This window comes from Ceratotherium simum, chromosome 7 (genome assembly GCF_057802395.1).
Source record: "Ceratotherium simum simum isolate JZ-2026a chromosome 7, ASM5780239v1, whole genome shotgun sequence".
Lineage (NCBI taxonomy): Eukaryota > Metazoa > Chordata > Mammalia > Perissodactyla > Rhinocerotidae > Ceratotherium > Ceratotherium simum.
The window spans coordinates 75,018,735-75,090,823 of NC_141906.1; the positions used below are offsets into that span (position 1 = coordinate 75,018,735).

Genomic DNA, 72,089 nt, shown 5'->3' on the forward strand with positions numbered 1-72,089 from the left:
TGTCATATATCTTTCTTCTGAAAAGCATAGTTCCTAAATTAATGAACCTTCACAAAAATGAATGAAGAGATCATTAATAGTAAAACATCTAGCACATAGTAAGCCAGTGAAACTGTTTTCTGAAAGGACACTTCATCCTAGCAAAATCCATAGACAACTGACAATTCCGCCCTTCAGAAGTTCAGCTTCAGATGTCATCATCATGGTGGTGTGAGAGGATCCCTTTGCTTCTCCCCTTCAACTTACAGCAAGCAAAATATCCATACCCCAACAAAGCCTACATTGCCCAACACACCAGGATGCCAGAGAGATCAGTACATAGGAAAGTGGGCAGATTGCAGCACATACAGGAGGTGAAACGGGAAAATAGTGGAGGCGGTTCCCAGGATTCTGGCCCACTGACCACAGCAGCTGAGCCAGCTAGCCTTTGCCCCAGAGAACCTGGTGGACAGCAACAGAGGCACATGTGCAACTCCAGCCTTCCAGTCATAATGGCACCTGTGGCCACAGGGAGTAGAGCAGCAGCAGTGGTGGATCTCCATGACCCTCTGTCCCTGGCCGTGACTCAGAGCCTGGTAACTGCAGTGCGTGTGTGTACTAGACTCTGATCTCCCAACCGCAATGGTGGCTGTGGCCACAAGGTAACAAGCAACTGCAGAGGCAGTGCCCAGCAAACCCAGCTCCTCCCCACCCTGCCTTCCCCTTCCACGGCAACAGAGCTTTCCACGCAGATAATTCCAGATGCAATGGAGATGTCAGCCATCCCTGACCCCTGGTGGCAAAGCCAGTGACTGTAGTGACATCAGCAACAGCAAGGTATCAGTGACCCCTAGAGGTGGAGGCAGTGACAGTGACAGTACCAGCGACACTCCTAATAGAGGCAGTGGAAGATGGAGTGTGCAGATGCTCAAATATAGCCAGAGGAGCACAGGTAGGAAAAACCAAAAACAAGCACTATGGTGCCATCTACTGAAAAACAAAAGAAAAGCCCCTAATCTCCAACAGGTTGAACGGTTTCTATCAAAACAAACTAAGCCATAACTAAATAAGAAAAGTGTTTGCTACAACAAATATGCTGGAAGAGAAATAACTCAGCAAGAACCATGAAAAGCCATGGTAATACGGTATCACAAAAAGAAAATAAAAATTCTCCAGAAACCAAATACATAGTCATGGAAGATTACAATCTAACTGATAAGGAATTCAAAATAGCTATCATGAAGAAACTCAATGAGCTACAAGAAAACTAAGGATGGCAGTTCAATGAGCCCAGGAAAAAAATCAATTATCAGAAAGAATACTTTACCAAAGAGATTGAAACTCTAAAAAGAAACCAAACAGAAATTCTGGAGCCAAAGAGTTCAATAATTGAGATGAAGAATGCATTAGAAAGCATTGGATAGAGCAGACAGTACGAAAGAGAGAATTGGTAAGCTCAAAGATAGAAATCTAGAAATGATGCAGGTAGAAGAGGAGAGAGAACTAAAATTTTTAAAAAACGTAGAAATTCTATGAGAATTATTCAACTCCACCAGAAAGGGCAACATAAGGACAATTAGTATCCCAGAAAGAAAAAGAGAGAAAAAGGAGAAGAGAGCCTTTTTAAAGAAATAATAGCTGAGAACTTCCCAAATGTGGGGAAGGAAATAGATATATAAAATTCATGAAGCTAATAGAACACCCAGTTATCTCAACACAAAAAGAACTTCTCCAAGACATATGGTAATAAAACTGTCATAAGTCAATAACAAAGAAAAAGCTAACATCTGTGCCACTCTTCCTCTATTTTATATGTGGGTCACCATCACAGCATGGCTGATGAGTGATGTATGTCCACGCCCGGGATCTGAACCCCTGAACCCAGGCCACCAAAGCAGAGCATGCCAAACTTAACCACTACACCACAGGGCCGGTCCCATAGGAGTTTTTACTTTAATGAAGTCCAATTTATCAATATATGTTCTTTTTTCCCCCATCTTTATTGAGATATAATTGATATATATATATAACAAAGTGTAAGTTTAAGGTATACAATGTGATGATTTGATACATGTATATATTGTGGAATGTTTACCAAAATAAGATTAGTTAACACATTCTTTACCTCACATAACAACCTTACCGTGGTTGTTATTATGGTGAGAACATTAAAGCTCTACTCTCATAGCAACTTTCAAGTATACAATACAGTATTATTAACTATCATCACCATGCTGTACATTAGGTCCTTGTAACTTATTTATCTTATAACTGAAAGTTTCTAAACTTTGATCAACATGTCCCCATTTCCCCCACCCCTCAACCCCTGGCAACTACCATTCTACTCTCTGTGTATTTTCTTTTGTGGATCATGCCTTCATTGTTAAATCTAAGACAGCTTTGCCTAAACCAAGGTCACAAAAATTCTCTTGAATGTTTTCTTCTAGAGGTTTCACAGGTTAAGGTTTTACATTTAGGTCTATGATCCATTGTGTATATGGTATGAGATATGTATCAAAGTTCATTTTTTTGCACATTTACACACAATTTTTTCAACACTATTTGTTTAAAAGACTTTTTTTTCTTTGGCCACTGAGTTGCCTTTGCACTGTTGTCAAAAATCAGCTGTCCATATACATGTGGGTCTATTTCTGGACTTTCTATTCTATTCCATTTGTTTACTTGTTAATCTTGATGCCAATATCACACTGTCTTTATTACAGTAACTTTATAATTAGTCTTGATATTAAGTAGTGTTAATTCTCTAACTTTGTTTATTTTCAATGTTGCTATGGTTATTTAGCATATTCTTTTGTATATCTACACAAATTTTATAATCAAGATGTCAATTTTTACACACACACAAAGTGTATGATACTTTTGGGGGGATATATTGAATATAAAGACCAATTTAAGGAGTATTGCCATCCTAAATCTGAGATTATCAGCCCAGGAACATGGTATACAATACCATATATTTAAGTGTTCTCTTAGCAATATTTTGCAGTGTTCAGTGTAGAAGTTTTGCACATTTGTTGTCAGATTTAACCCTAAGTATTTCCTACTTGTTTGATGCTATATTAAGTAGTTTTTTTTAATTTCAATTTCTGATTGCAAACTGTTAATGTAGAAATGCAACTGATTTTTGTATATTGGTATTTTACCCTGCAACCTTGCTGAATACACATACTAGTTAGAGTAGCTGTTTTGAGGATCTCATTAGATCTTTCTACAATTTTACTTCTTCCTTTTCAATGTTGATGTCTTTTATGTGTTTTTCTTATTTAGTGAAATGCCTGGAACTTTCAGTAAAATATTGAATAGAAGTGATGAGAGCAGACGTCGTTGCCTTATTACTGATCTTAGGAGAAAATCATTCAGTCTTATACAAGTAAGTATGATGTTAGCTGTAGGTTATTCATAGATGTCCTTTGTCAGGTTGAGGAATTTTTCTTTTATTCCTGTTTTGCTTGTCAGAAAATAGCTGTTGGATTTTGTCAAAGCTTTTTCTAAAACTATTGAAAATATAATATGATTTTTATTTGTACATTTTTTAAATATCATTAATCATATATATTGATTATCAAGTGTTAAATCAATCTTGAATATCTGGACTAAATTTCACTTTTACATGATATATTGTCTTTTTAATGATTGTGGTATATCCATACAATGGAATACAACTCAGCAATAAAAATGAGTGACCTGAGGGTACATGCATGGATGAATTTCTTATTTATTTGTTTTACTGAGGTCACATTGATTTATAATATTATGTAAATTTCAGGTGCACATCATTATATTTCAGCTTCTGTATAGACTGAGTCATGTTCACTACCACAAGTCTAATTTCCATCCATCACCTTTTGTAAAAATATGGAACACTTCGTGTTCCATAAATTCACTTCGTGAATTTGCACGCCAAACTTGCACAGAGGCCATGATAATCTTCTCTGTATCATTCCAATTTTGATATATGTGCTGTCAAAGTGAACACTGGGTGAATCTCTAAATCATTATTTTGAGTGCAGAAGAGCAAGGTAGAAATAAATACATACTGTATGATTCCACTTACATGAAATTATAGAAAATGCCAGCAATCTACAGTAACAAGATGCCAATCAGTTGTTGCCTGAGAACAGAGGTCAAAAGACCACTTGACAGCGAAAGAAATGTTTGTTATCTTAAGAGTGGTGATAATTTTGCAGATGTATACATGTGTCAAAACTAATCAAATTGTACATTTTGCATATTTGGAGTATAGTGCATTTCAATTATACTTCAATCAATGATGTACACTTATACTTCAGTAAAGTTGATAAATATGTCAAGAACCATTAAAAAATCATACTTTGTGTTATTATATTGTGGTTGCATTAAATTTTTTAATTAATTAGAGAGAATTGATATCTTGAAATGTGGAGTTTTCCTATCGAAGAACAATAAATGTCTTGTCATTTATTCAAGTCTACTTTTGTATCTTTTAGGAGTATTTAAATGTTTCTCTCATGTAAGTTTTGCACATTTTTTGGTAAATTCATTCATATGTATTTTATCTTCTTGTTGCTATTATAAATAAGATTTTCTATATTATTATATTCTGTAACTGGTCATTGTTGTATTGATTTTTAATGTTAATTTACTTCCAATTACCTTACTGAATCATTTTTATTGTTAGTTTTATCATTGATTCTTTTGGATTTTCCAGGTGTGCTATCATATCATCTGCAAATTAAGATAATTTTGTTCTTTTTTCCTCTATTTTTATACTGCTGGTTGATTTTTCATGTCTAATTGCAATGAATAACAATTTTAGTATAATAAATTATAAGGGGTAGTGGGCACACTTCCCTTGTTCTGGATCTTAGGAGAAAGACTTCCAGTGTTTTCCATTAAATAAGATGCTAGTAGGGCCGGCCCCGTGGCTTAGCGGTTAAGTGCGTGCGCTCCACTGCTGGCGGCCCAGGTTCGGATCCCAGGTGCGCACCATGGCACCACTTCTCTGGCCATGCTGAGGCCTCATACAGCAACTAGAAGGATGTGCAACTATGACATGCAACTATCTACTGGGGCTTTGGGGAGAAAAAGGAGGAGGATTGGCAATAGATGTTAGCTCAGAGCCAGTCTTCCTCAGCAAAAGAGGAGGATTAGCATGGATGTTAGCTCAGGGCTGATCTTCCTCACAAAAAAAATAATAAAAAATAAAAATAAATAAAAAATAAAAGAAAAGAGTGCTTTAAAAAAAAGATAAGATGCTAGTAATAGAATCAACATATATTTATTTTATTATGTTAAAGAAGTGTCCCTTTCTATTTTATAGGATGTTTTTACCAGAATTAATAGAATTTGAATTTTGTCAATGACTTTTTCAGCATTTATAGAGATTTTCATAACTTTTTTCTTTTCTTACATTTCTTTATTAACATTAAGTATTATATTATAGGACCTTATTGAAAAACCTTTCATTTTCTGTAATAAATTCTATTTAGTCAGGGCACATTATCTTTTTGTTCTGGTGCTGAATTCTGTTTACTAATATTTCATTTAGTATTTTTGCTTTGATATTCTTAAATGTTATTGGTAAATATCTATTTTGCTCTCATCAGTTTCAGGTATCATGTTATACTTTCTTCATGAAAGGAATTTGGAAATTTTTTCTTATTTTTAGTCTCTGCATTTTTTTTTTTTTTTTTTTTAAGCATTGGGACTATTTCTTGAATTTCCCTTTGAAACAATCCAGGTTTGTTGTTTTTCTGTGGGGTAGTTCCTTGATAACTTTAACCTTTAATGGAAATTGATCCGTTTAGTCTTTCCATCTCTGGTAATACAATTTTGGTAAACTATTTTTCTAGAAAACTATCCCCTTTGAGTTTTAAAGTTTACTTGCCTAGGGATCTCAAAAAATTTTCTCATGGTTTACTTTAATTTCTTCATATCAATAGTTTATTTTGTTTCTCATTTCTTACTTTACATATTATATATTCTCTTTTATTTTGATTAATTTAGCCATAGATTTATATTTTTTTATTTTTTCTAAAAAAATAGGATTTTGATTTTTAAATTATGTCTGTGTTTCTACTCTCAATTTCTATTTTGTATATATTCTGTTTGCCTTTTTTTCTGTTTACTTTGTTCATTTCTGTCTAGGTTTTGGAGTTAAGAAATTTACTAATTTCCATTCTTGTATTTATTATTGAGGTATTATTTACATGCAGTGAAATAAACAGATATCAATTGTGCAGAAGGGTCAGTTCGATAAATGAACACACTGTGTAACCCACACTCCTAGCAAGATGTAAAACATTTCCACCACTGAGAATGTTCCTTCTTGCCCATTGCTAGTCAACACCCTCCACCTCCCAATCACCACTGCTCTTATTTCTGTTACCATAGATGAGTTTTGTCTATGATGGATCTTCAGACGCATTTTGTGGACAAGGTTTACTCTCTGAGATAGTTTCCAGTAATCTTAGTTCATTCATGCTTTGTTGGTATAGGAGCATGCATTTTCTTCAATGGAAGTCTATTTTTTTTGCAAGAGAGGCAAAGGGGAAGAGATTGTGTGCACTTATTCTTTTTTTTATTTTTTTACTTTCTTTTATATGTATTTCATGATTTTACATTTCCTTGCTTGCTTTTCTTTTCCCCTTTCCATCCAGTTTTCAAAAGCTTCCTCTCCCTTCATTTAATCCTCTTCTCCCTTAGGAGTGTTACTTTTCTAAGATTTCATCCTTGCATATTGTATGCATTTTTCAGATTTCTTTCCTATAGTCAATGTTATGGTCTACCAGGACTATTTTTTCAGCATTTTTATGTTTTAAAATGGACCTTTTAATTCTTGAGGCTCAATCTATTTGCTGGAAACTAGTGTTATTTTTCTACTTAGTGATAATTTGAAATTGTTAGTGATGTCTATAATCTAACTATACTGAAGGTGCAGTGATTATGTGGTTTCACATGTTCTTCTAGTTGATGTATATAGTTTTTAGGAGGATGTATGGAGAAATTTCAATGTAAGCAGGTAGAGTCACATCAGCTACCTCAACATTCTGGAAAAAATACTTTGCAATAAAAATAGTATAACCAAATACCAAAATTATATATAGTGAGATTTTCAACATTAGACATCAGGGAATTGCATACAATAAGATAGTATAACATATTTACCAAAAAGGCTAAAATTAAAAAGGCTCACAGTACTGTGTTGGCAAGAATCCGGAGTAGCTGGAACTCATACATTCCTGGTGGCAGTATAGCATTACCAACCTACCTTAGAAAACAGTTTGGCATTATTTTCTAAAGCTAAATATTAAATTACTTTACAAACCAATAGACATATACCAGGAGTGGGTGCATACCCAAGACAAATGAGGATATGTAGCAACCAAAAAACAGGTAAAAGTATATATTCATAGAAGTTTTAATCATAATAGCGCCAAACTCAACACATTCCCAAGTGTCCATCGAACAGGAGAATAGATGAACAAAATGTGTTATATTCATACAATGGAGACTATACAAACATATCACAACATGGATAAGTCTTATAGACAAATTTTTGAATAATATCAGCTAGACACAGAAGAGTATATGGAATCATTTATATAAGTTCAAAATAAGTCCAAACTATCCAATTGTACAAGTGCTCCTCTTGGAGTGAGTATTGACTGGGAGGGAGCATGAGAAAGCCTTCTGGTACCTATCTATATCTTTATCTGGATAGTCCAAAATAGGTATAAACATAATTAAAAATTTAAAGAGCTATATTCTTAGTGTATTTTGTCTGTATACATATATAGAAACTCATTGAAGGGCCAGCCCAGTGACATAGCAGTTAAGTTCACTTGTTCTGCTTCAGCGGTCTGGGGTTCACCAGTTGGGAGCCTGGGCGTGGAACTACTCACTGCTCATCAAGCTGTGCTGAGGTAGCGTCCCAAATAGACAAACTAGAAGGACGTACAACTAGGATATATAACTATGTACTGGGGCTTTGGGGAGGAAAAAAAAGAGGAAGATTGGCAACAGATGTTAGCTCAGGGCCAACCTTCCTCAAAAAAAAAAAAAATTCATTGAGATGCAGTGGAAGAATGTCTTGAAGAATGCCTAAAGTAGAAAATAAGACTCCTTCAATCTTCCTGCACTCAACACAGACACACACAAAAATGACTTTTAAATCATCCCCATAATATTATCCTCATTCATTTCCATGCTATATGATTATTGCTGTTGGAAAAGGAAAAGAAAGAATGTCTGTTAATGTACTAGATATTTTTCATCTTAGTGAGTCATATGTGTGTGTAGGTCACTTGCCATGTATATCTTTCTAAAGATATTTGTATATACTTTGCATACTATTTGTATATACTTTGGATATATTCCCTGTCACTAAGTATTATTTCACAAAATTATTTTAATGACTATTTTATTCTATTGTATATCTGTACCATATTTTATTTAAGCTTATATTTTTGAGGGGCATTTAATTCAATTCACTTTTGCAATTATCAATAGCACTGTAATAAACATCATTGTAGCTCTTTACCAATATCTCTTTTATTTCTTAAGTATACATGCTTAAAAATATAGTAACTGGTAAAAGCTCATGTAGAATTTACAATACAATACATTTAATATATATTCTCAAACTGTCTTACAGAAATTAATATAAAGTATGCATATCACTATTATTTTGTTTGAATTTTTATTTTTAATAGAGTTAGACAAGTTTAATGTGCTAATTTCCATTATATTATTTTTATATTTGTCTACTGAATGATTTTTGGCTACTTTTCTATGGTGTATTAATCTTTTTTATATTAATTTATAAGGAATTTTACATATTTTTGTTTTGGTCAGCTAAAATTCTTTTCCTCTTCTCCATTGGTTCTGACTTATCCTTCTGGGTTAAGACAAAATAGTCCTAATAAGATTACTAATGAATGTTTTTAAGCATAAAGAGGGTCTTGTGTCACTTTTCATATGATTTACTTAAAATTTCTCAGTCATAATTTTAATTTTGAATCTTCTATCTTTCTCGATTCTACTTTTATTTAGCATAGACTTGTTTTTTTTTTTCCTGAATTGACTGGAATGTGTTTTTCCAAATTCTAGAAGTCTATGAAGGGGAAATGAGACGCCTCTCCCTAATTCCTAACGTTCTCTTCCATGTAGAGGAACATCTATTACTCCAACACTCCAGCCTCTGCTTTATACCCTTAGTTACTCCTCCTGGGAAGGTGGAATGACTTATCTGATTGATGAGTTTCAAAATGCAGTCCTGGGCCGGCCCCGTGGCTTGGTGGTTAAGTGAGCGCGCTCCACTGCTGGCGACCCGAGTTCGGATCCCGGGCTCCCACCGGCGCGCTGCTTCTCCGGCCATGCTGAGGCCGCGTCCCACATACAGCAACTAGAATAGGATGTGCAGCTGTGACACACAACTATCTACTGGGGCTTTGGGGGGAAAAAATAAATAAATAAAATCTTCAAAATGCAGTCCTACCTCCACTGCTATAGAGATGTGCAGGAATCCAGCACTTCCTGTGATTAGAGTGTCAAGTTTGACAAATTCTAGAGGTTGGCATTAAAATGTTCATTTGCTCCAAAATATACCTTTACCAATAATAAAGATGTAATGAAGATATTTTGGTCTTCACTTGATAGATTGTTTATTTACTTTCTCTATCAGTGCAGAACAAAGGCTCTGTATTTTGCTTCCTCAAACAATGGATACCTTGTGCATTGGACCAAGTTATGAAGAAGTTAACAGGAGAAGAAGATTTAGGAGCGAAAGTGCACCCAAGAGTTTTGGGCTTTTGATGGGGAGAGGGGATTTTGACCTAAGCGGCATGAAGTGACACTTACTTTGCCATATTTTTATAGTTTATACTTTATGCATAACTTTTAACTAATGAGACTCCAACAAGTAGCTATGAGTCTAAACCTCTGACAATGTGGAATTTTAACCTCCATAGGTGCAATATACAGATGAGTGAATAATTTTACGTGGGTGCACATTCATTTCTCCAGATGTGCACATTCATTTCTCCAGAGGCCATACTGCTAGTGCTGGGCCTTAAGCAAAGGAGAATGCTTCAGCAGAGGCTAAGTCCCTTGAAAAACGAGAGCTAAGTGAGCCTCCGCCGAGCCATGTGTCCTATGGTCCTCCACAAATGTAGGTTGGGTAAATTGAGCCAACCTCTGCAATTCCATGAGCAACTATTGCTGGAGTTTAAAGTTGGACATGTAGAGGAAGATTTTCCTAAGCAGGTAATGATTTGATTATAGGAAAAAGAAAACCTTTTCATATAAATGTTTTTTAGACAATAAGGGGTGAAAAATCATTTGTTGTTATCACTTTATTTTTCAGCCATGTCTTCAAGAAATATTTAGCTCCGAGACCAGTAGAGTGGGATGGTTAGGCTGCTCTAAATTGTGTCACTCTTTTATGTTGCTGTAAACTGCCTTTGTGACCCAGACATGGAACTGTGGAGAATTCTTGAATTCTTGTCGCTTGTGCACAGGCTCAAGAGTTAGCTCCCACCAAGTGGGCTCAACTTGTCCCTGGATTTGGCTTCAGAGTTTCCTCTTGTAGTCTGGAACTTCCCTTTAAATGGGTGGTAGATTTCATTAATGAACAATAAAAATGGGTGGCTTAACAGAAAAAGAATATTGTTTCTTGTTATAGTGAGAAAGGAAAAAACTCAGTGAAATTATTGCAAACCTAGAGACTAAGAAGGTAGCTTAAAGATCTGGACTTGAAACACTCTGTTTCTAGGAATCATGTCTGCTTAGGAAATCAAGTGACTTATAAATGTTGCTTCCATTTTCTAATCATAACAGGAGCAGTAGGAAAAAGAAGACAAAGTAAAGCAAAACAAGTTAATTAAACTGGAACGAGAGAGAGAGAGAAAAGAGAACAGTTTACAAACCCATGTAATTGAAAATGATAAGTTGAAAGCCAGGAACCTGGATCCCGGAAACTATTCATTGCAATATTAAAGCCACTGAAAAGAGTAAATAGCATGTGTTCCCCTTAAAGTCTGAAAGATCTTAAAGAATGGGAGACCTTGAAAAGATACAGGCATTACCTGGACCCTGAGAAAACGTATGAAAGAACTATATGGAACAAGGCATAGAAAAGAGAAGACATATTAAGGGACAGGTGTGCAAGGTGATGATAAAAGTCCAGGATCTGGTTAAATAAACTGATGGGAAGATGTATTCTTGACGGGATTATTGAAAGGAGGGAACTAAAGATAGATAAGCTTTGTCAGAACAGTGGGACTTTGGCAGACCCAGACCTACTGACTTCATATTTCTCAATTAGAATAATTTCCCAAGGTAAAATCTGGAGAATAATGTTGTAGAAACATTGGCAACAGCGTAATATAGAAATATTGGCAAAAGCAAAAAAAAAAAAAAATGTAAAAGGAGAAAGGCATCCAATTTCAACAAACGCTGCTGGTTTAAAATGTGTCATTGAATGAAGAGAAGGAAATGGCAATGAAAGTTAAAATTCTAAAAATTCAACAGAACATTTCTTGGAGGAAGAGGAAAACAGCTGAGGGATGCAAAACAGTAGACACATATTTCATTGCAACCTACGCCCAAAACAACATCAGACAAGTAAACAAAGACAAAAAAAAATGTTATGTGAGACCTGGAATGTGTGAAAACCCAGGAAAGACGTTGTCTACAGAGTGCATGGTACTTACTTATACTATGAGATCACATGCTCAGAAACATCAACCACACCTCAGTTCGGGATCTGCTGAGAGCAATCTCCACCTGCAACAAATGTGGGCATTGTACCTCCCCTGGAAGGCAGGCTTCCCAAACCTCACTGCAAACTTAGTGGAAACCCCAACTGTGAACACAGTCCTGAAAATGCCTGCTCATAGGTCTCTTAGCTCAGAACCATTGTGTTTAAAAAAAAAAAAAAAAAAAAGTGAAGGTCACTAAGGAAGTGGAAATGAAGAGATTTTGAATATGCTGAATAGGAAAAAAAGAAGAGCAAAAGCATTTCGAGTAAGACCTACTAACTACAATTGCCATACTTCTTCTGTAAGTGTTTTTCCTTCCTTTTTTGCTATATTTTTTCTCTGTATTTTCCTCATTCCCTCAAGAATTGATGGAGAACTGGAATTGAGTTACATATCTCTTAGCACTCATATCAGTGGTCAACTCAGTACCTCCTACGTAGCAGGCATCCAATAGCAGGCATCCAATAAACTAACACAGGATATTAGCAAAAGAAGAATAACATTGGAGAAAGTATGAATTCTCATTTTTCTTCTATCATAATAAGTAGAAAAAAATAAAACTATCTAAACCTCAGTTTTCCTATCAAAAATAAGAGCACTAATACCTGCTTTACTAAATGCCTTTTTATTTCATTGAGAAAATTGAATCAATTATAGATGGGGAAATATTTTTTAAAGCCAGATATTATGTACTTTAGATCAGAATAACAAGGAATAATGAACAAAAATATATTTTCATTGGAACCATTCATTTCTCCTATCTGTAAATTTTCAAAAGCAAGACTCATTTCCTCACCAAAACCTTCCTCAATGCTTTCTTCACATCCTTGTTCCTCAGACTGTATATTAAAGGGTTCAACATAGGAATTACTGTTGTGTAAAACACTGAGGACACCTTCTCCTGTTCCAGGGAGTTACTGGAAGGGGGCTTGAAATACATAAATGTGATAGACCCAAAGAAGATCCCCACAGCCATGAGATGAGAGCTGCAAGTTCCAAAAGCTTTGGACCGGCCCTCGGAGGATCGGATGTGAAGGATGCTGTAGAAGATGAAAGCATAGGAAATCAAGACAGCTAGGGTGGGCACCAAGGTATTAAATCCTGCAATGATAAAAAGCAGAAGCTCATTGAGGTGTGTATTGGAGCACGAGAGGTTGAGGAGAGGAAGGACATCACAGAAGTAATGGTTGATGATGTGGGATTTGCAAAAGGACAGTTTCATCATGGCGTTCGTGTGGACCAGGGCAGAGAGGAAGCCCAGGATGAAGGCAACCAGCACAAGCAGTGAGCAGACCGGAGAGGACATGATCACATTATAAAGCAGTGGGCTACAGATAGCAATGTAGCGATCATATGCCATCACAGTCAGGAGGTAACCCTCAGCCACCACAAAGACCACAAAGAAAAAGAGCTGTACCATGCACTCAGAATAAAGGATCATATTCTTCTCCCCTAGGAAGTTCACCAGCATTTTGGGGGTAATAACAGAGGAGTAGCAGAGATCAATGAAGGACAAGCTGCTGAGGAAATAGTACATGGGGGTGTGCAGCAGAGGGCTGACTGCAATCAGGAGAATCAAGCCCAAGTTCCCCACCACTGTCACCACATAGATTCCCAGGAACAGGAGGAAGAGAGGTCGCTGGAGCTCTGGCTGCTGAGTTAAACCCACTAAGACAAACTTGGTTGCTGTGGAATGATTTCCTGTGACCATTCTTCTTTAGAGGTTTCTGTGGAAATGGAAAATAAGAATTATTTTAAAATGGATCTTCAATCTCTTTCCACAAAACCAGATCTGCATAAGGGAGGTGGACAGAAATAAAGAGACTGAATCATAGCTCTCATGATCTCTGGTCCTATCTCCCTAAAACACACTGAGCCCCCTCTAAGTTGGTCCCAGCATTTCACGACAAAAAAAGTGCTCCTTGCCTGACTTAGAAATATTCACCACCTGAATTTGACAGCAAAACCAAAGCCCCTTTTATGGTGAGAATTGCTAACAATCATTTGCTGATAGTTAAATAGAAGAAAAGATTCTAATTACTCTTTCAATTTCCCCAGATTTCTCACACTCTAAGGCCTGCAGGTATCTCCTACAGCATCTGCAAATAAGAAGAAAATGATGTCTGGGTGCTGACAATGGCTACTTATTTCCATTGGAATGGTGGTTGGCCTGCAATTGGATATAAGGCAACTAATCATTGTTCTACGAAGAAAAATGTGTCTAATAGTAAAGAGTAACAGCTCTGCAGAAGCAGAATTATTCATCTATCACCCTCTGGCCCTCCACTAAACTGGGCAAGGATGGGAGAGGCAGAAGAATTCACTACTGGAATCACTGACAACGGACCATTTCTTGTAACCCAGGTGCCCACTAGCTGTAAAAGTTCATAATGACAGTCTCCTCATGCCTCAAGCATTCCCAGAAGTGCCGGCTGGCTTGAACCCTAAGATTGAACCAAGATCTCCTTAATTCTGAGACCTGAAACCCCACTGAACAGCCCTTACTGTGGAAGGAAGAGCTGGTTCTGAGGAAGTCTGAAATGAATGTTGCTATTGGTGTAAACATTGAACTTTCTGAGGCTCAGTGTCCTTGGTGGTTTGGCCTCTGGTTCTGAAGAAATAAAAGAGAGGGCTATATTTTCCCCCGAAGAAGTGGTGATATCTGATTAGTCCAACCTCTTGCAACATAAACTGGATCCCAGATGGAGCCATCTTAGGTGGATGTGTATTTTGGTAGTATTCTAGTTATTCTATTCTTCCATTTAGAAACATTCAATGGTTCCTCATTGCTTTCATGAAAAACTCCAAATTCTTTACTAAACATTTAAGACCTACAGTAATGAGCCCCCAGCTTAACTTGTAAGCCTCTATTTCCTGACCCCATGCATCCACCCAAGCATGCTGTATTCCATTCACGTAGGACAGTTTGTGTATCACAAACACTGGACAGTTTTCATGCCTCTCTACCATTTAAATTCTGTTGCCTCTGCCTCTCTCTGTATATCATCTACAGTATTAACAGTCATCTTTCTTAGCTCAACTTAAACGCCACCTCCTTTTGAAATCCCTGGCACTCTTTGAGTTCCCATAACATTCCACGTATACCTTCATTTTAACATGCAGTGTATATGACGGCTGTCTCTTTTATTCTCAAACTCCCTGCACTAGGCTTTAAGCTCTTCAAGGACAGGGACTGTTTCTACCCATCTTTGTGCCCCTAATGCCTAAGGCACAGTGGACATTCCATATATATTTGTTGGAGAAATGTATTATGTTTATGGTCATTCCTCAAAGATTATGGGCTACTGGAGGGAGTGGGGAAAATTACCAATCGCATAATTTTGCACAACTTCACTCTCCCCCATCTTTTAATCAAGTTAAGATCCAATTAAATTAATGTTTTTTCTCTTTTTTTAGATGCTAGACTTTTAAATTACTATATATCAAATACATCTATAACTACACATAAATGAATAAATATAAAGTGTACTATTTTTATTTTAGTATTGCCTTTTCTTTTCCTTTGTTTCTTGACCTCCCATTCATAGAACCTTTAATTAACTTCCCCCTAGTTAATTTTCTTTTTTTTTTTTTTTTTGTGAGGAAGATCAGCCCTGAGCTGACATCCATGCTAATCCTCCTCTTTTTGCTGAGGAAGACCAGCTCTGAGCTAACATCTATTGCCAATCCTCCTCCTTCCCCCCCCCCCCCAAAGCCCCAGTAGATAGTTGTATGTCATAGTTGCACATCCTTCTAGTTGCTGTATGTGGGACGCGGCCTCAGCATGGCCGGAGAAGTGGTGAGTTCATGCGCGCCTGGGATCCGAACCCAGGCCGCCATTAGCAGAGCACGTGCACTTAACCGCTAAGCCACCAGGCCAGCCCAACCCCCTAGTTAATTTTCTACGTGCTCATATAAGTTTACACACACATAGAGTTTTGTCATTTGCTTAGAATGTAGGACAATATTATTACACACAATTTATTTTTGCATCTTCTCTTCTCATTCAAAGATATGTTTAGAATATTCCTCCAAGGCAAAGCGGTAGCTCTAATAGATTATTTTAAATAGCGACATATTTTAAATAGTGACAAATTCAGTGATATAGATATACCATGGTATATTTACATCTTCTTATTGATAAGCATTAATTTTTTTCTAGATTTAAAAAAAAATTGCTACTATTAAATATAATGTCATTAAAAAATACACACATACACATATTAGTTTTTTATTTTTTTTTAAATAATTTCCCAGGAGAGATATTTATGAGTCAGAGTTTTTCAATATTTTCTTTATATAAATGGCACAGCCTTGATGTCCAAAAAATACTGTAATACATATATTTTTGGTATCAATATGTGAGTGCCCTTTTTCCTGCAACCCCACTAGAAGTATATATTATCTGTTTTTGCCAGTTTGTTGGGTTTTACATGATAGATCATTGTTACATAATTTGCCTTTTTGTCTTCTAATGAATGTGAGCACTTTTTCATATGTTTTTGGCTATTTTGATTTGTTCTTAAATTGTCTATTGTATTGTTTATCACTTTCTTTTTAATTTGTAAATACTCTTTGTTATAGAAATTAACCTTCTGTCTATCCTCTGCAATGCAATATTTTTTCCACTCTATTGTTTATTTATAGTTTTATTTATGGTATCTTTGCTAGAAAGATTTTTAAATATTTAAATAGCTGAATATATTTGGCTGTTTAATTAATAGCTTCTAGATTTTTGGTCCTGGTTAAAAAGGTTTCTTTAAATAATTTTTTTTCTAAATATTTATTTAGAGAAATTTTTTAGAGAAAATGAAGTCTCAAGTGTAGCTTAAGGATGTGCAAATGTGGAAGAGATTTACTTGAGATACTAGGACGGTTAGAGCCCGAGTATAGGCATAAAATCAGCATACATCTTTAGTGCTCTTGATGAAACCACCAACACCATAGACTTAAATCATTTTGGGTATAGTAAGAAAATCAAATACAAAAACTTAAATAAGAAATATTATCTTGCTAATATTTTCTCTGGAACATAGTAGGTACTCAGTAAATGCAATCGTTCTTCATGAAAAAAATCTCTTCAAAAATATTACCCTATTGACTTCCCTCCCCAACTTGAGGACCAGAAATTATTCTTTGGGGGTCAAGAAAGGAGTACAGCCTTGGGTAAAGTGGAAGCAAGACGAAGTCATCTGAGAGCCAAAGAATGTGAATATTTCAATAGGAAAAGTAGGGAAAGAGCCCAGACTTGGGGTTAAAGGTTTATTGGTGGGAGATTTCCAAGTGAAGCTTGAAATGGGCTCAGGCAGGTGTTCACTAGTCATTCCTGAACAGCAAGGCATGATTGTGCTTACTTACAAGGCAAGACAGAAAATGACTGTTTTGAAATGCTTTACTGCCACTTCTCCAAGGGGAATAAAGTAGACTTCCTACTGAAACCTTCTAAGGATGCACATTTTAATTTTGTTAACGCACTTATAACACCTAGAGGAGGTAGTCTGCCTGTATTGAAAAGGTGACCAGAGACCAAAATGATTCTTCTTCTTCTTCATTGATTGCATACTACTTCTAAGTGCTTTACATATATCATCTTATTTAATTCTTCAAAAACTCTTGAAATAGTAGGTACTATTTTTATCCCTATTTTACACATGCAGAAACTGAGGCACAGAGAACTTAAGTGTACTGTCAGGATTTGATCCTAGGGAGTCTAGCTTCAGAGTCCTTGTTCTTTTCCAGTAATCTCTTCTGCTTTTACTTAAATGATGGATTAATATCTATTATTGACATCTCCTGCCTTCTAACTCATTACATAACCCTCAGAGACTGAGAGACTACAAAGTAATTTGAACATTATAGAATGGTTCAGATTTGAAAACGTTTCAAGGAAAGGACAAATCTAGGACAACAACAGGAGCAGGGAACTCATGCATTGTGAGCAAACTGGTGACACTGCACATCCTGAAGTGGTTTAAAATAGGCCTAATAGAGATCCAACACAAATTTCTTGATCTCTGAATATCACCTAATGCTGACTGTGGCTTGGAAGAAATACAGAAAAGAAAAAGATATGTTTTTGGCATTTGAATAGTCTGTTACCTAAGACAATATTAAATGCCCACAAATTACTTAAAGAACATTTTCCATAGCACCCTTAAAGGAGCACACTGAGGCACTGTGTGCTCATAGCTTAGAGTAGCATTTCCCAGACAATGCTCTTGATGTTCTGTGAAGAAAAAGAACAAAATAAAACAGACGTGCTTCTATTTCCAAGTAAGTGTTTCCATTTGCCTTTCTTGGAAGTCTACAGTGAACTTTTGTGCATTAAAGGCTTTAAATTGTCCAGCTAGAAAGAAATCTGCTCAACTTTGTGAACTCAGTGCTTCTTATATTTAGTTGGTAACGAAAATGTTAAATAAATTTAACAAGGGAGAGAGAAATGATAGCCTACTCAGCAAACCAGTGGAAAAGCTTTAATGCAAAGGAGCTTATTTCAAGGGCTGACTCCACTGCAGATGAGTGTGCAACATGGCCTAGTCATTCAATGTAAACCTCAGTGTTCTATTCTGTGACGTGGGAGCAAAATACCTGCTTCAAAGTTTTATTGTGATCAACTAAAATAATGAATTTGTCCTCAATTTAATTCAATGAATTGAATGTAAAAATGCTAATCAAAATTTAAGGTGTTTTTTATATGATTGAATACAGAAAGGAACAAAATATGGGAAAACAGAAATACGTTACCTCAGTATGAAGACAAGACAGACATGTTTCTTCTTCATCTTAGATCCTTCGTCTTGGTTTGCAGGGTAAAAATATTTTAAGTATTTAGGGTAGTCTTGTTTTTAAACATTTGTGTCTCTAGATTTGGAAATTTTGAGAGGGGTTGGAATTATTGAGCCTTTTTTGGAACAGTTGGGGCAAAGAAGATTCTTTATCCCAAAAGGCGTGCCTTTGCCAAGTGCTTCTGAGGCTAGGAGGAAACAGAGCAGGGCTAAGCAGGCTTAATGGAGTCTTAATCTATCTCCTATTGGTCTGATAATATTCTTCCAAGATAGATGAGTGGTGGGAATCTATGTTTGGTATTCTGTCCAATAATTAATAGTCTATCTGAGATTGTATCTGCCCTTGTATCTTTCTCTCTTCAGGGCTGGTTTATGTAGGCTGGTGTACAAGAAGATAAGGAAAACTAATAATACGTTAACCAGAAGAACTTTAGGGAAGCAAAAGCTTCAGAGTCATATGGAAACCCCAGTGACACTCTCTGCACCAGAGCTGGGTGAACTTAGACTGGGAATCACTCCTCTAGGAAGTTGTGACCCAAGCTATGAAGAAGTGACAAGGCAAGATTAATAGAAGAGGAAAAGGGAAAACACAACCAAGTGGAAAAAATAATGGGGCAAGTGGTCCTGGATAAAGCTAAAACATTACACATGGTTAGCATTGTTGCTAATTACCAGCTGTCCTTCTGTTAGATGGGGTACGATGACCATAAACGAAACTGGACACTTACCCTGATCCTGCACAGAGATTGAAGTTCTTAGGAACTGCTTATTTTGCTCATGCCTCAGGTTCTTATTACAGCCGAGAATAAACAAATCCTCTTCTACTGCCTGATGTGCACGTCTGTATGTCAATGATTGAATTATTTGGTTGGCTAAAATTAAACATCAAGATTCATCTGATAGTACAAACTCTCTGGATCTTGAAGCAAATCATGATATTAAGCTTCCCCAATCTTAAAGCAAGAGGGTGACGTGATATGTTACTTTTACATGAGGCTTATTGAGCTTAGAGAGATCATTAGAAATACTTGACTCCTCTGCACACACAGGTCCCACAAGACCTATTGAGCCTGGAGATTACTGGAGTGCTCACTGTTTAATAACCCTTTGCAAAAATAATCATATCATCCTCTGGGCTCCCCTATTGCGCTATTTCCTAAGAGTAGTAAATGTCTTGAAAGGAGTTTCTTATTTTATATTTTCATGTTACCGATGAGGATTCTGAAACACACAGAAATTAGATCAATAATTCCCAAGAGTGAGTCTGCAGTCAGTTGCTGGTTCTTGACTACAATTTCATCTATCAGTACAAAAAAAAAAGCAGAGAAAAATATGGAAATGTAAATTTTTTCTAAAGCTGTGTTTATTCAATGTAAAGGCTGTCCTTTATTTTTTTTTATTGTAGTAAAATATACATAATGTAAAATTTTACATTTTAAGTGTACAGTTCTGTGGCATGAAGTACATTCACATTGCTATTCAGTCATCATCACCAGCCATCTCCAGAACTTTTTCATCTCCCTCAACTGAAACTCTGTACTCATTAAACAATAATTCCCTTCTCCCTCTCCCCAGCCCTGGCAACCACCTTTCTACTTTCTGTCCCTATGAATTTGACTACTCTGGGTACCACATAAGAATGAAATCATACAATATTTCTCTTTTTATGTATGGCTTATGTCACTTAGCGTGATATCTTCAAGATTCATCCATGTTATAGCAAGTGTCAGAATTTCCTTCCTTTTAAAGGCTAAATAATTTTCCATTGAATGTACATATCACATTCTGTTTATCCATTTATCTGTCAGTGGAACTTGAGTTGTTTCCCACTTTTTGGCTCTTGTGACTAATGCTGCTATAAGCATCGGTGTAAAGATTTACCTTTTTTTTGAAGTTATTATCCCCACCTTATTTTTATTTTTATTTTATTGTGAGGAAGATCAGCCCTGAGCTAACATCCGATGCCAATCCTCCTCTTTTTGTGAGGGAAGATTGACCCTGGGCTAACATCTGTGCCCATCTTTCTCTACTTTATATGGGACGCCACCACAGCATGGCTTGTTAAGCAGTGCATCGGTGAATGCCTGGGATCTGAACCTGCCAACCCCAGGCCGCCAAAGCGGAGCCTGTGCACTTAACCACTACGCCACCGGGCTGGGTCCCCCCGGCCCGGCTTATTTTTAATGCTGTTGGGATTCAAAATACCCTTTCATTTTATGAAATTGTGCTGATAGCAGATGATAGTTATATTTCTTGATTGGTTGCTTAGTTGCTTATTTGAATGTCTTTACTTGGCAAACTAAAATTTTGGCAACTCTATCGTGGTCCTTCATTGGAATTTTAGTGTCCCAGGAAATCCAAACCCTGAGAACTGTGGAGTTTGGTAATATAGACAGAAGTCTTGTTTGCCCTTCCTCAGAGCTTTTAACAGGTCAGAAATCTGCTGGGACCCGGAGACAAATTCTCCATGTACTTTTTCCACTGAACCAATCTTCAATTACCAGAATTCAGAGATTATTCTACCTCTGCTCCTATACTGTTTCCTGTGACAGCAGTTTATGTCATTCAGTGGCTCGAGCAGCCTCAATCCACTTTTTGTTATTACACCTTTCCACAGTACTTCCCACTCCAGGATAGCTAAGGAGTATATTCTCCTGACTTAGAGCCACTGTCAAAGGGAAAGCTAGCACTTAAGGGCCACCTCAGCTTTCCTGTGCTGAGCCTGCTAAAAATACCAGGTTTCCCCAGTGAACTCCCTTCTTTAAAGAAGTCAATTTGTAAAGCACCCAAGCATCTCTAGCGAAGTTTACACACAAATAATATATTAGTACAGTTGATTCAGAGCTGGATTAGCTCAGTAGTGTGTTTTAGTTCCAAACCTGCTTCAATAATCAAAAAATAAAAAATAGCACTGACTATAACAACTACTCTTCGTACTACTACAATTAGTAATACCATTTATAGATAAGTATCGTATAGTGATATAGGAATAGGCATTTTACATATATAATGTTCTTCCGATCAAAATAACTGTGTGACTCTGAGAAAGTCATTGAAACTCTCTGAGATTCAGTTTCCTATCTATAAAATAACAGATCTCAAACTATTTTCCAAATTTCTTCGTGGTGTAACACTTATAATAAGGAAGACTCAAAGCAGGAGGGCAATTTTTGTGGTCCAGCTAGTTTTTAATTCCGAAGTCATGTTAAAAATTCTTTTAATTTCATCCCAAAAATTGTTCATGATGAGGAGTAGAAAGAGCCCTGTGTTGACTTTCAGGAGACTCCAGCTCCAGTTTTGGCTCATTATCTGTGTCTGTGTTCAAGTCACTTTAAAGTTGCTGAACTTTAATTTTCTTATCTGTAAAATAGCCCCATCTGCTTCACAGGTAAGTCATCAATGAGATAATACATAATACAAAATAGTTTTGTGAATTATGAAGCACTATAAGAAGTAAGAGACTGATAAACTCTACAGCCCACCTCAAAGGCAGTCCAGGAAGTACGAATAATTAATGTTCTGTCATTCATATATGTTTTCTTTTCTCATCCATGCAGATATCTTCCTGGGAAATATTATGCTGTAGGAAGGGCAGTGGTGGCGGTAGATTTGTTGGCTAAGTATGACATATAGGACCTATTCCTGCCAGCTTAGAAAATATCTGAATGAAATAGAGAAGGTCAGATAAAGTGTAAGAGATTCTACTTTTAATCAACCCAAGGAATTAAACAGTTTCATGAGAAAAAGAAGTGAGATCATTGTGACTGGCTAGAGTACTGGTGCTTGTTGTTAAGAACCTACAAATGCTTCTAATTAGCTTCCAGGATGTAGAATATAAAACAAAATATATAAATTTTTTATATATTGACTGACTTTGATAATAACTTGGACTAAATGAATAACCTTTTTCCAAACATGTAACACATATCCTAAAAGAATTACAGTATGATTTTGTGGTTTTATGACGAATATGGTTTCAGAGTAATTTTTTCTATGCTATTGCCTCAGTCAGTCTTCTAAGAATCTCAGAGAGAATACACAATTTTAAAATAGTCTCGTAGGTCCTTGTTTCCCTGGGAGCCAGTGGTAGGCTGAAAAATGTCTCCCAAAGGCTGTTTACTTCCCAATCCCTGGAATCTGTGCAAGCTGCCTTGTACGGCAAAAAACACTTTGCAGATGTGACTAAGTTAAGGATCTTGAGATGAAGAAAGTATCCAGGATTATACTGGTGGGCCCCAAATGCAATCAAATATATGCTTTTGAGAGCAAAGCAGAGGGATATTTCACACAGAAGAGGAGGAGGCAATGTGACCACGGAGGTATAGATTGGAGTTATGTGGTCACAAGACAAGGAATGTCACCAGAAGGTAGAAGCAAGGAGCAGATTCTCCCTTAGAGCCTCCAGAAGGAACTAGGCTCTGTCAACACCTCATTTTGGTCCATTGACACTATTTTTGGATGTCTGACCCCCAGAACTATGAGAGAATAAATTTCTGTTATGGTAATCTGTTATAGCTGCCACAGAAAATTAATATAGGGCTCAAGACAAAGGTTCGTTATTAGCTTTTTGCAAGAAGGATTTTCACACACGTTTCACATCCCTAGTTTTAAGCTGTGTGAAGGCCAAGAAATTAGCAAACTGAGCCTGGAGACAGTATAGGATCTCATCCCACATACAAATGGTGAAGGTATAGAAATGTAAATTTGAGAAAAGGTCTGTCTTAATTTGAGAAAAATATGCCTCTTTGTTAGTTTCTCCATTTAACCTAATTATGCTCTGTGGCAAAAACTACTATAAGTTCCACAACTAAGCTTTAGTCCTTCTATTTGAAAGCTAACCATCCTCCCATACATTATCAAGCTCTATCCTCTTATCTTGCTTTATTTCTTTATAAAGTATTTTGTGATTTGGCACTATATTATATATTTGTCTCCTTGTTTACTGTCTTTTTTTGGAACTAAAACCTAAATCTAATGAAGGCATGGACTTTGTGGTTTTTTGTTCATCTTTTTATCACCAGTATGAGGAATATTGCCAGACATTGACTGGGCTTTCAAAAGTATTTGTTAAATGAATGAACAAGAGAATGACTGAATGTATGATTTCAAGTCCCTTCTTCATGGCCATACTCCTCAGAATATACAAGGGGCCAATGGCCTTGAAAAATTACATCCACTGAATAAATCACTTTCAAATGGAAGTTGTCTAATCACTATAGCACAAATGATGAGTAGAAATTTTCTCATTCTAAATACTAAAATGTAGCTAATGTAGACATGTAGCATTAACTTTTAAGCAGTTATACTGTTTACTGATATTGACTCTAGTGTCAACAAAAGTCCTTAATTCTCTGCAATTACCCAGTGTCTCTCCCACTGTCTCCATTTTTGTAGCATTGTATACATTAAAATGTATATTTTGATCTCTTTAAATATGTCCATCACTCCAGCTTCTAGAGGTCTTTGTGAATCGTAATCCTGTCATCCATTAAATTAACTGTTCTCACAACTTCACATCATCTGCAAATCTGATAAAAAATTCTTTGATATTATCATTCCAGTCATTGATAAAAACCAAAACTGCTAAATTATATACTAGATTCTGAGCTACTTCATGCTCATACCTCTATAGAGCTCTCTAGTTCTACACCTAATAGTGGAAAGATCTGGAGGTTATGCACTGATGTCTAGACTGATGTCCCAGTGCAAGGAACCACCGATGAGATTGTGTTTCTGTTCTCTGAGAGGGTTAGGTCTCTGCACCAAAGGGAAATGATGGATATAGGCAACATAACAGGGTGATCAAAAACTGGAACTCAGACAGAGAGTAAGAAAGAACTATAGAATTCAGGGAGAAAAGAAACATCATTGCCATCATTAAAATGATTATTCTCATACAAAAAAAAGTTAAATTCATTCCTCAAATTGGAGCCACACTCCAATAGACTTTGTCCTGGATAGTCATAGCCTAAGTGATGGCTTCCAAAGAGAGGCAATGTGGTTATGCAGGACAGTTATTATTGATCTTAACTGAATGTATATAAGTTGTTGATAAGACGAGGCTAACTTAGACATATCTTATTTTACCCCTCACAGTAAACCTAGTCTCATCTCTCTCTCACTCTCTCTCTCTGTCACACACACACACACACACACACCACAATCAACCTACAAGTTGTTCTTCACTGGCACCTTCCAGAGCTCTGTCTTGATATTCTCAATATCTCAATTATAAAGGCTTTGGGACTGAAAACAACCCCTTTTCTCAGTAAATTTAAAGACACCTCTCTTCCTGCTCTCCAGGAATTTTGAATCAGTTAACATCTTCCCTTTTCAAACACAACTGTTAACTCACTCTCTAGCTATCAAGCACTTTTAAAATTAACATCTTCAAGATATTGCTTTTTATGTTTATTTGTCTTCCCTCTCCTGATAACTCCTGTTCCTCTAATACATGTAAAATTTCCAAAGATTATATTGACTATCAGAAAATTTTATTGTTTGATAATCTCCCAAAATGTCTCGATTATTTTTAAGTAAAAAGTATATATTTTATACATAATGATGAATTTTATCTCTTAAAGAGAGAAAGAAATTACACAGAGCCCGTGACAACTTTTGATTTGGTTCATTTTCTTTTTCTTCTTATGAGAATCCCCTTTGTGGGGATGACTACCTTCCCCCAATCACCTTCCCCAGTGCATTCTTCACATCTTTGTTCCTCAGGCTGTAGACCAGGGGATTCAGCATGGGGATCACTGTGGTATAGAATACTGAGGACACCTTGTCTTGTTCCATAATATTGTTAGAAGGGGGCTTGAAGTACATGAATGTTATTGACCCAAAAAAGATACCCACGGCCATGATATGAGAGCTACAAGTGCCAAAGGCTTTGGACTTTCCCTCTGTGGAGCGAATACGAAGGATGCTAGAAAAGATCAAAGTATAAGAAATGAATATAGCCAGCGTAGGTGCTAAAGTATTAACTCCTCCAATAATAAATAACTGTATCTCATTGATGTGGGTGCTGGAGCAAGAGAGAGTCAACAAGGGGAGAATATCACAAAAATAATGACTGACAATATGAGACCCACAGAAGGACAGCACTGACATGCAGGTAGTATGGACTGTGGCCCCAAATAAACCCAGTGAATATACCACAGCCATCATTATGGAACAGACCCTATGGGACATGATAGTTTTGTAATGCAGTGGGTTACAGATTGCAACATAACGGTCATATGCCATAGCGGTCAGAAGGTAGCCTTCTGCAATTACAAAAATTAGGAAGAAATAAAGCTGAGTCATGCACTCCAGAAAGGAGATAATGTTCTTCTCTGACACAAAGTTCACCAGCATCTTTGGAGTAGTGACAGAGGAGTAGCAGACATCAATGAATGACAAATGACTCAGAAAATAATACATTGGAGAGTGAAGTTGAGAACTGATGGCAATTAAGAGGATCATGCCCAGGTTCCCCAGCACTGTGACTACATATATTCCAAGGAACAGGAGGAAGAGTGGCAGTTGAAGCTCTGGGCGTTTTGTTAACCCTTCAAGGATGAACTCAGTCACTGAGGAATGACTTGAATTAGCCATTTCTTACAGGATATTACCTGTAGACCGAAATAAGTGAAAATAGGTGTATTAGAGTTATTTTCTAATTCCCAAAGCAGAATGAAATGCCCTGTGTTGATTGGTTCCACCCCTCAGCTGTCCTATGACTCAATCCTTTCCAGGGACCTCTTAAAAACTCAAGGAAAAAGACCAAGAGTGTAACCCAGAGGCTTGGTTTCCCCTAACACTCTCAAATGCTCCTCTAAGTCAGAGCCCTTTCATTTCGCTCACAGGCTTAAGCTGCTAACTATCTCACTTTGAAAGAAAGACAAACTTTCAAGCCCTAATTGTTTTTTCATTAATATAATTAAAAGAATTTTAACGCCCTTTTTCTCTGGGCATATACCAATAAAACCTTCAGACTTGGTTGCAGCATGGCTTTAAATCTAGCTCTGATGATATAAAAGTAGTCCATTTCAATTTCTCAACCCATTTACATGAGTCAGCACAATTAATATTCTGTAAAACTAGGAACTTAGAAACATAAACGACTTCTATAAAGAGACTGTGAGTACAAAAAGGAATTATAGAAATGACTACTCAGTTCAGATCTTCGTTCTCCCACTTTCATCCTCTGGATAGAAAATTTCAGTAGGTCAGGAAGTTCTTCTCTTCAATATAGATGTGGTTGCCAGAAATGTGGTGCAAAAAGCTATTTTTTGACTATGTTTTAAACTTTTCCTGTTCAAGAAACAGCATAGAGGTAAGATTGGCTTTCATGTGTAAAACCTGAACCATCAGCAAGTCAGTACTTCCCTCCCTGATTCTTCCCTGCTGTCTATAATAAGGGCAAATGCTCACTGGCTTTTCTCTCTCACAGCTGTTAGATCAAAACTGGGGAATTTCTCCTTTAGTGACTTAGATTCCCCTAAAGTCCATCCAGAGTATTCAGGGACAAGAGTGTCCTGCTTTCAAATATATATTATCTAAAGAATCAAGTTTGATAATTTTTCACTGAGTCACGTTGAATAGTACAAAATGTTCCTTTGATTCAAGATGCTCAGGAGAGAACACTGCAGGATCTAAACCTTGATATCACTTTAAATTCCATCTCCCAAAATGAGAAAAAATATCAATGGAAAAAAATTTCATACACTGAGTGATGCAGAGTTTGTTTTTATCTTGCCTGAAAAATATACCTGTGATCATTTTTCAGGAACACAAACACAATTTTATGAAACTTTGTTGTAATCTATTTTCTCTCTATACCTTCCACAACATGGCGCTGTTAAAAAAAGAAAAAACAGGCCCAAGGTGGAGTCTCTGCCCCCAGGACTACAAACCAAGACTCAATCGCAGTTTTAGCCCCTCCCAGGAATGTGGCATTAAACCAATCAGTCCAGAAATTCCTAATCAACACAGTGAACTAATCTACCTCATTAGACCCCTGCTGGCCTTCCCCTAAAGAAAGATTTTGCTTGAAACTACCTTTTTTTTTTTTTTCTATTTTGCTAATAACTTTATTATCCCACCCAGTTTCTGCCTATAAACACCCTTCATCCTGTACAACTCCTTGGAGTGCCTTTCTATTTACCAGAAGGGATATTTCTGTAAATATTCTACTTACTAGCCAGGATGCCACTCTAAGAAGCCCAATTAGCAATGATCATGACATTAGACCATCTCCAGATAGATGCTCTGAACTTGTCCAATGATTCATGGGAAGAAAACTGACATCTGACATTTTCATTATTCACACAGAAGCCAACACTCTATGAAAGTCAGCAGGGAGAGAGGTGGAGAAGTTTTTATTGAGACCTACTTAGGGGGTACCATTGTTTTTTAATAGGCTCACACCTAAACTCACTAAAGTTCCTTTTATAATCCCAAATAATATTGACGTTATTACCACTAGGAAGGGTTGTTCAGAAGTCAGAATCAGAACAGATCCATCTCTCTGTGACTGCAGAGATATTCCTGCTGCTTTTGAGACTAAAATTGCCGATCTGTCCGAGTAAACAGAGTCCATTAGGCTATGCTTTGATGGAGCCAAATAGTTTGAGGAAAGCAACAGACATAGAGTAACACTTCATTGATCTGGAGATATTTATCTAGTGACTTAAAATTTTCAAAATTATGAAGAAACTGAATGTAAGTAAAAACACCTTTAAGACATCAATATAAAGGTCACAATATCCATATACTAAAGTTATTCACTTATCAGCCCACACTGGTCCTGAATTAGTGCCATGTCATTCTTTTTATTAAGAAGTAATTTTAACAAACCTGGAGAGATCAGAATGGAGGCAGTAAATTTAAAAGAGGTGGGGAGACATGAGAAAGCTGTTAAAGAAAGTTGAGGACAGCAAGAAGAGCAGTTTAACAGCAAGAAAAGAGGTTTCCAGAAACCTATTTTGAAAAAAATGAAAGTTAAAAAAAAGAATTCCTCAAGCTGCATAGTTACCTAGGACTCCAGAAAATGTGAACATATGAAAATAAGATACATACACAAAATAGCTCCAAATAGTGCTAAAAAATGATTGCCCTGAATCACCAAAAGAATATTTATTTATTTTCAATATTTTCAACTCAAAAAGTCAGGGAAACGTGAAATGCAAAATTTAAATTTCCCATCAAAGTAATTCAGTAAATGAAGCATTAAAGTTAAGTGAGAATAATAAGGTATTTACATAAGTGATATTTCACTGAAAATGAAATGTTATTACACCAAATGACAGTGAAAATGAGCAACTACTGTTTGTGTAGGTAATATGCTTCTCTGTGGGGAGACAAAGACTCTAATTTGTTTCCCTCCCAATTTTTCTTGCCCATGGCTAGTGGCCTACAATGCTGCTGTTTTTAAAGCTGTCTAATACAACCGTAATGTAGACAGAGAAGTGCCAGCTCCCACCTTTGGGAAGCATAAATGGATATCTAAGAAAAGTTGCTGGTTGTTTGCGCCCTCAGCTACTCAAGGATGTAAGGATACTGCTCACCAGATCCTACATCAAGGTAACCAGAAAACATCCAAAATTAAAATTTAAATATATATGCATGTGTGTGTCAGTATGTTTGTTTGCGTGTGTCTGTGTGCCTAATTAAAATAAAAAAAATTCTAGAGTTTTGTTTTTTTTGTTGAACAGAGATACACAAACCTAAGATAATTTTTCTTGCGAACTCCTACTTACAAATGTAGGACTATCCAAGATAGATATTGATCTGTTATTTTCTTCTACTAGAAAGATGACATTTAATAAAATTTACCTAATTTATTGTAGGCTCTAGAATATAGAGTGATAGTTATTGGAAAAGTCCCATTGTTACTCTCCTTTCCACCATGTAACTTCATTCAAGAGACAAGAATAAAATTGGTTAGATATCAGAATCTCAAATATTGTTGGGAATGTAGCTGTCCCTTTGGCCTCTGATAAAATGGGTATTTTTGTGAAGAAAATAGAATTCATAAAGTTCAGTCTTCCAGGTAGAGAATGAAGTTTTATTTTTCATGGGATTCAAACACTGTGGAAAGGAGATATCCCTGTGTTTGTTACTTTATCCTAAGCAAAAGTTACAAAACATGTGTATGACTTTCATCAGAACAATTCTTTGTTAATTTGAGTTCTTATACCCTACAGTTGTATAATGGCATAGAAAGACATCTTATTTGGAGTCAGAAGAACCGGCAAAAATCACTTGGTGTAGAGTCTATGTGACTAGAGCAAGTTATTTACCATCTCTGAATCTTTGTTTCCTCATTTATATAAAGACTAGTTATGAAGATAAAAAGATCTATACTGAGCTTTGAAAACTTTAAACCACTAGGCAGTTATCAGTTACTACTTTTTATTATTTTTTTACATTTATAAAATACTTTCTGAGTTTACTTTGCATTACTCCAAAGATCCTGCAAAGCAGCAGGTACCCTTACCCCGGGAGCATGAATGGGAAAGTGGATGAGCGTATTCAGTGAGAAAAGCAGTATCTGTTCCTGGTCTCATCAAGAAGAGCACTCTCTCTGAATTAGAAAAGTAAAATAACAGCTATAATTTAAGAAGCTAAGAGGTCAGGAGATTCCTGGGATTCCTACAGTGACTTGAAGAATTGTCCAGAGTTAGATGCATGTAAGAGGCTATGAATTAAAGGATGTTATGATTGAGATTTAAGAAGGAGCTATATTGTCAACTATGCCAACTCGGATTGCTCTCTTAGGAGGGGCTATTGCAGTAAACTGCCCAGACAAGCTGTTGGAGAAACAGGAGGATAAGGTCGTTAGATGCTCTCAATATAACAGATCACATCTAAATATTCTCAACAATTTCTTAAACTTTAACAATGATAATTGACAGCCCAGAAGCTTAAGTTTGACAACTTTACTGCTGCATTTGCCAATTGTGCATTTGATTGGACAACACTAACACAGCAAAAGCCATCTGCATAAGAAAGATCTTCCAGTTAAGCCTATGGAGCAGATTTCAGAACAAGAGGGCGTTAAAATACAGGGGTCTGTGGAAATTGTTTGGCTCATTGCAGGTTCTAATAGGAACTACCAAAACTGAAATGTAGATGATGGGAAATGAAATCAAGGAAATTAAGTCATCCAGTGTAGACAGGGACATACAGTAAATAAGCACTGTAAATAAGTGCTTTTTTTATTTTATAAGTAAATAAGTGAAATTCAGGATTATTTTCTCCAGGCAAAGTTTTCAGAGAAGTTGACCTGTCTTGCAATGCATGTTTTTTGCCATTGTTTAAAAAATAAATGAATACAATCTCAAAAAATAAATGAAAACAATAGCATAGTGATTAGAGCTTTTATGCCACTCTTGAACCAGTCTACCTAAGATCAAGTCTTTGCTTTGCAACTTACAGTTGTGTGATTCGGACAAATCGTATCACCTATGACTCACTGTTCTCATCCGTAAACCTATCTCATGGGAATTTTTTTAGTTAACAGAGGTTATAAAAGAAAATTGGTACATATTAAGTGCTATGTAACTGTTTGACATTATTAATCTAATATCTTGAAGAAGAAATGATTAATTAGAGCACTTCAATAGAACCAATGCAAATATCATACAGAGCCTTTTCCATGACCTGCTGAGAAGTTGATATCGGCTTACCTTGAGACATTTACCTTCAAAAATTGGATCCTGATATTATTTGCAAATGTTGAGGAGGGGCTTAGAATTATACAATTAATTCCCAAAGGTTTACAAATCTCTCAGGATTTGGCTCTATGCGCATTACACAATTAATGAAAAAAATAATTAGGGCTCTGCATGATTTCGAAAAGATCTCCTCACCCAAGGGATTGGTCTCTGTTAGTAAAAATTAATAATAAAATATATTTTGTCCTCTGTAACACCTTAGAATTTATAAAGTGTTTTGCCAAGCAGTACTCTCACCAGCAAAATTTTTGTCTGAATCTTTACCCTAGTTGTTCTCAACTAGCCCCAAAAAGATTTGCTATCTGGGATAGCTTCTGAATTTTCTCTATTTAGTAGTTCATCTGGGGCTGGCCCCGTGGCTTAGTGGTTAAGTGTGCAGGCTCCGCCACTGGCGGCCCAGGTTGGGATCCGGGTGCTCACCGACCCACGGCTTCTCCCGCCATGCTGAGGCCGCATCCCAGAAGGATGTGCAACTATGACATACAACTATCTACTGGGGCTTTGTGGCCAGGGTGGAGGGGGGTGGATTGGCAATAGATGTTAGCTCAGAGCTGGTCTTCCTCAGCAAAAAGAGGAGGATTAGCACAGATGTTAGCTCAGGGCTGATCTTCCTCAAAAAAGAAAAAAAAAATAGTTCATCTGTTTTCGGTCACAAAATCCATATGGGAATTTAGGGTCTCAAATACAGTTGTTTCTGAAACAAATCTAATTAAAATATTCTTTCCTATAATTAATCCCTTCAATATTTTCATTAGACCACGTGTTCAAATCTCAACTTCCTGCTTTGTGACATAATGCCAGATAATTTAAATATTTCGGTAGCATAAGAATGAGAGTAAATTTTCGACCTTTTCAAACGTGAGATTGCTCTATTAATATTCCTTTTTCAAACTCTTCTCCTTTGGTTGAGATAACAACGTTACTGTGACAATTCAAGAGAGCTATTTCTGCTCTACAAAAATTTTCACATAAGTTAGAGATCATCTATTTTTTGTAGTTATGTTTGCAGTTCTGTTAGGATTTGCATGTAAAACCATCTCAGCATTTTGGCAGAATGGAGATTTCACACTACTGATTTGATTTCTTTATTGATTAAAAGTTTATTCAGACAATTTTTTTAAATGAGGTTTGATAAGCTGTGTTTTTACACAAAGTTATTCTTTGCATCTAAGTTTTCAAATTTCTTATGTAAAATTATTAATCGTATTCTCAGCATGTTTTTTATTGTATCTGATGTTTTAAGTTATTCCCTTTTTCCATTCCTAATATTTGTTTGCATCTTCTCATTTATTGATTGATTGATCTTGCCAGAAATTCTATTAGTCATTTAAATAGCTAGCTTTTGATTTTGTAGTTCCTCTCTGTTCTCGTTTCTTATTATATTTTTCTCTTTTCTAATATTTATTATTAAAGTATTATACTTTTATACTATATTACTAATATTATATTTTTATTAAAGTGCTATTATTCTTTGTGTATACCTTAATGTTTACATTCTAACCTTAGTGCATTCATTGCAAAATGACTTCCTAAAACAAGATTAATTTAAGGCTATCATGTCCCTCTAACTCTAGCTGTTATCTTAGAGGTATTGATATATGTGTTTTAATTTACATTCAGTTCTAAATATTTTCCAATTTTAATTTTTAACTTTTTTGCCCTATGAAATATTTGGATGTGCTTCATAAAATTCCAAATGTAAGAGAGGTGAATACCTTTTTGTTTATTATTTTAAATTTTATTACATTTTAATGAGAGAATATGATCTTAATGATATCAGTTTATTTGTATTTGAACTTGAATCTGAGGACCACTCCTTCAGCAAATTTTGATATGTGTTCTACATTTGCTTAAAAAGATAATGTATGCTCCATTGTTGAATGCAAGGTCTTAAGCATAATGTCTACAGGTTCAGGTTATTAATTTTTTGTCTCCAATTGGCTATTTCCTTTTTAGACTTTGTCTGTTTGACCTACTAATATTTGAGAGAAGCATGTTAAAAGCTCACACTGTGATTCTGGGGATTTGTTAATTTCATTTTCAGTCGTTTATTTTCAATTTTTCTTTGTCCTTCAATTTGACAATTGTCCCTTCTAAATAGCACATAGCTATATTGTGGTAAGGGTTGGGAATTGTGTAAGTTTTTGCCCTCTATTCTAAAGGTCTCACTTTTTTTAAATAACAGGCTTATTTAATTTACATTTATTATTGTTACTTATATATTTAAACTGATTTCTACTATTGTTTTGTGATTTTCATTTGCTATACTTTTGTTCTGCTCCTTTTTTCCCTTTCCTTCCTTTTATTGCATTAAACATGTTATTTTATTCTCCTTTTCCTCTTCTCATTGGAAAATTACAGATTTTGTTTCTACTCATTGAGAAGTTGCTCTCAAATTATAGCATGTGTCCTTGAATTACCAATGTCTAGAATAATCAGTATACATATCTTCCAATCAAACAGTTAAAAGAAAAGAAACTATTTTAACTCTAATTTTCCCCTCCCATTTTGGATGTTATTTTTGTTTGGTAAGTTAGTTTTGCCTTGTTTTTAAATACTCCCAATGTAGCTACCATCATCTTATTTGTATATAGTCTCCTGTTTAAATCTGTTGATGTATTTACCAATTTCTTCCCACACTTGTCTTCTGTATTGTATCCCTTTATTCTTGAGTCCATATCCTTCATCCTAAAGTGTACTTGTTGATTGTTCTTTCAGTGAGAATCTATTAATAATAAAATTTCTCCAGTCTGCCTGAAATTGTCATTATTTCACTATCACTCATAACGAAAGCTTGACTGCATATAGAATTCTAGGTTGACGTTTTTTTCTCCCTCATCATTGGGAATATATTACTCTATTGACTGTGGACTCTATATTCGCTGATGAGAATTTGCTATCACTTATTATTTTTTTCTTTCTATGTAGGTAGCTAATCTCTCTCTCTCTCTTTCTGTTTTCTCTTTGAAATTTTCAAATTCTACTACAATATTTCCAGGTCTTCACTCAAGTTTATTTATTCTGTGTGTGAGAATTCGTGTCTTTTTTTCAATTCTGAATAATTCTCAGCCATTATATATTCAGATATGGCCTCTTTCTGGAGTTCCTATTGGACTTTTATCAGACTTCTCTCTTTATTTGTGTCATTTAGATTTCTTTTATATTGTTTGTCTTTATCCTCTGCTGCATATTGTGTAATTTACTCAGAGCAAATTTCTATTTACCAATTATCTCTTCAGCTATGTTTAATCTGCCACTTTATTCATACATCTACTTTTTAATTTCAGTGATTGCATATTTCTTTCTAGAAGTTCCATTTAGTTCTAATTCAAATCTATGTGTTACTTTTTTATAATATCTTGGTCTTTTTAGTGTTTCATTTTCTTCTTTTATGGCTTTAATCATTTTAAACAAATGTCTTTGTATTCTCTAGCAGAAATTCAAGAACATAATACATAACATCACTTTTCTCCATTGAGTCCTGAAATAGTAAAAAAATAACATATATTGGAGACAAAATATCACCTTTTCAACCATAAATTTGGTGTTCAAGACACTAACATATCTTAAAACAGATGAACTTTGTAACACTTTCTAATACATGGTTAAATAGTTACTAATCTGGTCACCAGGCTCACCTCTTCCTACAGTGTCAGAGCCTGATGTTTGGAATAGAGGATCCCAATAGAGCACATACTACCTGTAGGCTGTCTAGCTTTCTAGGAGAAAAAGGAGAGGAAGGGAAATGTTATCCCCTATCAGGTAAGGGCTAGAGACTGGCCAAGTGATTGCACTAATGTCCCTCCACATGAAGGAAACTTCAAGAGCAGAGGATAAGTATACCCTCCATACTCAATAATCTTTTACAGATTAATATTCTACTAACAGAAATTGTTGAGGTCCTAATGCTTCTATTGTTTGTGTATGCTACTTTGCACTGATAATGGATTATTTCTCTTTTCATTTGTTAAGTATTTATTTTTCCCTGAGGAAATCTCCTGCAGCCTGACTCATGAGAAATTTCTACCTAGAGCAGTTTTGCCTTTTTTTTAGTTCTGGGATGAAGGAACAAAAGAATTGCCAAGAAGAGGAAGACATTAAGCAAATATACAAAGATATGAGATACTGGGAATATTAAGGAATAAAAGGGTTTTAGGGGAATAGAGGGAGATAGTATACCAGAAGAAAATGCTGGAGTTTTGATACAGGCCAAATTATGAAAGACAGTATTCATCATGGTATTTATTTCACAGATACATACACATTCGCTGCCATTTAAAATTTTTTACATATTATCTTATGAACCTTTACAAGGTACATTAGGTGATTTGCTTTTGAACAAATGTATGACTTAGATTTAGTAAAAATTTTAAAAAGTCAGTATTCTGGATGATGAAGTTAGAAGTGTTGGGACATCTGAGATATTTTTTCAAAATAATTTTCTTTTATTTAGTGAAATATAGCTTATGTTGTAAAGGAAGCTGCTACCTTTACCCTAGAGATATCTCTCTTGGAAATTGCTACCAGTATCAATAAAACATCTCTTGCTGTTTTCACACTCTTTTAATTTCTTTTTGCTTTTTCTTTTTTCCTCAGTAAAGTTCCTCGCTTTCTATTCCCCTATACGATTTCTCTTGGGAATGAGAAAAACAATATGCTTACCATGTGTTAATATTTGAAAATCTACTTTTTATTTCAAACCAATCTCTAAGACAAATATCATTCACTTAATACATTGCCAAAGTAAATGGAGTTGTTTGTTGTCAGAAATTAACCCATACTTTCATATATTCTATCTGTGCCTTAAGATATGAAACTGTAGCAACTTTAAAATTATTTCTAATGAATTCATGCTCTAAATCCACAACAATAAAATATATACTCATGATTTATTTTTCTTTCTGAATATTTAAAATAAAAGATTACTAAAACTAGATGCAAGGATAGACATTGCAGGAATTACATAAGCATTTTAATTATTTCTTAAACTTTTATATTAAGCAATTTGGGCATCTTCATCTTACTGCATTTTGCAAAGATTAAAACATCAACCTTTATCCTTTGGAAATGAGCAGTATTACAACTTCTTTTACACTACAAAATTAAAAGCATCTAATATGGAATGACTTAAAAATAAAAACTATGTCAAACACCAGAAATACAAAGCTGAAAAGATAGAGTCTGTACTCCCCAGACAAATAATTCTTATTCAAGAATAATTATGTCAAATGGTATAATAGAATTAACAAAAAAAAAATACTTAAAATTTGAATGAAGAATAGATTAATGCTAGAGAAAGTGATAGAGACCAAAGTGTGAAAAGCAGTACCCACCGTAGTATTTACCTTCAGTACACTTATATGTTGGTTGTCATTTTATGTTTTTCTCTCTAACAATTCCTAAAGGCTAATACAAGTTGCAAAATGGAATTTTGTAACTGTTAACAAAACCAGGAAAGAATAAAAGAAATAAGTTACAAAACATATGTTCATTGTTTTTGTTTTTGTGAGCAAAGTTTTTTTCCAGTTTTATTGAGATATAATTAACATACATCACTGTGTAAGTTTACAGTGTACAGCATAATGGTTTGACTTACAGATATTGTGAAATGATTACCACAATAAGTTTAGTTAGTGTCTATCATCTCATATACATACAAGGAAAAGAGAAAGCAAAAAAATAAAAATAAATGTTTTTTTCTTGTGATGAGAACTCTTAGGATTAACTCTTTCAACTTTCATACGTGTTATACCACAATGTTGACTGTAGTCATCATGCTGTACATTACATCTCTAGTACTAATTACCTTGTAATGTGATATTTGTACCTTTTGACCACCTTTCTCCAATTCTCCCTCCTGCCACCTCTCCCCACCGCTAACCACAAAGTAATCTTTTTTTCTATGATTTTTTTTTTTTAGATTCCACATATAAGTAAGTTCATACAGTGTTTGTCTTTTTCTGCCTGACTTATTTAACTTAACATAATGCCCTCAAAGTCCATCCATGATGTCACAAATGTTAGGCTTTCCTCAATTTTTATGGCTGAATAATATTCCGTTGTATATATAAACCACAACTTCTTTATTCATGCATCCATCGATAGACACTTAGGTTGTTTCCGTGTCTTAGCTAGTGTAAATAATGCTGCTATTAACATGGAGGTTCAGATATCTTTTTGAGTTAGTGTTTTTTATTACTTTTGGATCTATTTCCAGAAGTGGAATTGCTGGATCATATGGTAGATCTACTGTTAATTTTTTTGAAGATGCTCCATATTGTTTTCCATAGTGACTGGACCTGTTTACTATCCCACCAGCAGTGCACAAGTTTTCACTTTTCTCCACATCCTCGTCAGCAATTGTTATGTCTTGCTTTTTGATGATGGCCATTCTACAGGCATAAAGTGATATTGTGAGCAAATCTGGAACTATGTCTGTCTCATGTGAACTCCAGTACTAACACCAAAGACATATTTACCAAAGCAGAGTCCTCAGGTTATTAGACACATTGCTTTGTTGTGTAGATATTTTGTGACGTCATTCAGTTAATCAATTATAGAACCTACAGCATTTGTCCCAGAGGTACATATCATTCCATATAGTAAAGGACAAGGTAACAACAATTTCTTTTTCTCCTTAATGTTATAATTACATAATACACTTGTAAAAGCTAAGAGGAGAAAGGAGAGGAAGAGTTGAGAAACTGCTTAAGGAAAGAAAGAAAAAAAGAAAGGGTTTCGATTATGGTAGAAAGGGATTCCATTTGATTAAGGTGAGGATCCAACCATGAAGTATCCCAAGAAAATCAGCAGAATAATCTAGTTCTAAAACTTTCTCATATGAATTCCTTTGTTGCTCAAGAAAATACTTTTCTTCTCAGAATTTTCTTCAGAGCAAGTTTGATATCCTTATTACTCGAGGTATAGATTGAAAGGTTCAGCATGGGCCCAACATTTGTATGAAATGCCCTTGGTTCCTAGACTCTGCATTAGACGGTTGGAGGAACATGAATCCTGCTGCCCCAAAGAAGAGTGAAACATTCATTATATGGGAACCGCGGATGCTGAATGAATGCTTTAGGCCTGTCCTCTGTATAGCTGATACGGAGGATCTGGAGATGTTATAAGTATACAGATGAAAGAAGTGTTGGTGAATACCAAAATGTTCATGCCAATTAGAAAAGACCACAATCTCATTGTTATAGGTGCTGGTGCAGGAAAGCTAGAGCACAAGGAGTTTGTCACACAGATAATGATTGACAATATTGGCATAACAAAAGGTCAGTCTTAACATACAGAGAGTGTGGTCTAGGGAACCCCTGCATCCCATCACATATGACCCAAACACAAACAGAGAACAGATCCAAGGGGACAACGTACACTTATATAACAGTGGACTGCAGATGGCAACATACTGATTGTATATCATTGCTGTCAATATAAAACATTTGGCAATAATAAAACAAACAAACAAGCAAGTAAACAAAAAGAAGAAATAGAGCTGAGCCAGGCACCCTGTATAGGAGATGATGTTTTTCTCCAATATAAAGTTCATTAGAATTTGGGGGGCAAGACAGAAGGGTAACAGATATTTATTAAAAATAGATTAAAGAGGAAATATTATATGGGTGTGTGAAGGTGTGAATTTAGTGAAATTAATGTAATCAAGTCCAGATTGGCCACCACAGCAACCAGATAGATCCCTAGGAATGAGAAGAAGAGGGGGAACTGGAGGTCTGGCCTATCAGTTAAACCTTTGAGGATAAACTCTGTCACCAAAAAGTAATTTCCACATATCGTTCTTCTGTAGGAGTCAACCTATGGAGATGAAAGAAGAGCGAGTTGGAGGAAAATTGAGCTTTTCTGAACCATTTCTCACCCATAAAATGGCACACAGACTCACATTCTCTGGAACTTTGGGGCGACTGTTCAGACCCAAGATATGTAGCAACATCTTCTGCCTTATAAAAGGCTAATGTCAGGGCCGGCCGGTGGCACAAGCGGTTAAGTGCACTCGTTCTGCTGCGGCGGCCCGGGGTTCACCAGTTCGGATCCCGGGCATACACCGACACACCGCTTGTCAAGTCATGCTGTGGCGGCGTCCCCTATTAAGTAGAGGAAGATGGGCATGGATGTTAGCCCAGGGCCAGTCTTCCTCAGCAAAAAGAGGAGGATTGGCAGATGTTAGCACAAGGCTGATCTTCCTTACAAAAAAAAAAAAGGGCTAATGTCAGGTGTTCTTCCAGGATGTCTGAAGAAAGAAAACTGCAGCAGCTGGAGCCTATGTAGAGCTGCTAGTAGTTTTAAGATACAGGAGAGATGAAGACTTGAAGTACATGATAATTTGGCAGAAGATTTTTAATAGAATTGATATTTTGGCATATACTTCTGTTTCCTGATGCTAAAATATTAAACTTTCAGCTTTTTTAAACCACATGTTGTGTCCCATGTCACTGAATGTGATCCAATCCCTAGGCTTCACTCAGAGGGATGAGTGGACATCAGAGATGGTGTGGGGCAGATTCTCAGGATGAGTAAGGGTCAGCACTGTGTGAGGTACATGGGTGAAGTGAGAAAATAAGTGAGGTTCAAGGATGGAGCAAGTCTAATTGATGTGGTGATAGACAGAATGAGGTCCAAAGATGGAGAGAAGGTCAACCATGCAGAAAGGCTTAAAATAAACAGAGTGAGGCATAGAGTGAAGCTCAAATATTATCTGAGGTTCAGGGGATGGGTTAACATTCAGAGGTGAAGTAAGGAATGAGGGGAGACCTTGAGAATGGTTAAGGGTTCAATAAAAGTCAGGAAGATGAACGGGGTGAGAAAGGGTTAGAATCTGGAATGTGGTAAGGATTAGAGGTGAAATAAAAATTAGGAGTAGAGTGAGGGATAAGGAGAAGCTAAGGAATGAAGTGAAATACAAGGGACAAAGTCAGGGTTAAGGTGAGGGACTGAGACAAATTCATTAAAGGGGAGTCAGAAGTCGGGTGGAATTCAGGGATGGATGAAATTTCAGGGGCCAGCAGAGGCTCAGGAATGAAATGCAAGATAAGTTAAGACTCATTCATGAAATAAGGGTCAGGGATGCGACAGTATGTACGCAATTAACTATTTAGTATCTTCTCTCCTGCTAGATGGTGACTTTGTTCATGAAGACCAAGACCTTGTCTGCCTTATTAATTGTGTATACATTCTATATAGTACAGTACTGAGAAATAATAGGTACTCAATGTACATTTAATGTTAGTTGTGCAATAAAAGCCAACTCAATCTTTCTTTGGGTTTTGGTCATGTGTGACTCCTATTTATGCTCTTAGTGTTTTCATCTTTGCTCCTCCCTTGACAGTCTGGATTCTGCAAGGTGACTGTTGTTCCCATTTCAGAGATGGCTACATATTATTTTAGCATAGAAACTGGACCTTGCCCAAGACCAAAAAGCTAGAAGATCATGGAGTTTAGATCATCTCGTTGAGGGAAGTCTAAAGAGACCAAGAGTCTATCTGGCTTCACAGTGACTCCCATTTTCTCTGCACTGTCTACGTTCTCCCTTCCAGATTATGCAACCAGTAGACCCTCATGTTCAGAGTTTTCTCCAGTAAAGAGACAGATGGTGTTCACAGAGGCCTTGGCTCCATTGGCTATGTGTTAAGAGGATGAAAAGATTCTTCAAAGAGGTATTAGATTAGGATACTAAGATTTTCTTCCTGAGAACTCAATGCTGGTCCTAATTTTCTCTCTTCCACAATTATTTTGGGTGAAAATTGTTCCAATCATAAAGGTGCAAAGAGCCCTGTCATAGATGTCTTAGCTGCTACAATGCTGAGGGCATCAGTGCAGACCTCAACCTCAGAACGGCCCTGGGACTCCTCCAGAGCTAAAAGTAAAGCATCCAAAGCATCCATTTCCTGACCTTCTGCCAACAAGTCTATTTCGGTTGTAGCAGAGGAAAGCATCCTAGTGATATAGCACAAAAGATTTTATTTTGTGTTTGGAGATCTTAGATAACTGATTAGTACCCAGAGACAGAATCTCTCCCAGGAAACTATGACATTTCGGTATTTACATCGTGAGCATCATAGCTCCTTAGAGACACGGTATTCTACTCAAATTGTAACTCTACAGGAGCCAGACAGAAACTTAATCTCTTGAGACTTCCTTCAGGAAGATGATCTAAACACCCTGATTTCTAGCTATTTGTTCTTGGGCAAGGTCCAATTTCTAGAGATTTCCTATTCTTGGGTTCAGTAGAAGGTATAACCTTCTGTGTACTGACTCCCTAGGTTCTACTAGCCTCTGACCTGAGGGTTAATTAACAACCCTCTGCTCCAAGGCTAGTCACTTCCTCAATGATCACCTCTAGTGTTTTACAATAAGGTGAAAAACTGTGAGGTCACGTGTATAGGAACTACAGTTTCCTAAACATAGGTGCACACAGATCAGGCCCAGGCAGGTCAGGGGTTGTTCCCTTATAACAACATCCCGTAGGTAGAGCCTCTGTGGATTTCACTGGAATGAAAATTTCTGTTCCCCGTGCTTTTATAGGTTGTAGCCTCAATATTTCAGATATTGCCCCATTTATGACAAAGTCCTCCAAAAGCAAGATTTTCTAAAATCTCTTCCTCGGCAACTAACTTCAGTAAGGATCATAAAATTCTTTTCCAGTTTCTGAGCATTCTTATTTGAAAGAGGTTGCAAATGTTTCCTTAATGTGAATAAACTATGGTTCAAATGGAAGGAACATATCAAAGAACTGTTTTCTCCTGTTCAGTGCTCCCTAGAGCAGTACTGTCCAATACAAATACAATATGAGCCCCAGATGCAAGCCGCATAGGTAATTTTAAATTTTCTAGTAGCCACATTATAAAAGTAAAAAAAAAAAATAGATGAAACTAATTTAATATCATATTTTATTTAACTCAGTGTATCCAAAATATTTTCACGTCAATATAATATTAAATACTATAAATATATTAATGATATATTTTACATTTTTCATTCATATTAAGTCTGCAAAATCTGCTGTATATTTTACACTTACAGAGCATCTACATTTGGACTAGCAACATTTCAATGCCCAATAGTGAACACAGTCACTACTATATTGGACACATAGCTCTGGAGTTAGCATGTTAAAATGGTAGGAATTACAGTAAGATTTTTATATGCTAAGGAAATGACTGTATCATATTATGTCTAACATTTACAAAATAATGCATAGAACTCTTTGTCTGAGTCTTGTATTTATTTTTTTCAGCTTTCTCGATGTATACTTGGTATACAAAAAGCTGCACGTAATTACTGTGTACAGTCTGATGAGTTTTAATACATGCATACTCTCATGTTACCATCACCACAATCAAGGTAATAAACACATCCATCACTTCCAAAGTTTCCTTGTGCCCTTTTGGGATTTTTTTTTTGTTTTTTGTTTTTTTTAATAAGAACACTTAACATGAGATCTACCTCTTAACAATTTTTTATGCATACCACACTATATTGCTAACAATAGACACTATGCTCTACAGCAGATCTCTACAGCTTATCCATCTTGTATAACGTTGACTTTATACGCATTGAACTACAACTCCCCTATTCTCCTCCTCCCACCCCCTGGTAACGGCCATTCTATTTTCTACTTCTATACATTTGACCATTTTAGGTGCCTCATATAAGTGAATTCATGAACTATTTGTCCTTCTGTGACCATAACATATCGAACTTAGCATACTGTCTTCGAGGTCCATCCATGTTTTTGCAAATGGTAGGATTTCTTTTTTTTTTTTAAGGCTGAATAACATTCCAACAGGCACACGAAAATGCAAGTCTAGAATACCGCACCATCACCACCACCACCAAGACTGCTCCTTCATATGTAGACATGTTCTTACTTTATTCAGATCCTCACTTACCTATCACCTTCTCCAAGAAGCCTTCACTGCTCTCCCATGGCTGAGCTAAACTCTTTTCCCTGTACTTCCATATGTTTGAGTAAAACGCAATTCCTTCCTTTAAGAAACTTACAGCCTGAAAGGAGAGACCGTAAAGTAAACACATCAGCAAATTCAATACACTGTGGCAAGTTCCAGATTGTAAGTTCCTTAAATGAAGGAATTGTGTTTTATCCAAAGAAGCTTACAAAATATTTGTCACACCATAGAAGCTTATTAAATGGTTATGATGCTGGTAGGTGTAGTGATAGTGTGGTAGTCATGGTGAGTTGGAAACGACAGAACTAGCAAAATAAAGGAGAAAATTACTTTAATAGAAGTGACTGCTGAAGTTACATGGGGTGAATGAGATGATTCCAAAGGGTACAGAAAGAAAGATGAAAGGCAAGTAGAGGTTTGGATCATGCCTACATTGGATGGGACTATCACTATAGCCAGCAATGCAGAATCTGTCCCTTCATCTTCCTTTGCATGTCAATATCACAAGCCCAATTTCTCTTCCTCATGTACAATCTGTCAGTTGGATGGTTGTCAGATCTATTTTAGATGGTAAATACTTGATATTATATTTGAATGATGAAAATAGACCCTTAACAGGGGAAGTGAACCAATAAAAAACTATTACAAATTAAACAAGGTAAGAAAAATATGTACTCACTAAATGTTATTCCTAATAGATAGTAGGATTGGGAGGAGTTACCTATAAAATGTGTGCAGTTTGAAAATACATATTCAATAGACCTATTGTTTCCATAATAAAGATTACAAACAGTTGAATTCTGCAAAATCTTCTGGTCTTCTGAATACATACAGAAGAATTAAAAACATTTTAGGGGACATAGATTTGAAAAGATTGAGAAACACTGACTAATTGGTAAGCTCTGGGAAGGCCAGGACCCTGTATCTTCCTTATTTACTTTTATATCCCAGAACTGAGAACACCAAGATAATGTTGCATAGTGATACATAGTGAGAAGTGCTGAATAATTACTTTTGAATAAATGAATGTATTTCCATATACTAATTTAGTGGTGTGTTTTCCTCTGAATCTACTTTGTAAATGTAATGATAGTTTTAATTATCCCTTGTGTCTATCTATTTGGCCAAATGACTCTCTTTTTATTTTATATACGGTAGAGATTCATAATCATAAAATTCCAAGAATAACTAATATGCAGCATGGTCACACTTTGCTACAGTTTAGGCTCACTAAGGGGAAAAATACAAACAATTTTAACTATGAAATAAGCAACAGGCAGTAAGATTAAAAAGATGATGAAAAAGGAGGCAAGAAAAAGTAGTGCACTCTCTAATACTCAACCCTTAATTGTGTAACTTTCACTTAGAATTCCCTTTCAAACTGTAGTTAATCTATGAGTCCCAGTGCTTATTTCTAATTCCATTGCATACAGCAGAAGATTCATAACTCCTCAGTAAAAATCTGAAATGAATCCCATAAAGTAAGTCCTCTTTGCATCCTAAAGGAGACGAAGACCTCAAGGATTTATTAAAAGTTTTTGTTTTCACAGGGAATTTTTGAAAGCTCATCTTTAAGTGAGGCAAGATGCAGAGATAATTCATTTTCCATTTCAACTTCCAAGGGATTTCATCTCAAAGGAATTAAAGTCAGATTATAAAAAATTGCTAATTCTAGTGTTCAAATGAAATGAGCGTGAGAACTATGTCTATTTTCTATTTCCTAATGAGAAATCTCTCTCAAAATTATTATTTTCTTTACCGAATTCTTCTTCCATCTCCTTCCCTGTTGTTCTCTAAAACGGGCATCAGCTAAGACAGAGTGCACACTAGGGAGGTAGGATGACTCGGCCTATCTTCAGGGGCTTCTCCCTGGAGTACTCTCATGATGAACAAGATTTCAGGGTCTCTCAATTTTAAGGTTCAATATACTATTTTTTGTCAGTAAAGCAAAAATATAGAAGACTCACAGTTACTTGGATCATGAGAGTAATGAATAAAATGAATGCCAACTTATTTTTTTAATTGAGAAATATAGCTGCCATGTTATAGAACTGTAGGCTCTGAACGATGATAATAACATGAATCAGAGAAATAAAATGACTTCCCAAGTCCACACAGCTAATAAGAGGTGCCGCTGGGCCTTGAGTTTTGATCATTCAGAATTGCCCCCCTTATATAAAATACCTTTTTCCCACCCCTGTCTGGTTCCTGGACCCCTCTTTTCACTTCTCTCTTCTCATTGACTTGTAAAGTTTCCCCCTTAAAAATGAGATTAGAATGTTAAGTGTAAGAACGACTATGCGTTTAGGGCTAATGCTGCTCTGAAATGAAGTACCAGTGCACTGTTACAGCAAAGCAGCAGTTAGGAAACAATGGGAGTTGTACATTAAGTGCTGTCAGTCTAGTTCATGTACGTTGATGTCTATTGTGCATTGAGCTCATTTTCAGTCTTGCAACATAATATTCACACCTGAAATCGTTGTGGAAATGTGTAACAGCTGCATGTTTTATTATTTGGTGTGTTGCCTATCTACTCTTTGATTTATATTTTTATCAAGAATAAATCTTTAATAATAATTCATCTCGCAAAATAGAGAATCTCCTTGGAGACTTAATTTCCAGGATTGCATTTTTTGAAAGGTGCTGTATGCTGTGTGTGTGTGTGCGTGTGTGTGTCTATGTGAGAGAGAGAGAGAGAGAGAAAGAGAGAGAGAGAGAGAATTGTAGGGAATTCAAACTCATTTAAATAAAGTAAGTCTTAAATTGTAGGAAATGGATTTAATATAAATATTATACATTAAATAGTTATAATAATTAGGACACATCTACTGTTAACTAATATCACACAAATTTGTATAATTATAGTCATGAAAAATGTGCAAAATGAATTTTCATTGAGCTGTATTATTAGCATGGGAAAGGGACCCACGCTGAGCGAAGATGCTGTCCTGCCTGCAGGCTTCTTGGTTCTGCCTTCCTTTCCTCTCCTAATTCCTCTGGAAGCTCCTCTGTCATGGAAACATCAATTCCACTCCTCCTTGTCCTTCTGCTATTTTCATGCAACAAAACTGAATCAGACTGCACCTCTAAGTTTTCTCCTCATTCACCCCAGCTGCTTGAGCATTACGACTCTAAGCCCATGAAGGCTCTGACCTCAGCCTAGTCTTCCTTCTAACACCCTGTCAGCCTCAACGCCTACTAGGGATTATTTTAAACCTTCCTCTCTCTCCTGAGATTCCACTTTCGTTTTCTCTACTAGCAGATGGCAATCTCTTTATCTTACTTGATGGAGAAAGAGAATCTGGAGGTATTGAAAATAGTCAGATGTTCCCTTTCTGTCCAAAGATAATCCAGCCTCCTGGCTGCTTTTCCCTGCTTGCAGGATGTGTTACTCAGTCAGTTCTCCCCTCTCATTCTCTAGACTCAGCCTCTCCCTTCTCCACAGGCTGCTTCCTCTCCGTTTATCAACATCCTGAACTATAGTCACTCAAAACAACTTTCATATAGTTCTACTCATTGTCCTTTAACATCTGCCCTGTGCCTCTCCCTCTCCTCTGAGCACTACTTTCTTTTGTTGTTGTTGGTTTCTGTTAATAGACTTTATTGTCTAAGAGAAGTTTTAGGTTCATAGTAAAGTTGAGTGGAAAGTACAGCTCAACTATGAACCCAAATACCCCTCCCCCACACACACGCACAGCCTCCTTCACTATCAACACGCCACCCTAGAGCAGTGTATTTGTTACAATAGATGAACCAAGATTGATAAGTCATTATCACCTAAAGTCCATAATTACATTAGGGTGATTATGTGTTGTAATTCTATGGGTTTTAACAAATGTATAATGGCATGTATCTATTATTATAGTATCATCACTAAAAATCTACTGTGTTCCACCTGTTTATCTCTCCCTCCTCCCCAAAATCCAGACAACTACTGATATTTTTACTGTCTCTAGTTTTTCCCTTTCCAGAATGCCATATATTTGAAATCTTACAATATGGACATTTTTCAGATTGGCTTCTTTCACTTGGTAAAGTGTATTTAAGATTCCTCCATGTTTTTTATGACAGGATTGAACCTTTCTTTTTAGCACTGAGCAATACAAATTCTATTGTATGGATGTACCACAGGTTATTTATCTATTCACCTGTTGAAGGACATCTTGGTTTCTTCCAAGTTTTGATAATTCTGAATAAAGCTGCTATAGACATCTGTGTGCAGGTTTTTGTGTGGACCTAAGTTTTCAGTTCCTCTGGGTAAATACCAAGGAGCATGACTGCTGGATCATATGGGACGAGTATATTTAGTTCGGTAAGAAACCGCCAAATTGTCCTCCAAAGTGGCTGTACCATTTTGCATTTCTACCGGCAATGAATGTAAGTTCTTGCTGCTCCACATCCTTGCCAGCATTTGGTGTCGTCAGTGTTTTGGATTTTAGACATTCCAGTAGGTGTGTGGTGGTGTCTCATTGTTTTAATTTGTAATTCCCTAATGACACATAATATTGAGCATCTATTCCTAAGCTTATTTGCTGTCTGTGTTCAGAAGAATACAGAAGCTGTCTGCTTCTCTGGTGTGGTGTCTGTTCAGATCTTTTGCCTATTTTTTTAAAGCATGTCCTAAATTTTCTCATTAAGTTTTAAGAGTTCTTTGTATATTATGGATAACAGTCCTTTATCAGATATGTCTTTTGAAAATATCTTCTCCCAGTCTGTGGCTGATCTTCTCATTTTCTTGAGAGTGCCTTTTGCAGAAGAGTTTTGAATGTTAATGAAGTCCAATATATCAATTCTCTCTCTCTTTCTTTCATGGAGCCTCTTGCATTTTATCTAAGAAGTCATTGCCAAACCCAAGGTCAGCTAGATTTTCTCCTATGTTATCTTCTAGAAGTTTTATAGTTTACATTATCAAAGAGTTTTTTGTTTGTTTCTAAAACTAATATATAACTATTGTGGAAAATACAAAAATAATATAAAGTGCAAAAATTATCTTCAGTATCCTTAGCATGTAAAGCTGCAGATTTTCAAAAAAAAGTATATATATATGTGTGTGTGAATGTATGTGTGTACATCATATATGTGTGTATATGCATACATTCACGCACACATACATAATATACATTGTAAAAATTGAGATCATATTTTACATAATGTTTACAACTTGTTTTTTCCACCAAGCAGAGTATATAGTATATACACATTTTTTCATGCTAATGTTTTTTACAATATAAATTTTAATCTATAGTTTCTAATTGAATGCTTCCACCATGTTATTTAATGAATTACCTATAGTTGAGCTTTTATAATGTTTCTCCTTTTTCACAATTAAAACAATACTGAGTGTATATTCATATATATTGTGATTTATTCATTTCTAATTCTTTTAAAGTTCTGGAATGTATCCCAACCTAACACAATCATCACTTTTCATACATTTTAGACTCAATTGTTATAATAATATAATAAAGAAAGGGAGAAACAGAATCAATGTACTTGCCTGAAAATTAATTATATTTCACTTAGTTGGCCACTGTACCCTAAAAAGCCCAAGAGGAATTGGGAAGAAAAGAGACGTAGAGATAGATTTTAGCTATCAAAACAGCATTAAATAAAAAATGCCTTCCTCTGTTTTTCCCCTTTTATATTTCCAATGATGTGGAATGGTTGCTCTATTCTCAGACTCATGAAAAGTGAAAGAAATTTTCACAGTAAGAAAAGAAGTTTGGTTAAAGTGTAAATCCTATGTAAGTAGGTTTAAAATGTCTACTAATAAACAAAAATAATTAGTTGATTTCAACGGTGAATTTCATGAGTACACAGTTACGTTTTGTTATTCTGGTCATTGGAAATGCTTTATTGATGAAGTGCCAGAATACCAGTCTGGTTTGCATATTTAAAGTAGTTTCAGGATGACATTCTATCAAGTTCCCCACATCTAGTAAGTAAATCTTTGTACACATCTCTGATTATCTCCTTGGAATAAATTCTTAATGTTCAATTGCTGGGTCAAAGGAATTAACATGCTTGGGTCCTTTTAATATAACTGTCATCCCAATAAGTTATACATTTTATTCCTACCACAAGTGTATGGCAATGCCTTTTGTCTATAATCCCAGCCAACACTGGATGTAAATACTTTTCAGATCTTTGCCAGTTTGATAGAATGAAATGATATCCCCGTGTTGTTTTAGTTTACATTTTTTATTACTACTAAGATTGATTTTTTTTCATATGTTTGTTAGCTATTTGTATTTTTGTCTTAAAAATTTTCCTATTGTTATGATTGGCCCATTTATATGCTGAGAACATTGACCTCTTTCTTTATGATTTGTAACAATGTGTAAGAATATTTATTTTTGGCTCATATTTTGCAATATTCTCCTAATTTTAAACCTGCTTTTTATTATTTTTAAATATTAGACATTTTAAATTCCTATACATAAGATAAATGTAAATTACAGAGTATAATAATGAAATAAAAACCTTGAAACTACAATCCACATAAAAAACTGAAATAATGCTAAATACCAATGAATGTCTCTGCTCTTTTCCCCTCTTATCCCTCTGCTCTGTCTAGAGGTCATCACTGCTCAGAATTTTGTGTTTAAAATGTGCTTATATTTTTACTAGTTTTATTTTTTATGTGTTTAAGTCATGGAAATATACTGTTTCATTTTTCTTCTTTTGTGCTTTATACAATTGCCATTAGAGGAAAGTGGTAAAGAGTAGGGACTCTGGAGACAGATGGCCTGGCTTCAAATCTGAGTGGACACCTTACTGGTTGTGCAACCACACATATTAGTTAAGCTCTCAGTTCCACCCTTTTTTCATTTGTAAAAGGAGGATAATAATGGTATCTACCACATATAAAAGTTGTGAGAAGTATGAGTTAATATGATGCCTGACACATAGTAAGGGCTCTATAAGCATATTTTAGCATACTCATCATCTATATATGCAATTTTAGCATAACCATCATCATCACCATTATTATTTTATAATGATTCTGCACCTTATTTTCTCTTTTTTTTTTATTAGGGTAACATTGGTTTATAACATTATATAAATTTCAGGTGTACATCATTATATTTCGATTTCTGTGTAGACTATATCATGTTCACCACCCAAAGACTAATTACCATCCATCACCGTACATATGTGCCCTATCACCCCTTTTGCCCTCCTCCCTCCCCACCTCCCCTCTGGTAGCCACCAATATAATCTCTATCTACGTGTTCATTTGTTTGTGGTTGCTGTTTTTATCTTCTGCTTATGAGTGAAATCATATGGCATTTGACTTTCTCCGTCTGACTTATTTTGCTTAGCATAATACTCTCAAGGTCCACCCATGTTGTCACAAATGGCAAGATTTCATCTTTTTCTATAGCTGAGTAGTGTTCCATTGTGTATATATACCATATCTTTTTTATCCATTCATCCATCCATGGGCACTTAGGTTGTTTCCAAGACTTGGCTATTATGAATAATGCTACAATGAATATACAGTTGAATATATCAATACGCATTCATGTTTTCATGTTCTTTGGAAAAATACTCAGAACTGGAATAGCTAGATCCTGTGGTAATTCCATTCTTAATTTTTTGAGACATCTCCATACTGTTTTCCATAGTGGCTGCTTCAGTTTACATTCCTACCAGCAGTGTATGAGAGTTCCCTTTTCTCTATAGCCTTTCCAACACTTGTTCTGTCTTGTCTTCTTAATTATAGTCATTCTGGTGTCACTATAATAGTGACACAAACCTGATGGGTGTGAGGTGATATCTCATTGTAGTTTTTTTTGCATTTCCCTAATAATTAGTGATGTTGAACATCTTTGCATGAGCATGTTGGCTGTCTGTATATCTTCTTTGGAAAAGTGTCTGTTCAGGTCTTTTGCCCATTTTTAATTGGGTTGTTCTGTTGTTGTCGTTGCTGAGATGTATAATTCTTTTTTTTTTTTTTCTTTTGTGAGGAAGATCAGCCCTGAGTTAACATCCATGCTAATCCTCCTCTTTTTGCTGAGGAAGACCGTCTCTGAGCTAACATCTATTGCCAATCTTCCTCCTTTTTTTTTCCCCAAAGCCCCAGTAGATAGTTTAAGGTCATAGTTGCACATCCTTCTAGTTGCTGTATGTGGGACGCGGCCTCAGCATGGCTGGAGAAGCGGTGCATCGGTGCGCTTCTGGGATCCAAACCCCGGGGCCGCCAGTAGCGGAGCGCACACACTTAACCGCTAAGCCACGGGGCTGGCCCTAATGCTTTACATATTTTGCATATTACCCCTTATCAGATATATGGTTTGAAAATATCTTCTCACAATTTTTAGGTTGTCTTTTCATTTTGTTGATGGTTTCCTTTGCTGTGCAGAAGATTTTTGGCTTGATGTCGTCATACTCATTTATTTTTTCTTGTGTTTTCCTTGCCTGGTGAGACAGTATTTGAAAAGATGCTACTAAGACCAATGTTGAAGAGTATACTGCCTATGTTTTCTTCTAGAAGTTTTATCGTTTCAGGTCTTACATTCAAGTCTTTAATCTATTGAGTTAATTTTTGTGTGTGGTGTAAGATAATGGTCTACTTTTATTCTTTTGCATGTCCAGTTTTCCCAACACTATTTTCAATCAATGTTGTTTCGAAGATTCATCCATCTTGTTGCGTGTAGCTGTAGCTCATTCATTTTCACTGCTGTATAATATAACTCTTTGTAAATATACCAAAAAATATAGGACTACCTCCTGTTGGTGTGCATCTGTAATGTTTACAGATTTTTGCTTTTGTGAATGATGCAGTAGTAAATATTCTGGTATATTTACTTGTGCACATATGGAAAAGGTTTTAAGTAACATACTCAAGACTGGAATTACAAGATTATAGCAAATTATTTACAATGCTGTTATACTAATTTATATTCTCACCAGAATTTATAGATATCTCTTTTAATCCACATTCTTATAAACACTTGATTATTCTCAGACATTTTAAATTATTCTCAGACATTTTAAATTTCCCTTTCTTTCTCTCCCACACAAAATCCAATCAATGGCAAATCCTGTAAACTCCACCTTCAACACTATCCATATACAACTGCTTCTCACCACCTCCATATTCTCTCATTTTCTCTTTCCTGCATTATTGCAGTAGCCTCAAATTAGTACTCCCTGGTTTCACCTTGACCATGCTTCTCAGTAGCCAGAGTGATCTTGTTAATATAAGGCAGATTATGTTACTCCTCTGCCCCAAACCTCCAGTGACTCCCATTTCACTCAGGGTACAAGCTGAAATTACTACACTGGCCTGTAAATCTGTATATAATCCCCTCCTCCAAACTTACCTCTTGGATATTTTTTTATCTATTTCTCTCCTCTTACTTACTCTACTCCAGTAACACTATCTTCTTTTTGTTCCTCTAATTGTCCGAGCACATTCCCATCACAGGATGTTTGTCCAGCTGACTCCTCTTCTCCAGATGTCTCCATGGCTTACTTTCTCACCATTTTCAAATTTTCATTCAAAAAACAACTTAGTGAAACTTTTTCTGACCACCTAATTTAAAGGCACATTCCCAGAATTTCCTACACTCTTTGCTACCTTAGCATTTTCATTATAACCATCCTTTATCGTAGATATAATTGACTCATTTTGTTCATGGTAAATTACATGCAGGCAGGAATTTTGGTTTGCTATATTTTCTGGTATATTTCTAGTGCCTGGAGCACTGTTAGTAATAGTAATAAATATTTTCATATGAATGAGTGAATGGACTATTTCACTGTCTTATGGTTTATCGTTGTTGATAGAGGTCCTTATCATTCCTTTCAAGTTGATTTGTCTTTTCTCTTTATCCAGTTATATTAGTGTCTTGATCTGTTTTGTTCTATGGTATCATAATTTGTCTGGGAATGGGTTTATTTTTATTTGTCCTACTTCATATATGTTGTGCTTCCTGTATCCCTGCATGATCTGTCCCTCTCCCCTTTACCTTTCAAACCTCTTACTTATTACTTTCCCCTCATTAACTTTACTCAGTCAAACTAGCCTGTGCCTGTGGATTCATGTCTTTCATTTGTCTTAGAAAATGCTCAGCATTCATCTGTTCAAATTATTTTTCTCTGTCATGTTCTCCATTCTTTATTTCTAGGACTCCAATTAGACATTTATGAGATCTGCTTATTCTATATTCCACAATCTTCAGCCCCCTTTGTATTTTTCATCTTCTAGTCTCTTGGTGCTGCATTCTAAGTAACTACTTCAGATTCTTCTAATCTCTGTCTAATCTGAATTGAGTTTATTTTTGTTCCAGCAATTATATTTCTAAGAGCTCTATTTTGAAATTTTGTGTAGTCTCCTGTTGCTTGCTCATTTCTATGACTCCATCTCTAATTCTTTATCATTTCATGTATCATTGTTTATAATTACATATCTAATAGTTCAAATATCTAAAATCATTGAAAGTCTACACCTTTTATTTGTCATTTCTGATGACTCTGGAGATTGTTCTTTTTTTTCCCATTATGAGTTTGGTGATCTGTGATTGTAAAATTATATTTGGTTTATATTAAGCTTTGAAAACCTAGGGGATTAAATTGAGGATGCAAATGATGCTTTTAGTGAGTATTTACTTACTAAGTAAGTATTACTTAGTTTAGTTTATTTAAACTTAGTTTATTAAAACCAAGTATTACTTAGTTTATTAATTGTAAATAGTAAATATTTACAATTTTTGTTTGTGTTTGTTTTCCAAAAACCAGGGGCGTTATCACTCTGGGATTCCTCCTCTCTCCTTCTAGCTTCCCAGGTTTAATTTAGGAGATTCAGATTTAAGACCTGGATTTGGTTGCTAGACTAACTGAATGATATCATCTCACGTTGTCATGTGAGCCCCTATGTGTATACTCAAAGATTGCTGTTCCCATATCAGTTATTTGTTTTTTAAAGTTCGTCTTCCTTCTTCCCTTCCTTCCTTCCTTCCTTCCTTCCTTCTGTCCTTCCTTTTTATTTTATTTTTGGCAGTTTCCTATATATCCTATTTGTACAACAATTCAATATATGTTATATTTTATGCAAGATTGAGTTATTTTGTAAGAAGAGGGCCCACCACAGTATCTATTTCACCATACAGCAGGAGATGAAAGTGAATGTATTTTATTTGTTACTGTTATATTTATAGGAGTTTTCACTGTCAGGTTAAAGTTTTTTTTCTTATGTTTTTTCTTCTGCCTTTACCTTGAGAGTAGGTAAATACTCACATATATTTTCTTTAGCTCTTTTATAGTTAACTTTTCATAGTCAATTGTTTGATACACATGGGGTTTATTTTGGTATATGGATTAATGCGACTATCTAGTTGTACATTTTTCTACACAACAAGTACATTGCTCTATCACTATTTATTAAAAATATACCATTTCCTTACTGATTTGAGTTGCCACCTTTATTGTGTTCTAACTACTTACATATACTTGAGATTATTTCTAGGCTTTCTATGTTTTTCCATTGATCTATCTATTATTCTCATTCATTTTAAAGGAGTAAGTTATGCATATGTTTCTACTTCCTCCTTATTCTCTGCTCCTGAATCAATTGCAATCAGATTTCTGCTTCTACCACTCCTATAAACTTGTCTTGCCAGGTTTGTAGATTCCCAATACAAAAGACATTATCTCTCTACAACAGTGAACACTACTGACTCCTCTTGCTTTCTTGAAATAGTTAATTAAATTTCCTTACACCACAAAATCTCCTTTTCAGTAAAGTTTATAAGTGTCCACATATTCCCCTGTCCAGAGACAATTTTAGAATCACAGAATGTTAGGAGTGGAAAGTTCCAAATCACCAGTTATATAAACAGTAATATCATATTAATTTGAAAAGAATATTAAAAGTGAAGATTCCTGAGCCCTGCTCAGAGATATATTCTAATTGAGTAGGTCTGAGATGGAACCACAAGATCATAATTTTATGTTTTCTGAATGATCCTGACACATATCCAAGTCATGAATCATTAATGTAGTTCAATCATACTAGTGTACAAGTTGATTAATTGAGACAAAGTTATCACAAGGTTTTAAAAATAGATGAAACACATGGCATAGTCCAGCTAAGCCTCTTGTTTTGCAGGTCGTTAATCTGAGTTTCTGAAAATGAAATGATACTGCTGTATAGTGGCAAATTCTGAACTATACCCCATTTACTGTAGCTTGAATCCCAAGCAAACAAATAGCAATCTTCACAAAAATCCTTTTAAGTAGATACTATTATTTTTCTCATTTTAAAGATGAGGAAACTTATATCTTCAAATGTTAAGTAACTTTTTCAGGGTCACGTAATTAGCAAATGACAGAGCTGAAATTCAAACCCATGTAGTCTAACACCAGACACTGTGAGCTTATTCATTATACTTTGCTTCTAGGAGTCTGCCCAACTCATATCTTCCTTGCTGACTCCTGAATACACACAACAATCCAAATAAAAATAAATAAATCTTTGTTTTCCATTAGTACAGTTTGAGTGGAAAGAAAAGAAAAGCACTGTGAAAGTAAAGTGTTACAAAAATTATTCTAAGAGTGAAAGTGGGAACAATTCTTTGAGTGACTCTTCTTCTCCCCAAATATCCCCTCTTTATGTCTCAAAATTTAAGCATATAACAAACATTCACTTATTCTACCAATACTTATTAAGCCTTTACTCAGTGCCAGATATCTGCTAAGCACTGGAGGTATAGCAGAGAATAAGGTACACTGGTGCCTTCTCTTACATGGAAGACAGAGAATCAGGCAGGTACAAAAGTATGCGAAAATTTCTTTCATTACTTTGTGTCAGCCCTGCCTGCTATACTCTGGGAAATACGAAAAAAGAGCACCTAAACTTTGCAAGCTGGGTTAGATAGGGGTTTCCCTTCAGGTGATATCTGAAGCACTAACAGAAAAAAAGAGGGTTGGAAATGAGTAATAAGAATGTGCTACAAAAAGAAAAGCAAATAGAATATAACCATGGAGGAAGCCTCACTGTTCAATGAGCAAAATGTATTTTCAAGGAAAGGTGGCAAAACAAAACAAGAGAAACCCTGTACATACTCTATAAATCCTCATGTAAATCTCTCACCATTTTTGAAAATCCTAGTTGGATAAATATAAGTCTCTCTTACACATCATACTCCCCTGTATTGAACTGAAAATTTTCCTGCAAATGAGTTTCTTAAAGTTTTCTTACAATTAAAATAATAGGATCAGATTGTACATTTAAGGAGGAAAGGAATTTCAATACAATGGGATCTGCACCACAGTAGGGTAGGCACAGAATGCTGTGAGCATAAGTATGAAGGTCATCCTCCCTGCCTTTCTGTGCAGGAAAGCCTTCCCATCTAATACCTAAAGGATGGACAGTATGAGCAAGGCAAAGGAAGAGGGTACATGAGGGCATTTTGGGCTGTGAGAAGAGCTGGTGGAAAAGTGTGCAAAGGGACAAGAGCTTATTAAATTTGGGAGAGTTCAGTATAACTTTAGCAGAATGCTGGGAAGAAGTCAGGGAGGAGGAGGTTGTAGTGAGAGAAGATCAGGCTGGAGAGGTGAACGGGGTCAAAATATTAAGATCCTTGTTTGGCAGACTGTGGAGCTTTGATATTATCTTGAAGGCAATTGCAATGAACAGAGTAAACCAAAGCAAACGTGATCTTTTTGAAAGCATGGAACAAGCGCTCCGATTGCAGTATGAGGAACTGATTTTAAGGGAGAACCACGAGAGATGGAGAGGCCAGTTAAAAGGCTGGTCTCCAGTTGAGAAATGATGATGCCATGAGGAGAATAAGAATTGTCAGCACTTGATGAATTAAGTTTGGAGGACAAGCAAAGAGAGAGGAATCAAGGAAGACACCAGTTTTGGGTTTGAGGAATTAGGAGAGGATGGTGGCATCCACAATGATAGAAATCACAGGAAGAGAAGGAAGTTTGGTAAACTTGGAGATGTTGCTATAATAAGGTTAATTTTCACATGTTAAGTTTAGATGCCTGTGGAGCATTCAGAGATATTAGACAGTTGAAACATAGGTCTGGAGATCAAATGTGAATTCTACCTAAAGTTTTCTATTAAGGAATTATTTCCACAATCAGAATTTTTTTATCTGCTATGAACTAATAAGCCTACTTTAAAAAGGTGTGAATATTCCATCGAAATTGTAAGAGGAAAACACTGGGAGGGAAGAAAGAGAGGGGGGAAGAACAGGAAGAGGAAAGAAGAGAAAAGAGAACAAATTTCACAACTATTAGGCCCCTACTACTATGCTACAAACGTTCATTTGCATTAACTTTTTCTTCCCAATAACTCTATGAAGTAACATGATGCCCTTCCTTTGCAGAGCTTTCAACCTAGGTCTTCTAATTCCAAGCCCAATAGTCTTTCTTTTATACCTCACTTCGTTCTACCTAAAAGAAATATATAGAGGAACAAAACCATTTAAAAATAAAGCTGTATTCTCTTATAATGATTAATACTGCTCCAACTCAGGAAAATAATTTTCTAATCAAGCCTTTTTTCAGGGCCACCTTAACCTCCTTGTTCCTGAAGCTGTAGATCAGGGGATTGAGCATGGGCACCACAACGGTATAGAACACGGTGGACACTTTACCCTGGTCCATGGACAAAACAGAAGAAGGATGAAGGTACATGAATGCCCCTGACCCAAAGAAAACAGAAACAACAATTACATGTGAGCTACAAGTGCTGAAGGCTTTGGACCTTCCTTCAGTGGAATGGATGCGGAGGATGCCGGAGAGGATAAAAGAGTAAGAGACAATGATGGTGAGGCTGGGCACAACAACATTGAAGCCCACAACAATGAGAACTACCAGTTCATTGACGTGAGTGCTGCTGAAGGAGAGCTCCAGCAGGGGGAGGATGTCACACACATAGTGGTTGATTGTGTTGGCATCACAGAAGGTCAACCTCAGCATGCATCCTGTATGGGCCCAGGCAGCAATAAATGCCCCCACATATACAATCACAGCCAGCAGAGAACAGACCTGAGGGGACATGGTGACTGTATACAGCAGGGGCTTGCTAATGGCCACATAGCGATCATAGGCCATCACTGTCAATACATAACATTCTGCACTGACAAAGAAGCAATAGAAAAAGAGCTGAGTCATGCATCCTGCATAGGAGATGGTGTTCATCTTTGACGCAAAATTTACCAGCAGTTTTGGGGTGATGAGAGAAGAGTAACAGAGATCAATAAAGGACAAGTTAAAGAGGAAGTAGTACATGGGAACGTGAAGGTGAGAATTCAGTCTAATTAGAGTGACCAAGCCCAGATTTCCTGCCACAGTGACAACATAGATTCCTAGGAAAAGGAAGAACAGGGGCAGCTGGATCTCTGCGTATTTGGTTAATCCCACAAGGATAAATTCAGTGACTGAGGAACTGTTTCCAATGTCCATTCTCTTCCAGTGGGATCTGCAAGATAGGAGAGTAGAGTCACATTTGAGACAGATCCCAGATTTCTCAAATAATCTCAGCCAGGTCCATCTGAAGACAACAAGCCCAGAGACTCTGCTGAGGTTTAGCTATTTTATAGAAAGCTGTATCTGGCTCCGCTGATACAAGGATGACAAGTACGTGGGAGGCATCAGCATAGTTTCAAGTAATACTCAGAGAAATGTATCAAGAGATGAAGTGTAAGGATTTCTCGTCTTTTCTCTGCTTTACTTTGTCACTAATCCCTTTTATTTTCTCACTTACTCCAGTTTGTACTTGTTAATCTTTACTCACCATACTTTGGCTATCCTGTACTGGCCACCAATCCAGACTGGACGCTGTGTAGGTTGGAGATCATGAGCGCATGTCCGTTAACAGAGTTGGGGAAACAGGGAGTTGCAGAGACTCTTTTCCAAGAAAGCCATTAAGTCAGGAGTGGAACCTGGGTCTCCTTCCTGGAAAATTCTCTAAGGGGCAGAAGGATTGGAGACACTGCAAACCCTAGAATCCCAACACTACTTCTAATCTCTACTTTCCTCCCACACAGACTCTCTAATTATCTGCACCTCAGGGACTGAGCTGGAGAGTGCAGAAAAGTCTATTACTTTTCACGGTTCTGGGTTTTACAAGAAGTAACACGTAAAGGATTCAATTCTCACTCTTTGCTTAGAGGCATCAGAACTGCCCTTGTGATCTCCTCTCCACCACTGTTCTCCAAAGAGAAAGATCTGCTGCTTTAGGAGTAAATAGAACTGAACTAAACCCTTCCTCTTCCATTTTTGAGGGTGGGCTCAGAGCATTTATAAATCTCAGCTCTGAGAGTCAGTCAGATAAAGATCATGATTTTTAATTATGATTTTGCCCAGAGGTGATCATTAAACTACAAAAAAGGAATATAAACAGCACTCTTTGTTTCAACATCATAACAGGTAGCATCTGTACAGTATTTTATTCTGAGCTTCTTGGTCTCAGGAGTTTGATATAGAGGTTTTCCCAGGAGCCCTCCATACTTCAAACCCTTTAGGAAAGGCAGATTTATGAGATTGTTTATACACAGATGAAGATGCTTTAATCCTACAGTTTTTGAAGGCTCAATATTCTACCCAAAATTTCACATCAGGGATTGCACATTCCCCCAGGACAAATGAGGTAGAAATCTTTTCTCTCCTCTCCTCTTTCTCCTAGTCCTTCTTTGACTTTTAGGTACAATTGCTAACACATATCCAATGACATTTAAAATACTCATCAAAAAATATTACACTCACATGCACATCCTCCCACACATATATATTTTTAACATTGTGGCATACATGATCATATGATGCATACTTTATATCTTTTAGAACATGTCACTTCCTTTTCCTTTTTTCTTAGCACTCCCTTTCCTGTCTTAGCTCCCCTCCAACCATCACCTCCAGTTATTCATGTTTATAACCTAGGACACCTTATCATCTTTTCCTACTTGCTCATAAAACCAAATACAATTATAGAGGCTTTACAACTGCTTACAATTTTTTTTTTACATATTTTTGACCTCTTGCTTTTGTCATTTAACAATACTTCATTAAAATCTCTTCAATACTCTATGTTGTGGATATATCATAACCTATCCAACTACTCCACCTTGATAGAAATCCATAATACTTCCAGTGTTTTTACTACCAAAAGTAATGCTAAAATAATCATCATTATGCATATATTTTGATATACCTGTATTTTTAATTAGATGGAATAAATTCCCAGAATGTTGTCTTTCAATTTAACATCAGGTAGTTTTCCCCAAGGCTATCATAATTCACATTTCCCCAGGAAATATATGAAACTACCTTTTCTTCTCCCACAACTTCTACCAGCAAAAGTCATCGAAGTGCAACAGTCTGATAGATGTAATATGATGTATTACTTTAACTTTAAATTGCATACCCCTATTACTGACCTTGAGTATCTTTTCATGAATTTGTAAAGCTTTTGAGTTTACTTTTCTGTAACTTGCCTGATAATGTTCTTTCCTCTGTGGTGGTGTTTTCTCACTTCTGTCCAATTGTAGAATATAATAGATATTAATCCTATGTCTGTCACCTGCATTAAACTATATTTTTTCCTGATACTATTAGTTCACTGATTTGCTTAAGGTATTTTTTCCCAAACAAAAGTTTTTAAGATTCATACAATGAAGTATATCTACTTTTATATTCATAATATATATGTAATTACATTATATATCACAACTCTGATAATGACCACTTGGATTTGTGAAACCATTCTCTCTTATTTGCATTATTAAAAAGCAACTAGATCCTTGATTCACCCATTGTCTCATACAGTCTATTCCCAAGACAGTAGCCAAGATCATCTTTTTAAAACATAAATCAGACTGTGCTTTAAATTCCCATATTCCATTTCACTCACAGAAAAACCTAAGGTTCACAATGGCGGATAAGATCCAACATGATATTGTCCCTTGTTACATCTCTGTCCTCATCTCCTTCAACTCCCTCCCTCACTCTTTTCATTCAGTACAACAGTCATCGGTGTTTTTCAACCATGCAAAAAAGTATCACCTTAGGGATTTTGCATTGGCCGTTACTCCTGCCTAAAAGGATATTTTTCCAGATAACTACTTTAAATGTCACCTTCCCAATGAAATAGGCACCAATCATGATTCGTCTTTATGTTCTTAACATACAACATATTCCCTGACATAGAGTTAGTCCTCCCTTTGAATTGCTGCTTCTTCTTAAATGCCATGTACCTGGGGTGGGGCTACTATTTCTTAAAATTCAAGTTTGATTTGGTTGACTATAAAATATTCTATTTGAAGAGTTTGCTTAAGAGATACTACTTAAATAAATTAGATATTTTTATTTTTCAATGAGATAAAATTTATGGTCATTAATCTGGTTGGGTTCATAGATGAATACAATATATATGCTGAATGATTCACCTCTAAATGGACCTGGTAATCTAACATTTTCTTACATGAGATTCTCCTGCAGAATGAGGGGGACTATAGAAGACAAGTATGGCTGATTTTCTTTTTAATTTCCTGTTTAACTTCTTCTCCATTTGATGAAGACATTTGTAACTTAGCATATCTCAGGAAGTTAATTTGTTTTAAAAGGATTCTAATGTGGATACGGGTCTGGCCATAAGGTTGTCAGTTGAATTATTACCAACAGTTTTAAGTCCAAATGAGTGAGAGGAAAAACGAAGTTAAGAAATGACCTAGAGATGGAAGCTCAGTTTATTGGTTAAAGCAGTCATAATTAAATTTAGTGGTATTTAAGTAAAAATCTCCATTCAAAAGCCATATTTTTCACCTTTTTATTGAATAGCTTCTAAGGTTTTACTAAAGCTTGTATATTTGAATAAAACAACATATTTTATGTTGATTTTCAGGGGAGAACTCCTGTTTTAAATCTGATGCTTTACTTAAAGCTCCCAAATAATTCTAACTTGCAAACAGAAAATAATCTGAAAGGAATAAATCATGAAGTGACCATATTAAACTCCAAGTAAGCAGACATCACACAGACCCCTGTGACTTACTACGACTACTTGGCAGCACCAAACCTGTTGCTTAGCCACTAATTTATTCAAATCATATTAGTTGAGCACCAATGAGGTACTAGAAACTGAGGACATAATAGTTAACAAAGTTATGTTATACCCCTAGAGATCTTATATTTTAGTAAGGGACAGAGAAATTTTCTGGGCAGAGAAGTCCAAGACATTCTTCAGTTGAGAGCTGGGGCTCTTCAATTAAATACACATTCTCTAAAGCTCGCTTGACTTAATATAAAACTGGCTAATACATTCAGATTATAATATAATATTCTGAGTTTAGACACCAATTCTGTGTTTGAAACGTAAGCATGTCAATGGGTCTTAGATATATTAGACGATAGATGATAGATAGATAGGGATAAAGATATGTATCTTGTAGCTTGCAGCTAAGCATGTCAGCTCCTTAATGTCTGGCAACTGTCCACAAGAGTCAGGACTAAATGCAGCTGATGCACAAGAATCAAAGGGACATCTCTCCAGGCAGATAAGGAAACAAGATATGAATCTGTTTAGACTTGCTATAGCAGTAGGTTTCCTGACTGACCAGACAAGAAAGGACCAGTTTGGTGGAAACCTCAGCATGCTAAATCAACTCCATTTACCATACTCAGTGAGGATGCATCTACCCTACTTGGAGTGGTGAGAAACTGTAAAGGTTTACTTTATTCCATTTTCTTCTCCATCGCCTTGAAGAGAGGCAGTGACATTGACACATTTTTTTTTATGCATACATTTGGGTGTGTTCTCTGTGCAAAGGATCACATATTCTGAGGGAAAAGAATCTGTTTCTAGTGGTATTATATTAATATTGACAAATAACTATAAAATATTTATAATACAGTGTGATACCTGCTACACTAGAAGTAAACACCAATGGGACGGAAGCCAAGGAAGGTCATCCAGTTTCAGGGAATCAGAAAATGCTTCCATATAGATAGGACCAGTAGGTAATAGGATAAAGAAAAGGAGGATATCGTGGGTCCAAGCAGGGGCAAATGTATGGATGAAAGGTTAGAATTGTACCAAAACCAAAACAATGTTCTCAGGTGTCACAGATGATACTTCACACTGCACTGTATAATCCACAGCTGCTTATATTGACACATGGAATTCTGCCACACATTACACTTTCTATAATGAGCTCCAATTCCAAACGAGGTTTCAATAAGCAAAAAGCACCTTTTCATCGATGCAAGTTCCCATAAATTGTGCTATCCTTAGAGAATAGGGAGGGGTTTAGAAATTTAAGTGAAATTAAAAGCCTCTTTTTTGTTGTTGACTCATAGCATATTAGAAGGCTTTAGCTTGAGTTTTCAAAGAGTAAATTAAAAATTTCATTGACTTTCTCCTCTACAGAATTTGCTAGTTTGGGATTTCAATCCAAAGACTCAAGTCAGAGTTCTGTCAAAGTAGTGTTAGTTTTTTCACATTTCGTAATCCCAGGGTCAGTGGAGGTAAGTGAGCTCTTGTCCTTGTCCTTATTTTACACAATTGTCCGTTCTAGTTTTAGTCTTTTACGGATCATTTATCTTTAACATTCTTAACAATAACTTCCAGAATGTTCTTTTTCACCATTTTTAAAAGTCAAAACATTTCTTTTGAATCCATGGCAAGTTCCCAATATTGTGACCTATTGATAGAAAGGGAAGAGCCATGATGATTGCATTATGAGTATATACATACAAAGACCAATGGCCAACTACTTATTTATTCTCCACTCCATTGAGTGTACCTGATTTCTACCTTCAGACTCAGGTGTATCCTGATGTCCAGAAACAATGCTTACCCAGGCAGATAAGATATAAAATGCTCTAACCCAATATTCTGGGGCTCAACACAAAGTAACCTACTCTGAACTTCTATTATAATTGTGATACCTGATTCTGATTCAATCATTATGTTTAATAATATTTCTCTTGATTGAAGCACAGTTTCTTCTCTATGCCTAAATATATTTATATTTATATTTATATTTATATTTATATTTATATTTATATTTATATTTATATTTATATTTATATAGTCCCAAATTATTTTTGTCATGTAGTTGTCAAAAATAATGCCTGAGGGGCCAGCCCAACGTAATGGTTGGGTTTGCATGCTCTGCTTCAGAGGCCCGGGGTTTGCAGGTTCGGATCCCAGGCACATACCTATGCACCTCTTGTCAGGCCATGCTGTAGAGTAGGCGTCCCACATGTAGAGTAGATGAAGATGGGCACAGATGTTGGCCCAGGGCTGATCTTCCTCAGCAAGGGGAGGAGGATTGGCAACAGTTGTTAGCTCAGGGCTAATCTTCCTCACCAAAATAAATAAATAAAATAATACCTGAAGAAGTTCTTTAAGAAAGACTTTATCAAGAATGTAGAGGGGCCGACCCTGTGGCATAGCAGTTAAGTGTGCGCACTCTGCTGCTGGCGGCCTGGGTTCGGATCCTGGGCGTGCACAGAAGCACCGCTTGTCAAGCCATGCTGTGGTGGCATCCCATACAAAGTGGAGAAAGATGGCACAGATGTTAGCCCAAGGCCAGTCTTCCTCAGCAAAAAGAGGAGGATTGGCATGGGTGTTAGCTTAGGGCTGGTCTTCCTCACAAAAAAAAAGAAAAAAGAATGTAGCAAGGATGAGAATTTAAAATTATATATGGAACAAGAATTATATCCTCTTTACAATACCATTAACCTAAGCACAGTGATATATAACATACTCCAAATCTATAAAACAGGATTGTACCTTGACTTTCCTACTCCCACAGACTTCTTTTTTTTCCTATGTACATTTGCTTTGCTAAAATTATGGCACTTAATATAATAGCAGAAATAGTTACATGGCTTCACATCCAGAAACAATACAATAGTGGAGGTGCAAACATTCCTTATTACTAATAAAAGTAAAAAAGTTTTAAGTATGTTCCATAAGCCCTTAATTACATAAAATATTATATTTAGCATCATTTACAGCCAGCACACTTATGTAAACTAATTATCATTACCTTTCTTTTACATTCTGCAAAAGAAATATGTTAAAGTAAAGACACATGGCAGGACACTCAAACATCATGAAAATTAAATGTCAGTTCTGAATCATTCATGGGGAAGATACCAGTGGATAATTCCTATTATAAACTATTGGATACTGTCACAATGATTTTATAATTTTTTAATGTTTTCAAAGTAAAATCCAAAAAAACTCCACTAAGAGCCATCTTGAGAGACAAAAGATTTTTTCTTAACTGCATCACCTTTAGACAACAAAAGATTGCATACTGTTCAACCACCCTATATAAATTATATCATTTGTGGAAAATATGTACAAACAAACATAAAGCAAATGTTGTATCTGTTGGTCAGTGCTATTTTGGCAAGCAGTTCTCAGGAGCTCTATTAGCATCTGGTGATAGGAACTGCCACCGTTGTGAGTTCTCCATATGCTATCTGCATGAAATAGGAAGCCTGTAAACAGAGGTGTAAAAAACCGTTTAAAATAAAGATGTCAAGTGCACTCAGTGCACCCTAAGAAGTTCTATCTGCGTACTTCTAGTCAAGTAACATTCAGGATTAAAATACTGTACCATTTTCTAAATGTACTGAGTATTTAAGATGAAAAATTGCAACAAATTCCTAATCAGATCCAGCTGATAAGAAAATCATGCATCCAAAAGAGGATCTTCTTAGAGAAATGATAAGCTCAAAGACTCAATTCCCCTCATTTGTTTAAACCAATGATATGTCCAGTGTTTCATTAATCCTTCAAAACACCATGTTGAAAACATAAAATTAACTTCATCCTAACCAGACATACACAGACTCTTATCTAACAAACTGCTAAGCTTTGGTTATATAAAGTGCAGTTCAATAATGTGCTACCCTAGCCATTCACAACCTGAAATTCTTAATCGGGTTGGAAAAGAGAATTGTCTCTTCCCTGGACTGGTCTGGGTAACTCTGTGCATGTTACTCTACCTCTACTGGTTTCTTCTGTGGGAGGCATTCTGTGCTAGCAAGTCCATTCCATATACTTGGGCCTTTATTCTTAGTTTCTGCCTGTGGACTAGTTTAAGTAAAGCTTGAATCAAAGTTTTCTAACCTTAATTTATTGTGAAATTTAGCATAAACACACAGATAAAAGTCTATAAAATAAACATAAGATAATTTTAATAAAATGAACACCATATAAGCAACATGAAGATCTATAAATGGAGTACTGAGAGCACCCCAGACCTCCTATGTGCCCCATTCTTCCATTCTCCATCCTGACTCTGTTAGAATTACTTCCTGGCTTTCTTTATAGCTTCATCACCTATGGAGGGCCTCATTGTCATCAGCGTCTAGCCCACAGAAGGTTTAAGATGGAAAGGGCACACCTTGGCCCTGGAATGTATTCCATCACATCTAGATCAGTCACATGCTGCATCTCACTGCAAGAAAGACCTGGAAATGGATGTTCTGGAAGAAAAGGTGAACAGTAGCAATTTCTGCCACATTGGGTTTTCATATTGGTGCCTATCCATATCTTTGATGTGAAGATTAAATAAGATGCTGAGTGTAAGAACCTAGTGCTGACTCTGGGACCGAGTAAGCACTAATGATGATTACTACAGCCCATCCTTATGTTTTCCCTTCATTGTACAGGCCAGTATAAAATAAGAACATATTCACACATTCCTAAATTAGGTAATAAAAATGTTAAATGTGAAATGTAAAAAATACTTTCTAGATAATTTCTTGTTTGAGTATTTTGCTTTTATTTGTGTTTTGAGACATTTTTATTCACTAAAACATTTGTTCAAGTTTCACTGACTTTTAGAAGTATGGTAAAGTTTGTATAATAACACTGAAAAAAGAATCCAACCCTCATAGATTTAGAATCAAAACACCCAAATTCTAATCTCAGCCCTATGACTTATAAATTGAGCTGTGGTACAGGACATGAACATCTCTGGGCATTAGTTTCATCATCTATGAGATGGGAACTAAGATACTCTTCCTCAGGTACCTCAAAAATATTCCCTAAAAACACAAAGAAGATGGATGTGACAGTGCAGAGAAAACTGCAATAAAACATTCCTCCTAAGAGCAGTTGTAACGCCCTGCACATATATTAACATTTTAAGGGGGTTAATTCAACTTTTTGCCAGAGAGATTTTAAATAGCCTAAGTGATCCCACCAGCCCTCCCACTTATTGAGGAAGGAAGAAATCTCTGTCTCAGAGTGTACAACTGCCCCACACTGAGAGTGATTCTAATGTTTAAAGGCACGTATTTTGTACAGCAAAGCCCTGCATATAAACCAACTACTTCATTTGACGCTAAACTGAATATACAGTGAAATGTCCCAATGCTAGAGAGAACACTGACTGTGCCCGACTTAGGGGAAAACACCACGTCTGTCTCCAACATGAACATTTGCTGACACAATCAAGTTTCAGGAGTAATTGTAACCATATAAGACCGATTTTAGAATCTATACACATGTAGGTTGCAACTCTCCTACGTTGCATGATGAAACTCCAGCTTTATATCTTTCTCTTACATTGCCTTGTTTATGATTGTGACATACAGCACATTCCCACACATTGCTAGGCACTTTAACAGGTACAAAGGTTTGTTATGTTTTTACATAAACAAATTAATCTTTGAAGCAATAATCATTTCCCCTTCCTGGGTTCATCAAATACTTCATGCTCAGCTCTACCTCTCTGGAGCTGGAACCAGGAACCATCTACCTGAATGTGCATACAAAGATTAAAAGTGGGTTGCATGCAATGCAATCACATTAAGCAGTGATTTCATAAAATATAAGACCTGAAGACACTCTCTGTGTGTGTATGTGTATGTGTGTGCGTGTGTGTGTGTGTGTGTGTGTAGGGAGGTCATATAAAGAAGAATGGAGGATAGGATTCAATAAAGTTAGGGAGTAAGAAACTAGAGTGATATAGAGCCAAAACCACTTTTACTTCTGGTTTTCCTCAGTTCTTAACCACTGTGCGCCCTGATCATGCTCATTATATACCTGATCCTGAGCCACAATAGCAGCTTGCTCACAGAAAATTAACATTAAAGAAATTCAGGATGTCATCAGGGAATTTTCTTTCTGGTCTTTAACCAGGAAGACCATCTTCTGTTATAGCTCATAGAGTCCAAGCTTCTGCACTGACTTAGAAACACCCCATTCCTAGTAGGCAGGCACAGGCAAACCCCATGGCTCACTTATTTAGCTCTCAGCTGTGACAACGTCAATAGAATTATACTGTCTCGCTTAACTTCTTTAGTGCCATTTCCATAACGCAAGGAAACACACACTGTAAAGGCAAACTCTACGTTACACATACAAAACATCCTAACTTGATTCGTCTCCTTTGAGAGAAGTCCAAAATAGACACATAGAGCTTAAATTGCTAAATAGAAGCTATAGCTAAGTTTCCTTTTGTTACCACTTTGCCACACTAAACTTTTACAAGCTGTATTTATACTTTATTATTTTTTATACAAAACAATCAGAAATAAGGGAACCTAATTTTAAAGTATATCTTTTCTAAAAATGAAACAAATTTAATTTGTATTTGAGGCTTCTCAAATGAAAGACTAGTGCATAGGTTTAACTCATAATTTTGGCCATGTCAAATAGTGATAAAATATGTAACAGTGGACACACATTTGCAATGTTACCAAATGTTCCCAAATAGCATAGTTATTAACAATTTATTTAGATACATTTTCTGTCAGTAAGGAAAACAATTTTATCAGAAGAAACAGTAAGTAAATGAAAAAAAAAAAGAAACCACCAACCAAGATCAACTATTTTATACAATAACTTGTTAGTGAAAATCAAGAATGATTTTGAGTCCAGAGGATATGGTATGAATAGTCATTTAAAATCATGAATCAAGAATTTAGCAATGCTGAACATCTAAAAAAAAAACACAAGCAAACCAACATACCAGCGTTACTAAATTTCACAATATCTAAATCTTGAGTGGATACTAGAAAACAAGTAAAATTGAAAACGTTATTAAATCATCTTACAAAATGTTGAAATTGTTACTAGATTAAAGATTAAAGGTTTTTAGAGTAATTATTTTTATCTGTTCTCTCAAAATAAAAATAATCCAGCATCCTATTCCAGAAAAGACATTGATGTAATTTGATTTATTCAAGAAATGTTTCTTTCAAATTATCATTACTCTCGTAAATGCAGTTGAAGGTTTTTATACCTTAAAATCCACAAGGAAGTTGCATATGGAAGTCACTAAAAACAGGGGTGATTTACTTGTTCCCAGGTCCTCCAGCCCTGTGGGTTGAAATTTTTTCAATATCAAATAACTTGAGTTTTTATCTTATGCAGAGAAATCCTGTGATCTCTATAATATTTCTAGACCTTCCAGAAAGGGGAGGAGAGTCAGAAGAATGGGCTTTTTTGATCCATCATTTTCTTTTTTAGATTCCTTCTTCCTAATTTGAGTTTTAATTACTATCCATTATTTTATCTCTTGAAAAATGTCCTCTCCCTACCTGGTTCCCCAAATTTGGCCACAGCTTTTCCATTTTCATTTCCCAAAACACTACTAATGTATGGTCATTGTGCATTATAAGTTTATGAATGTTTTGTGGACTGTGTATTTACATTACTATATAGAACAGGATAAAAATTCAGATTGAAAAGTGGTTTCTATATCCCCATTACCACTCTCCAACAGAGACCTCTTTTTTTTTTTTTTTTTGTGAGGAAGATCAGCCCTGAGCTAACATCCGTGCTAATCCTCCTCTTTTTGCTGAGGAAGACCAGCTCTGAGCTAACATCTATTGCCAATCCTCCTCCTTTTTTTTTTCCCCCAAAGCCCCAGTAGATAGTTGTATGTCATAGTTGCACATCCTGCTAGTTGCTGTACGTGGGACGCGGCCTCAGCATGGCCAGAGAAGCGGTGTGTCGGTGCGTGCCCAGGATCCGAACCCAGGCCGCCAGTAGCGGAGCGCTGCGCACTTAACCGCTAAGCCACTGGGCCGGCGCCAACAGGGACTTCTTATTTATCGGCAGTATGTCTTGTTGAGTTCTGGTCTAACTACATGTTCTGGCTCCTTTCTCCTCTGCGCCCTCTTTTCTGAATTATTAATACTTGCAAACATTCCAAATTCATTTTTTTATTTTTGCAAGAGAAGTAACTTTCCTATTTCAGCCAATTGTTTCTCAACTATACTATCCCAAAAGGTCTCCTCTTTACCAACAAAAATAATGATCAAGCTATTTTTCTAATTAAAAAACAACGAAAAAGTAATATGCACCCTGAGAAAAATTCATATATCATCCTATAACAAAGCACAGTCAACTTTCAAATTAGATATTTTCTCATATTCCATGCTTACTGAAACAAAAGTAATAGAATAAAGGAGAAGCAAAGTATACAAGAAAGAGTAGTAGACTAAAATCAGAAGATTGAAATTTTACTCTAGACTTCTTCATTAAGAAGATATGTAACTGTAAATAAGTCATTAACCACGCCAAGATTTACCTTTCTATCCATGGAATACGTATATTTTGACAACCTGTTACGTGCAAGGTTTAGTGTGCAAAGATAAAAGAACAATTTGCTAAAGGAAGCATAATGTATAGTGTTTACAGATGCACATTGGGTTCTACTGACAGTTTTTATGGAACCTTCCTTCCTGACATTAAAGGACATGTCTTCTTCTTCTTCAGTGAAGGCTATAAAAATGGGGGAACAAACACATGGTCTGATTCACGCCTTCAATGGTTAGTGTTAGATAAGACATCACCAATGACACCATGTCCCCCAATGTTCCTTAATTTGATCATTGTAGACCAGTCTTCTACTTCCAGAGAGAAAAATACAAGTGCAAAATGATAAAGGAAGAAAACAGAGATAATAAGTTCCTTTTTTAAATGTTATTACTAAATGTGAAAAAAGATGAAGAAAGAAATTCTGGAAATGGTGAGGAAAGAGAGAAGACCTACTCTCAAAAAGTGAAAAGAAATTATTGAGAGAAGACTCATATTTCCTTCAACCTGGTAAGAAAGAAATAGAATAAGAAGAGTACAAATAAAATTATTTTAATTAAACACAAAGAATTTCTTTGTCCTGTGACTAACTACACAGAGATGCTCTTTCTGCTATTCAGAGTTTTTCTCAGAGCAAGTTTGACGTCTTTGTTCCTCAAGCTGTAGATTAAAGGGTTCATTGTGGGAACCACACTGGTATAAAAGACAGAAGAGATTTTTTCTCCATCTAGGGACACAACAGAAGACGGTTTGAGATACATAAATGCAAATGATCCAGAGAACAGAGAAACAGCAATTATGTGGGAACTGCAGGTGCTGAAGGTTTTGGACCTGCGCCCCATGGAGCTGATGTGGAGGATGCTGGAGATGATGAAACCATAAGAGACAAAGATGATGAAACTGGGCACAATGACATTGGTGCCGACCACAATGAAGACTACAAGCTCACTGACGTAGGTGCTCATGCAGGAGAGCTGGAGCAAAGGGAAGATATCACAAAAATAATGGTTGATAGTATTTGCGTTACAGAAGGTCAGTCTCAGCATGCATCCAGTGTGGGCCACGGCACCAGAAAATGCCATCAAGTATGAACCAAGCATAAGGCCAGAACACACGTTAGAGGACATGGTAACATTATACAAAAGTGGTTTACAGATAAAGCGATCGTAGGCCATTGATGTCAGCACATAGCATTCAGAAATAGCAAAGAAACAGAAAAAGTAGAGCTGGGTCATGCACCCCATATAGGAGATAATGTTCTTTGATATAAAGTTGATCAACATTTTGGGTGTAAACACAGAAGAATAACAGAGGTCTATGAAGGACAAGTTAAAGAGGAAAAAGTACATGGGGGTGTGCAGGTGTGA

At 36.0% G+C, this 72,089-nt stretch overlaps 3 protein-coding genes, 1 non-coding gene and 2 pseudogenes across 4 annotated transcripts; all 6 read right to left on the reverse strand.

Moving 5' to 3' along the window:
- Positions 1–3,874: 3,874 nt before the first annotated feature.
- LOC147916716 (U6 spliceosomal RNA) lies at positions 3,875–3,976 on the reverse strand. Its single transcript, XR_015552827.1, has one exon. It is a non-coding gene; the product is annotated as a U6 spliceosomal RNA (small nuclear RNA).
- Positions 3,977–12,525: 8,549 nt separating this feature from the next.
- Positions 12,526–13,452, reverse strand: LOC101408161 (olfactory receptor 8D1). The gene has a single exon (XM_004438393.3). It carries the CDS (start codon positions 13,450–13,452, stop codon positions 12,526–12,528), a length of 927 nt encoding a protein of 308 aa, XP_004438450.1.
- Positions 13,453–25,198: 11,746 nt separating this feature from the next.
- Positions 25,199–26,125, reverse strand: OR8D2 (olfactory receptor family 8 subfamily D member 2). The gene has a single exon (XM_004438394.2). The coding sequence runs from the start codon at positions 26,123–26,125 to the stop codon at positions 25,199–25,201; it is 927 nt and encodes a 308-aa protein (XP_004438451.1).
- An 11,983-nt stretch (positions 26,126–38,108) lies between these two features.
- On the reverse strand, positions 38,109–52,655 carry LOC147916717 (olfactory receptor 8B8-like; annotated as a pseudogene).
- A 5,019-nt stretch (positions 52,656–57,674) lies between these two features.
- Positions 57,675–58,625, reverse strand: LOC101408677 (olfactory receptor 8B3-like). The gene has a single exon (XM_004438395.2). The coding sequence runs from the start codon at positions 58,608–58,610 to the stop codon at positions 57,675–57,677; it is 936 nt and encodes a 311-aa protein (XP_004438452.2). The 5' UTR covers positions 58,611–58,625.
- Positions 58,626–71,312: 12,687 nt separating this feature from the next.
- LOC101392389 (olfactory receptor 8B3-like) overlaps positions 71,313–72,089 on the reverse strand; it is a 983-nt pseudogene continuing 206 nt past the window's right edge.

What these genes read in the sequence shown, in the direction of transcription:
- LOC101408161 (XM_004438393.3), bottom strand. Translation starts at nt 13,452, where the DNA reads ATGGTCACAGGAAATCATTCCACAGCAACCAAGTTTGTCTTAGTGGGT.
- OR8D2 (XM_004438394.2), bottom strand. Translation starts at nt 26,125, where the DNA reads ATGGCTAATTCAAGTCATTCCTCAGTGACTGAGTTCATCCTTGAAGGG.
- LOC101408677 (XM_004438395.2), bottom strand. Translation starts at nt 58,610, where the DNA reads ATGGACATTGGAAACAGTTCCTCAGTCACTGAATTTATCCTTGTGGGA.